Source organism: Cricetulus griseus, chromosome 2 (assembly GCF_003668045.3).
Source record: "Cricetulus griseus strain 17A/GY chromosome 2, alternate assembly CriGri-PICRH-1.0, whole genome shotgun sequence".
Taxonomy (NCBI): Eukaryota; Metazoa; Chordata; class Mammalia; order Rodentia; family Cricetidae; genus Cricetulus; species Cricetulus griseus.
In genome coordinates this window covers 87,911,366-87,983,454 of record NC_048595.1, presented here as the reverse complement: position 1 = coordinate 87,983,454, position 72,089 = coordinate 87,911,366, and positions in this window count along the sequence as shown.

The following is a 72,089-nucleotide window of genomic DNA, read 5'->3' as shown; positions in this document are numbered from 1 at the left end:
GGATGGATGGATGGATCCTAACAATTTTTCAATGGTTTGGGTCTCAGCTTTGTTCTCTTATATAAGAAGACCCTCCAACATCGAGAAAAGTACACTGTGGAGATCCTGGTGGATGGCCAGCTTTGAGGTTATGCATACCTATCAGTCTGTATCTTTTCCACTTCTCATTTATCCTCTCAGTCTCAGGGTGTCCTGGCTGGAGAGTTACATGACTAAAGTGGTTCTTTCTCCTGCATGCTGAGCCTTACATGGCTCCCAGCTGGCTCAAATTTGCTCAACTGTGACTGTCAATCTGCCCAGCGTGGTCACTTGTCATAGGTCCTACAGGGAGAGACAGCGGGCTTTGCTTCCTGGATCCTGGTATGTAATACTTTCCAGAAACCCAGAGCAAAGCATGTGAAGTTGACAGTCCTGTTTTATTTCAGGAGAGAGAGAGAGAGAGAGAGAGAGAGAGAGAGAGAGAGAGAGAGAGAGAGGCTATGTACTCTGCATGAATAACCAAAGAAGCCCTTATTCATCTTTTTCTGGCCTCGAGAAAATTTACATTCCTTCTAACCCAAGGCCTGTTGCAAACATCTCCCTGCAGAAATGATGAGCCTGGTGATTTATGGCCCTGAACTGACTCCTATCCAAAAGGATTATGAGATATTCTGGGCCTGAAAAGTAAGTTTGTGGCACACACACGTACACAGACCCCCCTCATCCCTCTAATCAAATGTTCTTCCTCTAGGCTGCAGACTTGCTGAGGCCTGTGATGCCAGGGAAGCCCTGGAATTCATCTCATGGAGAGCGACTATTCTCCAGGGGGCTTTGGCCTCATGAGTAGGGTCATTCTGGACTGCTCTATAGCAGGGTATTGCTTGACGCTGCAAGCAAAGAATGCACGAATAATACCATTCTCACTCCTCACCTCCATCCAGTCCCTTACCTCTGCTCTATCCTCCTGCTGCCAGGAGGAAAATTCCAGAACATAGATCTCATCTCCCTCCTCTCCTTAACACCTTTTTGTTGCCCAACTCCCACTGCTCACAGGGTGAAATCTGAGATCTGCAGCATGCTGTTCGAGATTCCTTCCACCCTCATCAGGCTCAGCTTTCTCCTCCTCTCCCCAGGCAGCCAGTTAGCTGAGGCTGAGACTCCTCAAATCTCCCCTGAACTCCCCTTGGTCTTTCATAACACTGCACCCTATTTACATATTCCATTCCCTCTTCCTAAAATGCCCTTCTTTACAGATCTCATGCACCAGAAGTTGAATCAATCCTGTCTAGAGGTTTGTCTTTTCCTGGTTTTTACAATGGTGAGGTTTTGTCTGCTTGTTTGTCTCTTACCTCTGCCCATAGTTGAAACTCATTTTGATTTCACCCAGAAATCCATATTCCCTCTTGAAAAGTGACTGTGTGTAGCAGCTAAGACTGGTTTGGGCAAAGTGACCATCATCAGTAGAAGCTGGCCCATTTGGAACAGAGTATTGGATACTGGTTCCCTTGATTCTTTAACTAGCTAGCACAAAGGCTTTTCTACTTGGGATTCTTAAGCTAGGCAAACAGTATAACCAGGATCCCCACTGTCACCTCTTCTAAAATATCTCAGTCCCCACCAACTAAGTGTCCACTCCTTCCTTTGTAATCCTGTTCAGCTGTGCATATTCTGAAACCAAGCTACTATGTAGCCATGATTGGCCTGGGAATTGTTATGTAGACCAGGCTGGCCTTGAACTCACAGGAGTCTACCTTCCTCTGCCTCCTGATTAAAGACATACACTACCACATTCCCAATGGTACCATATTGCACATATATATTAGTTCAGCTCTCTCATTGAGTATGTAAAGATTGATGATTGTCTCTGAGCTCACTGTGAATGATATAGAAAGGAAGATGATGTCATTCTTGCCCTCAAGAAAATATCCAGTCTAGGGATTATTAATATTAATAAGCAAACAAATGAACAAAATAGCACACAGGGGCTTTATCAATAGTACATGCACAGCATTGTAGGAAAACAGGAGATTAGGTGATCCTTGCAATCTCTAGTTCACTGTATTAGTTTCCTGTTGCCATAACAAGTTATGGCAGACCTAGTAACTTCATATCAATAAACTATATTATCCAATAGTTCAGCAGTTCTGACCTGAGAGTGAATCTTAGGAAGCAATTATCAAGGTATTGGCAGGATGTGTTCCATTCTGAAGCTCCAAGAGAGAAACACTTTTTTCCTGCTTAGGGAGATGTTTTACCATTCATGGTCTTCGTTCCTCCATCTTCAGAGCCAGCAGCCTTCTCACTCTGCCATCTCTCTCACTCTCTTATTTGAGTCTCTCTTTCTCTTTTTTAGTACCACTGCAATTACACAGGGGCCCTTAGATAATTCAGAAGAATTTCTCTGTCCCCAGGTCAGAAGATGAGAACTGCAATTCTGTCTGAAATCAAATTCTTCCTGGCCTTGTAATATATTTCACTGTAAGCCCTAAGGCATATGAGAACTTTGGGGGACATTTTTTTGCCTTCCACAGCCTCTGCCTTGGTTGGAATAATCCATGCTCTGCTCCAATCCAGCAGTAAGACACAATGATAAAGCTTGTCTCGTGGTCTAGATGCCTATCAGGAACACCATCCTCACTTGGGTGACTCAGCGGCCGAGAACGCTCCTATCTTATGACGTTACCCTTTCAAACAATGGCTTCCTATCCACTGCAGTGAAGGAAGTAAAAGTGACCGTGAGTGAATCCATGTTCAATGCTTTTGAAAATTCTGTGTCACTGCGAAGAGAACCAAATGTCTTCTGCTCACCAAACGTTTGCAATTGCAGAATTGTAGTTTAATCGAAAGATTTTCTGAGAAATTCAGCCTTCTTAGGTGTTGTATTAGTAACTCATTGGTGAGATCAAATTTAAAAATAAGAATATAAAAAAGAGGAAGCATCCTATGGGAAGAAGGGTTTCTTTAGCTCATGGTTTGTGGGTAGATTCTACAATGATGTGGAAAGCAGGGCAGCTGCTGTGGCTCCTGGCTGTGCTATCAGAGACTGAGGCTGCTTGATGAACATCAGGGAAGAACAAGGAGCAGAGAGAGATGACTAATGACAATCTGATTCCTTTTTCCTTTTCCTCCCACTATTGAGTACAGGACCCCAGCCTGTGTGGCAATGCCATCTACAATGAGGTGAGTCTTCCTACCCCTAGTCTATCAAAGATACACCAAAAGTGAGTCTCCCTAATGTCTCAGATGTTTGAGGTTTTAATTCTTATTTTAAAAGGATTTAGTCAATCTAAAGAGAAACTAGAATATAAGATAAACTGATTTTAAACTTGATAACCAAATTAGTAAGTAGAGAAACAGTTTTTTAAAAACTAATCGTAATGAACTTTTGATTTTTATTGTTCTGTTAAATTTACTTAAAATACAAGCATATCATTCCCCTCCCGTCTCCTTCTTCCTACTCCCTCCATGGTCTCCACGCCTAGATCTTGAAGGCAGGTTAAATGAAGTTCACAAACACCTGAATAAAGAATTAACAGATATTTATTTGGGGAGCACTCACACAATAATGGTAAATAACCAAGGTCTTCTGCCCCTGGAGGCTCAGCATCTGCCCTGCAGGATGTTGCGACCACAACCCAAGAGAGCTTGAGTGAGCCCCTCCTCTTCCTTATAAGTGGTCACATCTGCACATCAAAGCCACACCCTAAGGCCATTGCCTCAAGTCTATTGGCAGAAAAAGATGCTGCTACATTTCTCCTTTTTGTCTAAATAGGAGGATTTTAAACCTGATGCAAAAGCTACACACAATGATAACAAATATCAAGTATAGTCCAGGAGAAAGAAAGGTAAAAACATACACAAATATAGACCTATAACTAACAACAGCAACATTAAGCAAGAAACACATGCTAAATGTCCAGGCCAAGGGTAATGGCATATAACAGAGATTACTCCAATAGCTGTCCTATTCTGGAAAGTCTAAGTTCTGTACCTAATATTCTCTAGCTAAGATAAGAGAGGATATTAGCTGTAACTATCTAGTCTTCAACTTCATCAAAGGCCTGAGATGGAAAATAACATTTACTAGGATAAGCAGGAAGTACAAGTGGGCGACTTCAACTTCCTAAAGGTGCAAGAAATGATAGAAACAATTGGCTACTTGGACAGTCACCAAAGGTCTCACAGTAATGTTGGGGAAACTAACTTTGATAAGGCCTAGAATATCTGACAGACTGTAGCTGGAGTTTCTTTTCCCTCCAGGTTCTGCTGCCCTTCAGCCCCAAATAAACACACGGATGCTATATTAGTTATAAAACTGCTGGCCGATGGCTGGAGCTTCTTTTTGGCTAGCTCTGTCTTAATTATTAACCCATTTCTATTAATATATATATTTCCACATGGTCTTGGCTTATCAGAGAATGCCTGGACCTATTACTCCTTTAGCAGCTAAATGGCATCTATTCACATTGCCCCTCTCCTCACTTTTCTCCCTAGAATTCTCCTTGTTTCCTAGCCCTGACTATCCTTCTGCCTCTATTGGCCAAACAGAATTTTATTCATCAACCAATAAGAGAAATATATATATATACACACACAAGGATATCCCCCATCAATAGGCCATAATAGAGGCAGGAAAATTTGAAAGACTGTCCTACCCTGACTTGGCAAGGCTCAACAGTCTCTTTTTGCTTATCTCATGCTTGTCCAGTAAGACGGCATGTCCATTTTCAGCAGTTGAGGCAAGGACAGTTCTTTGCCCAAAATGGCAGTTTTGCCAAGGACAAAATAATTCCAAATGGAGTGTGACACTCCTTCAAAAACATTATACCCTCAGGAATAGTTCAGTCTCATGTCAATGGAGTTCTAAGTTGTTAAAACATTTAAATGCCATATTCTGAAAGTCTTTTAAGTGTTTGAACATAAAATGTATATGTTGAGTACATCTCTGAACATATAGAGAACCTTAGTAGCATAGCAAGGTAAAAGAAGCATGGGTGAATATAAACTGTAATTCTCAAAAACATATATTGCTTACCAACTGAAGTTTCTAATACATAAATTAAATGACCTTTAAACAGATGTGCAGCATGAGGACAATAACCTCAAAATTATAACTGTATACATATATACGTAAATATCTTGATCAGAGGTAGAACTGAAATAGCTTTATCAGAGGTAAAACTGTATAGTGCAAAATGGTAAAAAAAATCCTAAATTGAATCAATATACAAAATATCTTAAGCATATGTAAAAACATACATACAATATGGTAAAAATAGCTTTACATTTTTGTGCAAAAACATTGTAAACATAAAGAGGAACCTACACAGTATGACAAATATAATTTTAAGTTTGAGACAATATATATCCCATCCCATCCATTCCCCTTTATTCTCTTCCAAAAGAGATTCCCGAGTCTGAACTTCATATTCCACACCCAACCCTACACAACTTATAACCAACACTAAGCAAGTGACAATTATCCATATCCTCGAAAGAAACCACAACACCATCTAAGCCAACTGTAGGGAAAGGGGGCCTTGTTTTCTTATTGTTATGCACCTAAATACAAATACATACATACATAAATGCATGAATACAACCTGTTGAGTTTGTTTAATGTTTCTTTATGAACATGATTTATGATTTATACTGACCACTTGATACTGGATAACCAATTAAGAGACTCACCCCGGGGAAAGATTAATTCTATATTCCTCATGAGATGGCTTTTAATTCAACCAAGTTATTAATCAAAATTGAGCTGTCACATAATCTCAGGAATAGGAAAATGCAGTAAGTGTAGTAATCATACACCGTTGTTTCTACCACAGTGTTTCTGAGGAGATGATGACTGAACTAAAATACTAAAAAGGATTGCTAAAGGGTGATGAGTTAGGGACTGGTGTCAGGAAACTTGAAACAAGGCAGAGCATCATATATGCTAGAATTTGCCCAGAAGAGAGCATGGGGTTAAAAAACAGGGCTTGAGGGGCCAGGTGAGGAGTGTTGGCAGAGGAGACAGAAGTAAGTATGAAAGATAGGTTTTTGTTACAAAGAACACTATCCATCACACAGTGTGCTCAGAAGCATCTCGACGCTTGGGTTACTCTGGGTGGGTGAATGATGGAATTAAGGGAAGTAGAGAATTAAGTTTCTTTCAAATGGTTATATTGATTTAGGCAAAAGATGATAAGGGCATGAACCAGGATGAGGAATGGTATAATGTGGAAAAGGGGCAGATTCTGAGTGGAATTAAGAGGAAAACTAGATGATTTCATGTGGCAGTAAAATGAGAAAAAATGGTATAAAAATGACTCCCAGGAATCCAGGGAAGATGGTGGGGTGGACTGTATGGAGTACAGAAACACATGAGGAGGAAAGGTCTTGGCAATCAAAAGAGTTTAGTCAGAGACATATAAAAGGCTAGCTACTCTGCAATGTATCTGGAGCCCAAAAGAGAGGTTTGTAAAGAAAGTAGACATGTGAAGATAGATAGTCAGTAAAGCTTATGGAAGGACTAAGATGGAGTCATTGGATAAGATAGAGCAAGAAGCAAAGTTGGAGGTCCAGCAAGCACTGGCATAATAGAAGCTACTAGAGGTAAGGAACTCAGGAAAGCATCTTTGTGCTACATGGTACTGGAAGATAATGGAAAAGGCAAATTATATGAGTCAATTAAGTTTGATAGTGACATTTGAGGGACTAGGTTGATAGAGTGTTCAGGTTTGCAGCAAGAGTGGCATGGGCTTACAGTTAGGAAAGAATAGTATGGTGGAGAGGATTGTAAGGTTGTGTAAGATAAAGATAGAGAACGTGATGAGAAGAGATTAAGTGGCAGTGTCTCTAGCATCCTTTCAAATCATAGTAGAGCTGAATCTCATCAGCAGGCACACCTGCAGAGGACTTAACCACCCCATGTGGCTCTACTAATTAACTCAGGCCCTGGCCAGGACACTCAGGAGCTGCTGCTGGAAGGTGGACAGTGACAATATCCTCAACATCATGTTGGTGATGCAATCACTGATTCTCCAGAGCCTTCAATGCTTGGAATTCAGTCTATGATCACTATTCAGGAAGCTACAGATGGTATGTAATTAACCACTGTGTTGGAGGTGCTGAGTACCAGGCCTACTGTGTACAGAGACTCTCAAAGCAAGAATTCTCTTCCTTCACTAGGTTCCTTATTATCTTCCTCATCTTCTAGACAATGTTGCTAAACTTTGACGTTTATTGTATAGTTGATGATTTGAAAGCCCAAGATGAAAGAAACATGGGATTACAGTGACAATTAGATGTTTATGTTCTAATCTTAACTGACCCTGGCAGAGGACTCTCTGTTATTCCTGTCCTATTGCCCACACCTTGAGTTCCATCCCATGCTTACAGAATTCCAGGCACTTCACAGTGTTTCACCCCTCACTCTCACAGCTGAGATTGCTGAGAGCTAAGTGGAAGTGTTCTACAAACCGTAAATTACTGTGCAAATATGAAATCTAGGCAAGGGTAACAAGATGTTTAGAGTGCTATTGTCCCAACTGACTAACTAGGGGCAAAACACTTGGCCTTGAATTTCCCAGTTGGTTGCTCCTCTCCCCCATGGGTTATATTGACATATATTTTGGGATTTGGAAATGAATCTTATCATGGCCATGAAGTTGGACCCTCCCCTCTAAGATGTGACATATTTCATTCTCTTTTAAGAACTCTTTAGATTATTTAGACTAGGTAGAGTCTTCAGCTGCTAAAGGCAGAGCCACATCTATGTTCTTGACAGTGCCTCTTGTTAATCCCACCCAGTTTCTCATATTCCAAAGAGAGTGAACACAGGTACGTACAGAGCCTTTAACCACAGAGGGTGGTGCCTACATTTATTGACTAGGTAGAAAAGTGAGTTATCTGCTGGGCAGTATGACGAAATTGCTTTGTGATTTCTCATTCTCCAAAGCGGAAGAGGGAGCACAATTCCTGCTTTAGAACTCTTTGGTTTGGCATGTAGGCTTGTTTGAGCTGTGATAAATGCTAATATTTGCCTAGCCAGCTTCCCAAATCTGACCTGCCACTTGGAATCTGCACATTGGTAACAAAGTGTGAGTTATCGTTCTGTCCTGTTTGTTATCACAGCCAAGAAACCTGGCTGGCATTGAGTACCAATATATCATCCTTGGAGGTCTGGCTTTTTGAGTCATGTGCCAGGGCTTGGAAGGGGATTTCCAGTTTAATGCAATCTAGTTTGTACAAAGATAATGCACAGAATAATGAAGTCTATGAGGTGGCTGGAGTGTGAAAATCATGTAGGGTGAGCAGAGGATGTGGCTCATTTTGTAGAGTGATTGCCCAGATGATCTGAGAGACCCAGCACCGTCTAATACTGGGTGTGGGCACATATCTCTGTAATCTCAGCACTTGGAAAGTAAAAGTAGGAGGACCAGAAGTTCAACGTCATCTTTGGCAACATAGCAAGTTAAGGGCCAGCCTGGGCTACATGAGACCCAGCCTCACAAAACAAGACTAAAATCCAAAATATCAGTTACTATTCCCAAAACTGAGCAGATGAAGAGAGAGGCCCAGGTAGAGTTCATGATCTGTCTGGGTCAATTAGCTGGTGGATTCCACAGTCTTTGCTAGAATTGTCACGATCGGGGTTAGCATTTATTGAGTAGTGATGTTCCAGGCATTGGCAACTTGATAATTATTTCTTACATTCCTGCCCACTGGTGAATATGAATATTCATCATTTTTTCAAAGTCTCACATGAAAAGAAGTCCCTGAATGCTCTAGATCCAAATGCTTCCACCTGAAACAATAGAAGATACATTTTCAAATACCTTAGTTTATAAAAATGTCCTATTACTTATTAATTTCACAGTGTCCAAGGCAACAAGCTTCAATGTCTCAGAGGCTCCAGTAATCACATCAAAACTTTACCTTAGCATGTGTATGTGTAGGTGTGTGCACCTATGCAGAGGCCAGAGGAGGACATGAGGTTATTGTCATTCTTACTCCTTTGAGACAGGAACCCTAATTGAGCCCAGATCACAATGTTTCCGTTAGATCAACTGGCCAGAAATCCCCTGGAATCTACCTGTCTCCAGCCTTCAGTGATAGGGTTGTAGGCACATGCAGCCACATCTGGGTTGTAAATGGGTGCTGAAGATCCAAACTCAGGTACTCAGGATTGGCCTCACCTGCTGAGCCTCTCTCCAGCTCCTGCAATCATTTCATCTTACAGAAAGAAACACCCAAGGAAAGAAACCTTGAAGAGGAGGTCTTGATGCTGCAGATGTGACATTTGTTTCAGGAAAGGGAAAGTATTGGAAGCCAGGTGAGCTTCAGCACCATGAATGGTGATTTGGATTCAACTGAGAAGATACAGTTTGTACCATCTCTCCCCTGTTGGTATTGAAATAGTGTTTTGAGTATTGGAGAAAGCATTGGGAAGAGGCTGGGCTTATTGTGGCAATTCAGCATACTGGGAATAGCATTGGACTTGACATCAACGATCCTGGGTCTGGTTTTTTCCCTCATCACTTACCAGCCCCTTGGTCCCAGGCTAACATACGACACATTTTCTTTGAGCCTCAAGAAGAAAATACTAAGAATTCACCCATCTCATTTGGTATAATAAAAGTAAATTATATTCAGGTGCAGAACATAAGAGATACATGAGACATAGCTGATTTTTGTTGGCTGTGCACAATGTTAAAGTTCATTTGTTTGTGACAGTAACTTTCCTAAACTCTGGCAGAATTTAGAATTTAGAAGAAAGGAAGAGAGAAAAACTAGTTGTTCCAAACCAGGTTTTCAACCTTGACAGCTGTGGCATCATACCTAATTCTACACAGTCTTCCTATTTGCAGGTAGCCATATTTCTCTGCTTTAATTCCTAGGACAGTGAAAAGAGCACAGTATTGACAGCCAGGGAGACATCATTCAAGGTTTAAAGTATGACATTACTGGATTTTTGAACTACCAGAATTAAATTTCATTCACTGTAAAATGAAGAAAATGCAAATAATTTATATGTACTTCTTACAATAATTATATATATGTGAACTCTTGTATTTGGAAGTATATGAATGAGACATTCAGGTCATGTTCCATATGAAAGTTTTATGATGGAGTTTTACTTTTGCAGTAGATCTCTTTTATGGGCAGGGAACCCAAACAAGGAAACATATGCAAGAGTGTACCCATGCTATTGTATAGCTAGCTTATACAATAGCAGCACTAAGAACTTCTGTAATTCTGGGGGTGAAACATCAGGTGCCTACGTCCAAGATAATTATTGTCCCTTCTAATTGCACCTCTTCTTGGACACAACACTTCTTATTGTTCTGGAATTCTCCCAGAGTGGCAATGGCAGTACAGCTTTTGGACAAATGTATTTTAAGATATACCTCTGTGTAGCCAAATATCTCACAATAATATGTATGCTCCCCCCAAAAAACTCTGCTAGATACCCTCATCTTTGATGACTGCAGACATGATGTACTTTCCACAAATTTTGTCCTTGCATAACCTTGATGCTGACAGAGAAGGTTTCCTTCTATACCATTTTCAGGTAGAGTGGTTTATCTGTATGGTTACTATTTTGGCTGTGTGGTTTCATTAATGTAGTAGCTTAATTATTTTTTATGGTACAACAAAATAAAACTTGTATATGGCATAGGAATTTAAAAAGTAATAGAAAACACTCTTTTACTAGGGGCTCTGTTCTGTCTATGAGAACAAAAGTGAATCAAGAACACAGAGCGCTGGAATCTTGTGTCATCCTGTACCAGTTCCATAGAGCCTGTGTGTGGTGAAAGGCATTCTGGGTCACACTCCCAGTCAAGAGACAAAATGTAGTAGCTTAGGGTGAAGGTGAAAATGGAGGGATAAAACCAGCCAGGCATTGAATACATCAATTGAAAAATGAAGGAAGAAAAGCCAAGAGAGAATAATATCTAGAGACAATTTCATTTGTTGATGCTCCCAAATCTTCTTATTTAGTGTTTTGCTAAATGTGGAACATAGGTCCACCACATTCACTTTCTGAGGATGTTAAATATGAAAGCAATTACAGAACATAACCACACAGAAATTGTTCATGTGAAATATGTCAATTTTTCCTAGGTTTCAAGGGAGTTGAAAATTTACCACATCCTTATGGTTTGTTGTTTTGTTAATTTTTGAGATCAGGATGGAAGGATGACAATGAAACAAATTATTAAAAAGAAACAACCCTCACTAAAATAACATTTTATATAACTACTAAAGTCTTAGTTGACCAGAACATATGATTCATTACTTCAGAAAATTACTTTTCAGAAAATCATACAAAACTACTTTTAAAAATCTTTTGTATTTTGTACATGAAATTGTGTGGCATAAAAATGTATCATCCTGTTTGAATCATTTAAAAACTTGAATAAAATACTTATCATTTATGAGATAATTAGATGCTTCATACTACATATTTTTAAATTTACTAATATATTATGGCAGAACAGCATTTTATACATCAACTCATGTTACAGTAAAAACATTTTGTATACAACTACAGAGAGACCACTATACTAATAACTCCCAAAAATGTAATTTTAAAAGCACTTAAGTTTATTGATAAATTAGAAATTATTTTTATCTAAAAACTAGAAAAATTAATAGCATTTTCAGGATAGTCCAATAAAACCATTTAAGCTACACTAGATAGTATCTAAATGATATGTTTATAAATATGCCTTTAATTCCTGAAGGAGACAAGTATGTTTTATTTAGAATTCATATGTTGAAGTGAAATTCTGATTAATTTCCCTTCTCATTCTTTGGTTTATATTTAATCATTTCTATGAAGTAATCTACAATTCATACATAGATTTTAGTTGTTCTTTCTGAAATGAAAGTTACTGTGTCATTTTAATCTGATTGATAAGGAATGATACACACTTTATATCCATAAAATCTAATCTTCAAAGCTCCCTGTTCTATAACCAATATCTCTTAACCCTTTGTATTTTACTGTTCTTTTTCTGTAGGATCAATTCTGAGAGATTTCCTTGGAATAATTTTCCATTTCTCTAATTTCCTCTTTAGGTCTCTATTTGATATAATGTTTAACCCAGACATTGAGTGTTTAATTTCAATGACTTTATATTTTGTTTTATTTCTGTACATGTTTTTGATTCTTTTATAACTGCTTGACTAATTTTAAAAGTAGTTTGTTATCTCATTATTCTTCCAGTGGTATTCTATTTTTCTAAAAAAGGTTTTCTAAGATGTATTTTAAAAATGTAGCTTGTGCTGGCTGGTGGTGGCACACACCTTTAATCCCAGAACTCAGAAGACAGAAGCATTCGATCTGTGTGAGTTAGAGACCAATATGGTCCACAAAGCTAGTTCCAGGATATCCAGGGCTGCGTTCTCTCTCTCTCTCTCTCTCTCTCTCTCTCTCTCTCTCTCTCTCTCTCTCTCTCTCTCTCTCTGTCTCTCAAACCCTATTTCAACCCCCCAAATTAAATATGAGCATACATTCAGTCAATATTTTCACTTCTATATGTCCATTCCAGATTTTCACAAAGCATATAGATAGAAATACTTATATAGTACATATTATGTACCAAATATTTCTGTAGCTGTAAGGTATTTATTTTTTATGTAAGTCTCATGATCATTCTGTTATTTGGAAATTATACATTCTATTTCTATGATTTTCATCATTGCTTAAGAAAATTTAGCTCTATTCCAAACTTTTCATTTTATAAAATTATTGTCTTCGGTGTGCTTCCAAATAATGCAAAAATCTTAGACTTCTTACTTCCAATACCTCTCACTTGCCATTTATTTTCACAAACTTTTAGAAATTGTTAGTTGTGTATTAACTCTGTTTTATATTTAAAGTCTGATATTTTATACATTTTTCATTCTCAGGCTTTTATCTGGGAAAATTCCTTTCTTTAACCATAATAAATGTAGATGTTAACATGTATGTAACCTGTACTATATATATATATATATATTATATATATATATATATATATATATATATATCAGATGCCAGCCTAAACCTTATTCCGTGTAATTTTTATGACCTACCTATGAACTAAAGTATTATTTTCATTTGTCATTGAGAAAATTCAGTCACAGATCAAGTCAAATGTTTAAGTTCTATTAGCTGAACAACATCCTTTAAAATCAAACTTAAAGAAAATATGAGACTAATAACTTTGCCAAGTTCTCCAGAAGGTCTGTTTTGTTTCCCTCCATTCATTCCTCCTCTTTTTCCCCCTCCTTCTTTTTTGAGACATGGCTTCATGTAGCCCAGGAAACCCTTGTACTCACTCTAAATAGAGATGGATGGTCTTGATGTACACATCATTTTGCCTTTTCCTCACATTTTCTGGGATTACAGGTGTGTGTCACCATGGCTTTGGAAAGCTTGTTTTTTATTTTGTTTGTTTGTTGGTTTGTTTCCATATATGGAAAATATTTTTACTTGATGGAAGATGAAAACCATTTGTTTCTAAAAATGGATTTCATTTTGTTGAGTCATTGGCCCAAACACCAGCCCCAAACATTTCTGACTATTGTCAATGCTATTGGTTACCCTCTACAACCTGGTGGTGAGGCCTTTTTTCTGAAGGCACCACTTTGCCATCAAACATGGATAAATCAAGTTGGTGCCCATCTAGAAGCTTCATCCCTATTGATTAATAGGGCTAGAGCTATGCATACCACCAGAGGAGAAAAGTAACCATCAGTACAAATCCTGTGGCCTGCTTGCAAGATACACTGATATAATAATAGTGGCAGAGATGTTATGGGAGTAATCAGTCACACTGATTGGATTTTAAAATGTTATATTTTTTTTAAAAAAAAACATCTCTTAGGTTTTAATTTAATTATTCTTCTTAGTAGTCATAACATTTTATTTAGTATATTTAAACTATAATTGTATAATGTATAATTACAGCATATACAATGATGTAAAATTCCTATAATGGTTAATAATAGAACTATTTTCATATGTAATATTTTGAAAATTATATAATTTATCATGTGTATCTGATGTAACATTGTGACATGTTACAATTACATTTTTCACTTATAGAAACTTACATGATTCATTATAAAATGTCTTAATTTTTAAATGTACACTTTAAGTCTCATTTCAATATCTAAAATTAGCTATTAATTCCTTGCTCTTTGTTTAATATTTCTAACACTTGACTTCACTTGTCACTCAGGGTACTTGGTTTCCTGTTGAGGAGCTTTTTCTGTCATCAACTCAATTATGTGGAGTTTTTACAGATTCTTTACAATTTGAGTTTAATGTGAATTAATGCTGAAACAATTTGTGCATTGTTGTCAGATGGCACAATGGGCGTTAAAATATACCTTAAAATAGGATCTTTAATGTAGTGCCCTACTTACACACATTGGGGCTGAACATCCCCTAGGAGTATGGTGGGTAGTGACAAATTACTACAGAAGGCTTTTCTCCCTCTATTGGCACCAATGTGTGATTCCTAAAGTCCTCAGAGCCCTGAGCTTCTGTCACCCACACAACACAAGGAAGCAGCTGTCTTTGACAAACTTTCTTGGACTAAATGTTTAGAGTTCTGTCATCTCTTGGAGTTCCCACTCAGTTCTGTGTATGAATGGTCTTTTATACTTTTTTATTGTCTGAAAATTTCATACCTGCCTGTTTTGAATCTTTTTTTTATGGCTTCTATTAGAAGGCCTAACCAGAGCAACTAATCAAGAAAGAGAAAGAACAGCATCTAAGTTGGAAAGGAAAACATGAAAGGATTTGCGTCTTAAACAACAAAGGGGAAAATAGATGACAGGAAATGAACGAAAGCCTCAGGATCTCCAGGCCTGGTGGCAATAAAAGTGAAGAAACTGAATCTATGTGGAAGAATGTGTATGAATCTCTAGAGTCACACTGAGGGAAAAAGTAACTCCAAAGGTTACACACTATTTGGTTCCATTTATGCAACATTCTTGAAATGACAAAACTGTAGAAATGGAGACCAGATGAGTAACTGACAGGAAGTAAGGATGTGTGGGTAAGGAGGAGGAGGTGTGGCCACAAAAAGGCAGCATGAAAGATGCTTGTTCTGGTGGAGATGTTCTGTATCTCAGCAGCAGCCATGTCAGCCCCTTGGATAGAATTCTGTACTGTGGTTTTGCAAGATATTATTAGATACAACTGGTAAAAAGAAACAGTGGATTTTTCTGCATTCTTTCTTATAATAGCTCCTGAGTGTAATGAAGAAAAACTCAATATAAAAATCATATCAATTGGAATACCCTAGTTCATTCTGTGAAATGATTTGACCACTGTTCTTGATAGCAAGTACTACACAATCCAGCAGTGCCCTGCAGATGTCATCTGAGCAGTCTGTTCAGTGATTATATCTCATGGTTCCACCATAATTATAGGAGACTTCTGCTGTCTTTCCCATGCTGGAAATCACCATGTTCTCTTAGTAATTACTCAGGACCAAACACCTTTGGTGATGGATGTTTGTAATTGGTGGATATCAAGGTATCAAAATACAAAGGAATCAGCTTCCACAAAGTTTCCTGATCCTTAGAGGGGGTGACAAAGATGCCCTGTTGGGTCATAGAAGCCAAAGAAATGCTGTCATTTGGACATGGCATGACTGCTGCACACACAAACTCACAGCAGCAATTATTATCTTCCTAAGACTTGTACAAGACTGGGGCCATCGGCATTCTACCATGGATAGGGGAAAAACTCCTGAGTTCCCCATTCCTCCTGGAGGAGCTATGAACAGTTGATACTTGTTGGGGGATGGGAGATATGTTCCTCTATGTATTACTGATAAGTGGCCCTTGCTCAAGTGAATAACAAGCAACCTTAATTAAACAAGATGAGTCGCTGAAAGAAGTGAAAGAGAAAGAAAGAGAAAGGGTGAGGAAAGTAAAAAGGGGGATTTGTTGGGATTAAGAAGAGAGAGAAAAACATGAAGTTGGGTGAGGAGGAAGGAGGGAAGAATCTGGGAAGATTTGGAGAAGAGGAAAAATGATAAAAAATATTGAATTGAAAAAGTTTTAAAATAAAACAGTATGGGTAGGACAAGAGTGGAAAATATAAGAGATGATATTGGGGGAAGAATATATATGAATGAAATTATCAAAGAATAAAAAAGACTTTTAAGAAACCAGATCATCTTAATGTTTGGCAGGGCTTCAGCACAATGGCCTTCAGTAGAGTGCTTATAATGACCACTATCAAGACATCTGGGACGAGAGTGGAGTATCCTAATAGTGAGTGTGTCACTCTTGTTCAAGAACAATGGCTGCGAGACAGTGCATAACTTTCCTGTTTAATGCCCCAAACTTAGCACGGGAAGGTCATGTTGACAACTTTTTGGCACATGCTCAGTGTTTTTATTCACATGTCTTCTGAAAGGGGATTTTGGTAAGAGAATTCAGCATGGAATTCTTTAGAGGAGAGGCACTTCTCACTTAGGTTGACTGCCCTGCAGTATAGGACAGATGGCAGACTTTATGGCCATCCAGACTCACCATGAACAGTTTCCCGGAAGGAAGAACTAAAGCTTCAGGAAGTATAGTGTTCTTCTTGGGTTAGCAAGTGAAGATGCCAGGAAGTGAAATTCGGAGTTGATTTGCTACAACCACAACTCCCTCCATTTTTCCCTATTGTATCAGACATTGCTTTAAGTTCTTCCAGACTTCTGAGCTAGGCGTATTAGGCCATTTGTGCTGTCAATACTGAGGAGGAAGGCCATCTTTTGAAAGAGCCCTGGGTGTTGAGTTCTACATACTGAATTCCCGTGCTACCTTTAGTGGTCAGGCTTTTGCATCAAACCATTCAGCTCTGTGAGCCTTAATTTCTGGTATAAGAATATAAAGATAAGAAAGAACACTTCCTGGCATAGAGTTTAATTCATATTCCTGTAAATATGGGTGTTGTTGCTAAGGATGCCTTAAATATAGGACAAGGCAGAGCCAACACTCTGGTTCTAATTCATTATGGACCCTTGACTGCAGCAGACACCTCTAGGTCTCTTGCTTTCCAGGATTCACTTAGATCAATAGTCTCTTTTTAGGCTGCAGGCTCAGGGGTAATTTCACACTTTTTTGGCCAACCTTTGTCTCCTAAGGGAATCTCTCTAATTTAAATGCTACCTTAGAAGCTTTCATTCTAGCATCTGTTAGCTTCTCCCCAAGCCCTCCATTTAAGCCAAGCTCACATGACTTTCATTGCAGTTGTGTTTTTGTCTCTCATTGTAGTAACTTTAAAAAATCAGCCACCTGCTTTGGTGCTGTGTTTCCAGAATCTAGCAGGGGATTTCCAATGTCAAGGCACAAATCCATGCTTAAAAATAAATGAGCAATCCAGCCCAAGAGTGGCCTTCTGGAGTCACTGCTGAAGTTTACCTTAGACTGCTCAGTGCCTAGCACTCACCACACAGGTGGTGTTTAATGTCAGAAGTGATGAGGACATGTGACTGTCTCAACCATAGGCACCTTGTGTTGGGCAAACAGGAACCTTCCCAGCAGAGCTGATCTTATCTTATGACACCTGCTAATTTTCATATTTGACATTAAGCATGTACAAGGAACCTTCCATGTGAGAGACCCAAAACACTGATAGTTTGGCTCATCTCCCTCCATTCTCGGGTATTACTCAGTATTACTCATATCTCTTGATTATCTCCTTTCTAGATGCAGGCTTGCAATACTGACACCAGTGTAGGACCCTAGAGGTTAACTGTCAAGATGTACAGCAAAACTAGAAGATGTCTTTGCATGCTTCCTCTCATTGCTGGCAAGCATGGAGGAGGACAGAAGTCATGCTGGTTGGGCGGCTCGCTGACATGGATTCTCCTCTATGGGAAAAATATCTTCTGCATTGTCTTCCTTCTAGTCCTCTCCAAGGAGACAGCATGGCCTTGAGATGTGCCTTTGCCTTTCCATAGTAGTGGATTTTGCACATAGAAATTTTGCTCTTGAGCTTCTGTGGTTTTAAAAGAACAAGAACCTATTTATTCAGCAATAGTGATAGAGGAGTATTCATTGGTCAACTCCTACGTGTTTACTGGTTGTCAATACTTGTAAACTTCTCTAAGTGATGGACATATATCAGGGCAGCTCAGTCTTCTGATTCTCATAATTACAGAAAGCTGTTTCAACTTGTCCCATTCATAACCCTTTCAACCTGAGACATTTTGATGATCTTTAGCATAGAATTGCATAAACTAGATATTCAAATCAAGTATTTATTGACAATAATCATAAAATATTTCAAAAACAATTCTTCAGCATGCATATAATTTTATAATGAATTGAAAATAAAATCAGATTTTCATGCTAGGTAGATGGAAGTGATTATTTTTACACAACGAATTAAATCATGGCTTCATATTTGCTACATCAGGATGTTGATCATCTTCAATGCTTTTCCAAGCCAATGGCTATTTTGATTTTGTAATTGTGCTGAGAATATTGCTTCACATAAATATGTAATCAAAAATGGCAAAAGTATGTTCAGGGTCATTTCAGAAATTATTGAAAATGCTGTCCTAGTTCAAGCCAAAATTCATTTAACCATTTCTTATGAAACTCAATACACTCCAAAGACATCATGCTGAGGAATGCCAGTACAAAAATATTAAAGTCTCTGTTTTCCCCAAATCACACCAATCTATTGCTATAGGAGCAGAGCATTTTGTACTTACAATAAAACACTGCAGTCCACACTATACAACATTCCACAATCTGAGCCAAAGTGTTTTGGCAGCATGGGTTGCCCCTGCATGCTGAGAGGCAGCACAAGCGTGCAAAGTAACTCATTGTAGATTCAGAACCAGGGCTACAGTGAGGTCACATGTTGATTCACAGGGTAAATGCTGGTGGGAACACATTCTGTGTTTGATTTTTGAGTTAATTTTTGGTCATTGTGCATTCAGAAATCATTCATTGTTACCAAATATTTCATGACCCGCCTCTACACACGCACACACACTGTGTTTCATAATCCCATATGGCGTTGTGACCCAAAAGTTTAAAATTGATGTTCTGGAAGAGGGAGACAGCAAATGAGATACACAAATTATTAAATTATATATTATATTAAAAGAGGGTGGCTGATATTGGAGAAAATGATAATAGTAGGGTACCCAGAGCAATATGGGTGATATGCAGTGGTTATGGGATAATGCAGTGGTTGGTAAGACTTCACTGAGAAGATGACATTGTAGTAAAGACTTGACCTTGATGGGGAGGTGAGCCAGTCAGACGCCTGTGGGAAAGCATTCCAGTTAGAGGAAAGAGCCTGGGTAGAGCCTTGGGACTGGAATGAGCCTAGAGTGTATTTGGAGCTGCAAAGAGGCTTACTACCATGTATTAATACATAATTATATGTTAAATGTAATTAAAATAAGAAAGGCCAATTAAGGCACTCAGGTTCATACAACAAAAGGGCTAGTCAAAGATCAAGGAAAGCAGCAGTGGGACATTAGGTTAAAGAGGTAAGGCTGCACATACAGGGCCTGCATATCAATCTAAAGTGCATCTTGAGTAAGACAAGACATCAGACCAGTATTTTGAGCAAGAGAAGGGGCTATGTAACTTGAATTTGAGCATGATGTCTATGACTGTTGAATGGGGGAGACAGGAGGCTGACAAGTGAGGAAATGAGGATGTCTGGCTAGGCAATCAGAAAACTGCCGTGTCAAGTGTTTAGAAGAATGTTTCAATGAGTGTCTGGCAGATGATGAGGGTTCCATAAATGTTAGTATTAGCATTTTATTCCGGACAAAATTCTCCACTTAATGTACATGGCCTGGGTGATTGACACATTCAACTGCCACTTCACTGTGGCTGTATGAGTCTGATGTGCTTTTTAGGGGACAGTCACCTTTGCAAACAAGACAGAACAGCAAGAAATCTATGAATTCTATAGTGAAATGAGTCAATTCTTGTCTTTAAAACACTTGCTAAGAAGTTGACATTTTTCTCATCCTCTTGAACAAAGTCTTTTCACTACAAATGTTAGAATCACAAGGTTAGCAGGAACACTTCCTATTACAATGTTCATGAAACACCCAGCACGTAGGATGCTCCAAAATGCTGGGTTGTCTCCATTCCCCATGCTCTCCCATCCCAGATTTATTTATAGTCTATGTGCCTCTAAATGATGTTCAGTTCTTTTAAGTATTTTCTGATTCAGAGTCTTTCTGAAATAAAGTCTTTAATGTTTACTAAACTTTCAAGTTTAATAAAAGACTCTCTTTAATTGTAAAAAGACCAATGCTAGCAGCATGTTCTAATGGCTCTTGGCCCAGTGCCTGTGGGAAATGTGTTTGTTCAGATTGTAAGGCTGACCCTGCACCCAACCCAGTGTAGGCCACATGCTAGATGCTCAATAAATATTTGTTGAATGAATATACGTGAGGCTATAATCAACAATCCACTTCTCTGTAACTCTGTAACTGATGACTTCTTGCCCTAATGATAGGCAAAAAGGAAATGGAAGGTTAATTATAATAATGACCCGTGTAATACTTTATATTATTATTACTATTGTGGTTATTATTTTTGTTTTGCTTTGTTTTTTGAGACACAGACTCACTCTGTAGCTCAGGTTGGACTGGTACTCACTAAGTAAAACAAGTTTACCTTGAATACATGGTTATCCTCCTGTGTTCACGTGTTAGCTTCCCACGTGCCAGGATTGCAGGTGTAAACCACTATGTCTGTCTAAAAACTGCTATTTTGAAAGATGTTTTTACACTATAAAATTTTATAACTTCAACACAAGAGCATTAAGCTTATAGTCTGAAGCTCAGTGCTGCAAATTTGTAAGTTTCTCTCTCAATGCATGCTGGCTAATCTTCTCTCAGTATTGTATAGACTTAGACACATAAACTAGAAAGTCAAAGTTAAAATTTATAATCACCCCAAATTCCAGCAAGTGGGGGATATCCCAGAAGTAGATGGAGCATAGGCGTACTTTAAGGAGGCTCAAACCATCTTGGGAAGGCCCAGGTAAGTGGGTTGCTAGTTCAGACATCCTTCTTCAGTAATTAGCATCAAGGTGAAAACCATGGAGTTCCAGGAGAATTTATTTGCAAAAATTTTCTTCACTTATTGATTTCTGATTTGGAAAGCAATACATGCTTAGCATAACAAGACAGATGATACAAAGTTATAAAATCTCTTTCAGGTTCCCTCTCCCAGATAGTCACAGTCAACAGACCAGGGTGTAGTCTATCATTATTTCCACCTATCTCATATTCTAAGATTCCATTTTTCCCAAAAGTGGAATTATAATATGCTTATTTCTCTCTACAGTATACACAACATAACACTATGTGCATAATTATTCATAAGAGGCTTGTTCAGTTTGAGCTCATATGTAAGGTCACATTATACAGGTCTTTACATCGGTTTTCATGTAAAATTTTTCCTGAGACAATTGATATCATTGAGTGTTGAATTTCTTCTTTGTGATGGATATTATTTTAAGGCAAAGAGAAACCATCATTCACTCAACTATTTCCTGGTTGATGGAAGTTCCCTTAGTTTCTCTGAGTCATTTATTCCTTTAAAAGAAATTTAGTTGCTAGAACCTGTTTCATAGGGCTGCTGTACAGTTAACATACTTCATTGAAAATAGTAAAACTCTCAGTGTGTTCTAAATACTCAGAAAGTATAAGTAATTATTTTCTGTAAAATTCTTCACTGGTGTACACAATCCTACTTCACATTAAAATATGCAGAAAATAACTTGGACATTTTCCCTTTCTGTCTTCTGTTCCTTTTTTTCTTTAGATGAAGCTTCACTGACACATTTCCCTGTAGCTATTTTAATCACCCCTCTTCTCTGTCATCTTAGTTTCTCCATGCAGCATGACAAATCCTCACCCTGAACCTTCCTGCCTTTTATTGCCAAGTAAAGATTCTATGGGCACGAAGGGGCTGCATGGACAGAGCAAAAGTAAGAGCACTATCCTTCCTGTGCAGAAGAACTGAGGGAGTGTACATCTGACTCTAGGAGAACGTTCAGCTCAGCAGGGGGGAGGAGGGATGAGTATGCTCAAACTGGATGTTTCACCAAATGCAGTCACAAAAGGCCTTGTAGTAGGCCGTGGAACATCAGCAGAGAGTCTTAATTCTCAGCATGCAGCAAGCAGCAAGCAGATCCCCAACCATCACTCTGTCTATCTGGCACAATTCAGCCTCAGGTGAAGAATCTGGTATGAACCAGATGGGTCTAACAATCCATCCAGCACATAGTTTCTAGTGGCTGTAAGGAAATAACATGCTTGCAATAGGTTCTCGGCAGCAGCTAGAAGTCTAGGAAGACAAGATATTGTCTGCACAAATGAAAAGGCTATAGGGAACAGGGGAGTTTGTAGTCTTCTCAACCATTCTCTGGGGCTGGGTCAAGGGTAGCATGCTTGTTGTCCTGAGTTGTGTTAAGAATGGAGGGCACAGGTGACTCTAGCTGGGTGGGTCAGGAGAAGAGAAGAAACAGTGCCATTGTCTTAACCAAACATTCCACACAGCTGCCTGCTGCCAGGCTGTGCTTTGCAGACAGGCAAACAAATAGTGATACCTAGTGTGGCTGCAATAGATGTAAATGCCAAGGACGTATGGGACTGTGGAACAGAGTTCCCATGAGAGCCCTCAGCAAATATTTGTGAATTGACTATTGGATGAAGCCTCTGTACTTTGGGACAGGAGAGAGTCCATGCTTTTCTCTGGAGGAGAAGTCTCCCAGAATAGTTGGGGTTCAATGGGTCACAATGTAAAGAAGAAAAGGAGCCTGCTGTGCGTAGAGTGATAAGAATGTGTATTTGGAAGAGTGGTATTGTTGGAGGAGAGAGGATGAATGAAGCCCAGAGGAGGTGGGAGCTGGAGGTGGAGGAGCAGGCTAAAGGGGCTCTGCTGACATAGTAAGGCGTGTGACTGTTAAAGAAGTAACAGCAAGACAGCTGTAGCATGATCAAGTACTTCAGGATGTGCAGTTCTCTTTAGTTGTATGTAAGTTAGACAGAAACATACTCAAGTATTTCCCTGCGTTGTTTTGGTGCACATTGAGAATCCATAATCACAAAATTTAAAATCTAAAATGTTCCAGAATTTGAAATTTGGGCGAAGTGGATGCAAGGTGAACAGGAAAATTCCTCCCCTGTGATAGATTGCCATCCATCCTAAAAGACAATGTGTAAAATTTCCTGTCATTTTTATGTATGTTTGTGAAACAAAATGAATTTAATATTGATATACCATTATCCCCAAGATACTTTACTCTTGTCAAAATAAATTTTCTAAAATCCCAAATCTGAACCACTTTTAGTTTCATATAGTTCAGAGAGCAGATAATCAACTTGCACAGCGTTTGGATTTTTATGACTATTTTGATGACATTGGCTCCTAACACTTTCATGGCCCCATCTTTGCTGTCCTCAAATTCCACCAAGGCATTCTGGCCAGTGTGACTGAGTTTATGAAGGCTAGAGAATGAGGGCATCAGAAACTAAGTCCAGACTGTGATTAGAAAGATAGAAGACCTGGGTGTGGGAGAATAACATAACCTTTACTGGGCATTCTAAAGACATGGCAATAGTGACAGGCTATTTACACACTTGGAGTAATTGAATGAATGCTTCTCTGATGATCTTATCAGACATAGGAGAAAAGAGAACCCAAGGATGCTTATGAATATAGGGAGCTAGAGTTACCCTTCCTTGTGTGTTACAGGTTCTTCATATATTTTTGTCTTCGTTATCACGTGGACCACTGTTCTTCCCAGATGTCCATTAGCTCTCTTATACCTTCAACAAGTTTCTGTGGGATTCTGTACTTACTTCTCCCACTAATGTGGTGAGTGCCCCCACCCCCAATTTTGAGTCATGTTTCTCGTCACTAAAAAAGTGAATATATCTTACCAATATTAAGTACTTTAATATATTACTTTATAAATGTATTGTTTTCCTCTAAGATATACCCACAAAAGTAGTAATAGAATGCCCAGATTTGGGAAATGGTTAAATAAGTGTGATATAAGTTTTTCTTCTCAAATCACAATAGATTTTCTTGCCCATTAGTTGCCAAAGTCGTTGATCTCAGTGTTTCTGTGCACTGGAACAGAGCAACACTGCAGATCTGACCATGTTGGTCCATGCTCAAGTCTTCTAAGTCACTCAGGTGAACTCTAGTCTTATTACTTTCCCTGGAAGCGGAGCCCTTTCTCTAGCCCTATCTCAAGATTACTATGGTTGGTTTCTTTGAACAAAGTCAACACACATCACTCTCCAATCTTACATTCACCTTCCCTCCCATTCCAGCTTTATGTCCAGTACAAGGATACCATTCCCCAGAACACAAAACCCCATACAATACTGTGTCAAGTGTCTGATGAACTTTATAATAATTATCTTAAAACCTTTTAAGCATATTCATTAAGTTTCCAGTGTCCCGGGGATTTTGATGTGATATGACAGTCTTAGATCATAAGTCAACGAGGTTGTAGTTATCTTCATGTATACTTCCCAAAGGGAAGGCACATTTTGCTGAAGTTGAGAGATGCATCCAAAGTCACACAGTAGCCAGGTGAACCCTGTGTATCCAGGTATAGCTGGTTTCAGAGTTCGTGCCTTTGCCCTAGACATTGCTTCTACAGTATAACATTAAGGAAATCAAAGTGTTAATTATGTTTAGTTCATCTCATCATCTTCTCCACACTGGCTCCCTAGTTGGTGATTCCTTTTCCCTCATATTCAAAGTTCCTAAGTGGGGATAAGACGTTCACACCTACCCACTTCACAGGGCTGCTGGCTGGATTAAAGAGCTAATGTTTGCAAAATACTTTGAGCTTCAAGAAAAGCCAGGCGCCAGGGACTACAAAGGGTTTTAAGATGCTAGACTTTAAATCTCCTTAACAAGTTTCCATCTTCAGAGCTAATCTGGTACTATCCTCTTTTTCCTCTAAAGCCCTGGATAGTTGCTCACCCCTGGCCCTTAAGAGTGAAAGTCATACCTTTTCTCCCACTTCTTCCTCTTCCAGGACTTTGACCCCTTCCAAACCCTACCTACAGGTACTAACTAATGTTTCCAGTCCTAGATAATGAGGGCCCTTTAAAGGGCATCCCACCAATTCATTGCATACGTGAGGACACACAGCTCAGGAGAAGCAGGCACATGCCCAGAGATGAGCAGAAAGGTTACTTAGAGTTCATGGGTCTCTCAGGACACACACAAGGGACCAGTTTAGAGAGACACAAATCAACTCTTACTTCTCTCCTGGGGGCAGCTCCATCATCATGCACTGTGACTGGGTCCATCATAGTGGGGTGCATGGAAAAGCAGTGACAACTCAGGGCCAGATGTCTAGAACAGGGGAAGCAGCACAGAAGACTGTGGTACAGAATCAGATGTGTTTCTTCTCTCCTCTGTTGAGTCTCCACTGACTGTGGAACACTACAGTCATTACACCCAGACAGTGTATTTTGGGGTGACATGTTCTGATCCTGAAGGAGGTCAGATCATACAAACAATAAACCTGAAGTAGTCAACAGTTTGTCTCAGCATCACATGAGTTGGGTAAGCCTGCAAATATGCCCAGCAGGGATGTATTGCCAATGTAGGCACTGTCTTCAAGACTGTTGTTTTCATCACTTGAACAGTGTTTTGGTGTTTTGCTTGCCCACTGACATCTCTCATGCTGTCTTTTCATTATTCAGCTTTTTCCCTCCTCCTCTGCTTCATTCTCCCCCTTTCCCTTCTCCCTCCACTGTTCCTCTTCTTCTCTTGGTTTGTTTTGAATGTTTTATCAGGTCTGACTCTGCCACATTCACTATGTAGCCATGAACATGGATATCCTCCTGCCTCAGTCTTCTAAGTGCCAGGATGACAGGCATGAACTGCCACACCTGCTCATCCCTGCTTATCCTGCTTCTTGGCTGGCCATGCTTCACTGTGTCCCCAGGACACCATTCTTCTCCATCTTATTGGCTTCAAGTATGCTTTTATGCAACTCAAAAAATGAAGTTCATTTTTCCTTTCACCCTGGGCAAGAGTTCCCCATCATTAAACTAATCCCATTAACATGTATGTGGCCTGTCCTTGTCAAGATCTAGTTAGGATGCAGGGAAGGGCACGGGTATGGCATTTGATTTCTCTCTTCAGGCATAGTGTTGATAACTATAAGACTGGTAATAGCCAGGCAGTGCTGGTACACTTTAATCTCAGCACTTGGGAGGCAGAGGCAGGTGGATATCTGTGAGTTTGAGACCAGCCTGGTCTACAGAGAAAGTTCCAGAACAGGATCCAAAGCTACAAAGAGAAACCCTGACTCAAACAAACAAACAAACAAACAAACAAACAAAAAAACTCTTAACACAGAGGATAGAGTGCTAAGAGGGAAACTGTCCCTGGAAAGAGAGCAAACATCAAGTAAAGATACTTGGAAGAAAGAGGCCACTGCTAAGCCAGGCAGACAGCAAGGATTAAAGCAGGGGCAGAGGAGGCAATAGGTGGAGGGCTGAAGGTCAAACAAGCATAGTGATAGTGTGCACAGACAAAGGTTTTTGGCTTAAACCCCTGCCAGTATACTGTCACTCCAGGTAGGCTGAAAAGCTCTTCAGGATAATAATACTGTCTTATTTTCTAACATAACCTGGGCCAGGGATCAACAAACTTTAGAGACTGAGAATATATCTAGATTAATGCTTATTTTGTATAATTCATGATGTTGTCAGAGTTTTATATTTTTTAAATGGCTAGGAAAAATTACTCAACAGACCATGACACATAAAAATGCTATGCGATTTAGATTTCAGCATCCATGCATATAGTCATATCAGAACACAGCCACACCTGTTTATTCATGCATTGCCCAGCACTGCGTCTGAGCTATCGTAGCAGAGGTGAGTAATGGCGAGAGAACATCTAGCTCATGAAATCGAAATCTTTCTTATCTTGTCCTTTGCTAGAAAATTGTTAGTCTTTGGCTTGGGCTTAAGAATCAGACTGCCAAAGTTCAAATTCTGAACTCTCTTTCTCCCACCTGTATGACTTTGGACCAAAGATTTTACCACTCCAAGTCACAGTTTTCTCATCTGAGGATTAGAAAGAAGGTTGTTGTGGAGACTGGGTTAGTATATTCTAAACAGTGGAAGGTGTAGACTAGTGTCTTGCATACTACAAGCTCTCAATAAATGTTACTTATTGCCTTTCAGGCTGAGGAGCTCAGTAGCAGGCTTGGCACCTTTTCTTATTCAAGAGTTATTTGTTGAAAGAATGAAAAAGGGAGGAAGTGCATAGAGGTGTGTTCTCAAGGTCCCCACTAATTCTGTGCAGCCTTTCAAATGTGGCAGAGAAGGGAACCCTCGCCTCCAATGCCTTTTCCACTCTCCAGAATCCCCAGAACATCTGCTAGCAATCTTGGTCTTGTGGTATTTTTTCCCCTCTGTTTCTGTTAATTTTTAAAAGAATCTCTGGGCTGTGGATGATGGAGGGGAAAGTCCAGGTTTAGGGGCAGCGACTCTGTGGTGTGCGGACAGTGGGGAGCCACTGTTGTGAAGTTTTGGCATGAAAAATAATGTTTCCAGAGAGTAGGGGGCCCCAACATAAAAAGATTCTCAAAAGAAAAAGAACTAGTAACTATTTCTTAGAGCCTTCTTGGAGCCCTGTAGGCAGATGGTGCATTTTAACATGAGGGACTTGTTCCAGCTTCCCAGGACAGCCTGCACGTGGCCATGGGGCCAGAAAAGCAGCCTTGCTCATCTGTAGGCTGAATACTTCTGTGTAACAAGACTCCCTTGCGGCTCAGAAAAAGGGTTCAGTCTCTGAGAGACATCTGTTTTGTACAAGCAGCCTAGCTTGCTCTGTGCATCACCGTGGAGTGGTACTTACCCCTTGGGGGCTCTTTTATCTGCACACTGACTGGGACCCTAAAGACCCTGAGCCAAATCCTGTCCTGAATTATTACCCACTGGCTTCTTCATGATTTTAGTTTCTATAGTCAGTGCCACAATATTTTAGGACCCTCTCAAAGAACGAAGTGTGTGAACTCACATTTCATTGTCCACAGAGTTCCAAAATTTAGCACAGATTAGATGAGTGGATTGTACCAATTGTGTGTGCAGTTTCCATGGAAGAGAAACAAAACCACTATACATGGTGGCCAAATAAGTCCTTTCAATATACTGAACCCTGAAGGCAAAGCTCTGTCTCAGGACAAGGCCCTCAGCTTGTGGGCCAGCTTGACTGAGCTGAGCTTGCTTCCAGCTTGTTCCTTGTTTACTGCCTATCCAGAGAGGGGGAAAGGGCATAGTGCGTGACGCTTATGCACTTACCTCCCAGTACATCCCGTACATCGAGAACTGGAATCTCGCTTGGACGGTAATTACCATGATTATAATTCCCCCGTGGAACTTGTAGAGTGAGCTCCCAAAGCAATTCCTCAAGCTTGTCAAACCACTGCCTTGATTTGCTTATGAAAGGCAGTTCTAATCAAAAGAGGTAATTACAATATTAAGTGCCAAGCCTTGGTGTGCAAACTCTTGAGTCATAGGATATTAAGCTTAATTGAACTACATTGAAGCAGGCATGCAGCATCATGCACAGGGCTCTCTCAACTAAGGCGAGCCCCAGCCTAAAACATCACTCCAGGAAAGTGGACAAATTACCTGATCTATTAGCCACTCGAGAATCACTGTGTCATACAAGCCAGTGCACCTGCTTTAGGAAGAAGCTCTTTCCTCTTCGAAGTTTTGATGCTTTAGAGATTGATACTTGAGATACCTTACAAAACAAAAGCACTGCTCCATTTTTGCTGTAACCATACTAAGACTGGGCCTGTCACTGGAACCATAACTCACTTACTCAATCATTGAGTCATTCATTCATTCACTCATTCATTCATTTGGTAAACACTGAGGTCTTTAGTATTGAAGGTGCTGTGATGGACCATGGTTGCTGAGATAAATTTAGTAAGTTCTAGGTCTTCTACAAACTCAGCTTTGGTGTGGGAAGTTAAGTCATCAACAAGTGATTAATCTATGATGTGAAAGCATGTAATAAGGAAATGTTCAGGGTAAGTAGACACAGGAGTGCCCTGGCATGCTTTGGAGAAGATAGACAAGGACCTGGAAAGAAGTACGGGACTCAAGAAAGACTGGATAGAAATGAGGAGCTGTACATATCCCAGAAAAAAAAAGGAGAGGAATGGGCAAGCATTTGACAGAGTAAAAGACCTCTATGTGTTTCAGAATGGGACAAGAATGTCACTGTGATTTTTAAATCACATTCATGTGCATGTACCACTACATGTTCTTTTTATTTTTTTTTGCAGATTTTTTATTTGAATTAGAAACAAGATTGTTTTACATGACAATCGAAGTTCTCTTCTCCCTCCCGTCCTCCCTTACCACCACCCCCAACTAAAACCCTACCTATCACATATCCTTTCTGCTCCCCCTGGATGGTGAGGCCTTCTATAGGGTGTCATCAGAATCTATCATATCCTTTGGGATAGGGCCTAGTCCCACCTCCCCACCCCGCCCCATGTGTCTTGGCTCAGGGAGTATTCCTCTATGGGCTCCCAAAGTCCACACCTATGCTAGGGATAAGTACTGAACTACTACAGGAGGTCCTGTAGATTTCCGAGGTTTCCTCACTGAAACCCATATTCCTGGGGTCTGGATCAGTCTCATGATGGTATCCCAGCTATCAGTCTGGGTCCCTGCATATTCTTAAGCAATCTTTGAAGTCCCTCAGAGGCTGTGATGAGGTATAGAAAAGTAAAGTAGACTGAGGCTTAGCCACGAAGCTTAGTCACCCAAGGACCATTCCAAAGAACCTCTCCTTGGGAAGGTCAGGATTCAAGCACTGAATTTTAAGGAATCTGTAAAGAAATATGGAGGCGATTAGGTAGACTCTGAGACTCAAATACTGTCCATCACCACCATCACCACACACATAGATACCAAAAGTGCACAGGTACTTCTGTTGGGTGTGGTCATAATCAAATTTTACATAGCCTTTAACACATATAGAGAATGACCTGAGTACCCTGCAGGATACACCCTCATCTTACAACACAGATCTGACCCAGGTTCATTAACAGAAAAGGATGTATTCTCATTCAATGAGCAGAGTGATCAATCACACCAGCTGATGGATGGCATGACCATTAGTGTGCCAGGGAGCCTATAATAACATGCTTTTATCACCGGTGAATCACCCTTCAATTTGGCTATACTAAAAAGAAAGATAGGCCCACATTTCAATCTATTTAATTCAAGACTGGTTTTCATTTTGTTTTTAAGATAATCCTAAAGGTTCTAGAAGAAGAGAAGAAATATCACATCCTTTTAAATGTTCTGAGTGTTCATGTATTTAAAGCTAGTTTTCAGAGCCAACAGCTGCAGAATGGAATTACTATTCTCTTTTTGAAGACAAAGAAACAGAATCTGAGAAAGGCTAAACAGATACTGATCACAGACATCCTGGGAATTGGATAAAGACTGGAACTCAGTCTAGCCTGACTCTTAATCTAAGTCCCTTGCAGTAAAAAGCTGCTTTCTAGAGGTGGATGTGAGAGTAAACACCTACAATCTCAGGAGTTGGGAGGCTGAGGCAGGAAGGTCATGAGTTAGAGAACCGCCTACTCTACAGATGAGACCTAGTTCCAACTAACCAACCAGCCAGATATAGGCCCTTTCTCTTTTGATAAGAATGGCTGAGAACAATTCTATCTTTCATTGAATAAATAAAATATTTATTTCTTCATGTTAATCATTTGAAGATAGTCCCTAATTTGTGACCTACAGAAGATTCAACTTCATAATGTTTGACATTATGCTGATAGAAAAGCCATATACACCCAGTGGTAGATTTTCCCTTTGTTTTGAATACTTATGTTTCCTTGTCCAATCAATTCTTAGTATGACACTCTCTTTCAATGCTGGATCATAGCTGTTAGCCAGTCGCATGGTCAGTCTCATGATCAAAAGGGCACACAGCCAAGATCCTAGAGTGTACCACATTGCTAAGCTATAAAGTTTTCTAAATTCGATGTCTTAAGTGCATTTAAAAAAATATGCTTTCAACTGGAGATGTATCCCCATCAGGTATAAAAGAGTAGAGACATGGCCCAAAGCAGTGGAAGAAAAGTAGGCATGAGTTATCCCCTCCCTTTACAGGAACCTGAATGGTTTTACCAGCCAATAGATATCAATCACTAGTCTAGGACCACACTGCCCCCAACTGTCACTAATCCAGGACAGTTTTTGCCAATGACAATTGCAATATGTTCCAGGAATAAAGAAGCCAAGCCCATAAGCTTGATTCTCTCCTAATCCATTTATCTTCTTCATTGACCAGTGTGCCACAGAGGCTGTGGAAAAAGTGTACTGCTGCATACAAATGCATTGATTGGTCTCCAAGAATAAATGCTCTGTGTTTGGGATCAATGATTAGACATCAGTGACTATTACAATTAATGGCCTGAGACAGAAGAATCCTCAAAATCCTTGTCTCTAGAGTAAAATTCTTTCTCTGTCCCTTGATATTACTTAAAAGCCAATGGCAATTGTGGCTTTGCTCGGTACTTCCTGATGTCACAAGCAATGGTGACCTGTGCCTTAGGACCACTTCTCTTCTTACATCATGCTAAGGAAGCTTTCCCTTCATTTTTCTCAATGCCCATGCTAAGTGAAGGAATCCAACGTAAATATGCTCCTGCAGTTTCTGGATCAACTATTTGGAAGTATGATTAATCTAATTGCATCTCATAAATACATCAGACAGACAGACTTTTCCCTTGGATGGTGCAAGTCAGGCTGGAAAGGTGGTCACCCAGATATTAGACCATAACTCTCAAACCTTTTTCATAGTGGACTTCTGGGGAGGCTTGCTTCCGATGGGCTGTCATTCTCGGGCTTTTAAAGGTGATGTGGAAAGTGAAGTCTGAGGTTAGGGTAAGGGACAGTGTTTCAAGATTAAGGTTTGCTCTGGTCGTTAGGTCAGTGACCTTGAATAATCCATGTCCATGAGCTGGACTTATGTTTTCTTATTTTTAAATAAAAATGTCTGACTCATCCTCATGACATGTTAGCATGACAGCTAACATCTGTTGAGTAGCTATTAGGTTAGGGATTCTGGGCTAAATGTTACAAATAGAAAGGTGCATTCCAAGTGTCTAATCTCTAGATGGAAAGACAGATACTGACAGCATCAATATAATGTATTCTGTGTTAGAAATTTATGTGATTCAGGGGCTGGGGAGGTGCCTGGGTCATTAAAGTGTTTCCCATGATTCACCAGCCATCTAGCCTCGTCAAATTGGTTAGCCCAAGATCAATAAGAGACCCTGTCTCAAAAAACAAAACAAACAAAACAAAACAAAATACTAAGATGGAGAGTTCCAGAAGAATGTCTTTTGAGGATGACCTTTGGCCTCCATATGCATGTTCAGATATATGTGTGTATGTGTGCATGCACTCAAGCACATATGAACAAATGCAAATTCTCAAAGAAATGTACATAATCCATTATACTATGAAGTGCTCTTTTATCGATATTCATAGCCAAACTGACTTTCAGATCCATTATATGAAAGGAAGTTACAAGGCATGGAATTCAGATCCAACCTAGGCTTTGGATTATAGAGAAACTGATTTACTTAAGGAAATCCATCTGTCCCCAGTGCTGCTGTTGTCCTCCCTTTTACCTTTGTGCACTGGAGTCTTCTGCATAAAAGCAATGGTGAGCCGTGCAGGCAGAAGCACCGTCTACAAGCCTGTTATTAATCATTATCATAACGATCTGGGCCAGCCTGCTGAGCTTTTTGATGTGTGCTCATCTCTACGGATTAAGATGAAAATCTGGGCGTGATAACTACCATTGCAGCATTAGGATTGGGGACCCATTAATCTCAGGCTGTAGATGACCAGAGGTAACCTCGAATAGACACATCAGTTCACCTGCAACCCTGGGGAGCTCTATACAACACCACTGGTCCCTGCTCTGGCTTCTATAAAACAAGGGGAGGGTTTTCTACATGAAATCCAACCAGAACCACTGGGCTTTTCCTCCATTCCAGAGTCATCAGAAATGTTTTCCAAGGCCTTCAAGTTGAATTCCCAGTGGCCATGAGAGCCTGCCAAAAAAGATACATCCCAAGAGTAGTTAGTATCTTGCCAACAGAATCTGTAAAAGATGAAAGAGAAGGGTGGGGGAGGGGACTTGGATGTCAAAATTCCAGGCATAAGCTCAGGATCTAAGTACTTAGTGAAATGCTGTGAGGAGGCTTCTCTGGGCACTTCTGGCTGGCTAGATAAGGGGACCTGAGTTCTAATATCTGCTCTTGTTTCATGGATGATCTTGGAGATGGTGTAGTTAGGAATGTAGGATTTGGAAGCAAATAAATCTAGCATGTGTTATGAGCTTTGAGACTGGGCTTGCTTAATTTCTCTGTGTCCCTTTTGTCAAATAAGAATATAAATATATGCATCCCTTGTGGGTTAGGTGTGAGAAACCAGAATTTGTGTAACCATTGGGAACAAACTAAGAGGGAGGTTTCTCACGCTGGTACACTGTCTGAGTATAGGCAGAGCTATGGTGAGCAAATATATCATGTTCAGAAGCCCCATCGCCTCTGTTGACTCTTCTAGTTCCCAGGAAGGTACTCCAGGAAATTATACCTCTCTAGTCTCAACCATGTAGTTTCTCCTCTGTGACACTGTGAACACTGAGGGACTAGCTGAGGGCAAAATGGTCAAAGTTTGGGCTTTGAGTGGATGATCAAATGAGGAAGCAAGGTAGGTGACACTCTGAGCATTGTCTTTCTGCCTATAGAATTCCTGACATTGACCATCTCAGTTAAATGTCTATACTTCCACCACATTCCTTTCTCCAAGCTCCTCTGCCAGTCCCTGCTCTTCTTAGGGTGAAGCATCACAAGTGTCCTTGGACACTAGAGGCTCTTCATAAAGACCCAGAACTACTGCTCTGTGTCTATCCACAATGACATAAAGACCTTATTCTCAGACTTTGTTTCTGGACACATTGTGTACAAATAAAGCAACTCTAAAGGGCTCACAGGGCAGTAGCAAAAATGACTCAGTGGGAAAATGCAGGGCAAAAATACAAAGAAGGTTCCACTTCTTTATGCTTAAGAAAGCTGTGTATAAACTCTGAAGTGCCTGTTCACAAAGTGTCAAGGGCACCTCTTACACTACAATGACATGTTGCTCTTGCTCTCATATCTTGATAACCTGAATCCGCTTGCTTCTCAGGAAACCTGGAAATTTGAATGGACATTTTGATTTTGAGCTTAGATCTAATTTCAAGAAGATGACCCAGTTTAGAGCAGCCAAATAGATGTCTCCTAGAAGTTGACCTTTCTGTGTGTCTCCCACCCATTTTGCAGGCCAGGCTAGCAGAGTACCCCACACAATGCAACAGAATTTTATCTCATTCTGTTGATATGTTGAGTTTTTCATAGAGATCACTCTTTCATTATTTATGTATTTACACATTCATTCTTTTAAAAATATCTATTCTTTGATGATTTGATACATATATACAGTACAGCGATCATATCAACTATGATCCCCTCTTCATCTTCCCACAGCCCAATCCACCAAACCCCGCCCCACACACATACACTGCCAAAACTTACTGATTTCCTTTTGAGATAGGATCTGAATCTACAGTCCAGGTTGGGCTGGAACTTACTATGTACCCCAGGCTATCCTTGACCTCTTACCAATCCTCCTGCCTCAGCCTCCAAAGTGCTGAAATGATTGGCATGTGCCTACATGCCTACATCTTCACATTCTCATTTGTTCCTCTGCTCTCACTAGCCGTGCTCTCAATCCTTCTGTGATTATTATCAGCAGTACGGCTTGCTTAGGAGAGAGCTTGCTTTATGGGAACCATGCTAGGCTTGGTGGATCTTTTAAGTCAATAAGAGTTTATTCCAGCTGTCTTGATATCTTAAAAAATGGCTCCTTTTAAGTCTCCTAATAGACCCAGGTGGCATGTGTGAACACATGCTCAGATACCCATGTCTATGGAAATGACACTGAATCATTTTGCAACAAAGGAAGGGCTTTGGGTGTTTCTTGGAGGTGTGGCAGATAGGCAGCGCCTGGGCAAACCAGTTGAATGGGTGCGTCCCAAAGCAGCCATGGCCTCCTCTGGAAGAAACTGGGTTCCGAGACAAGGCTGAATCACTTATATAGTAGATTCTTAGATCCTACCTACAATACTGGTGACTGTACTCATGAGAGAATCTAGTCATGTTAAGTGTTTTCTTGTTGCAAACAGTTCATGATGCACCCAGTGAGGGTATTCAAACTTTCCCAGACACACTTCCTCCTCTAGAGAGCCCAGGACAGAGCTCCTATCTGATAGCTCCCTCTCTTCTCCTGAAAAGTGTCCTACTGCTGCCTATGGATAGAATTTAGGAGCTAGAATATGGAGCTGCAGAAGTTTGTGGAATCTCTGTGCAAACACAGCAGTTATGATTTTTCTCTTTTACATCTTTGGATTCCTTTGATGATTTAAATAAAGAGTAGTTAGTACTTTAAAAATATTTGAAACAACTTATCTTGTGGGATTTTTTATTTAAAGATAGACAAACTGCATCTGTCCCTCCCTTCCTTTTGCACCCTCTCCTTCCAATACACATCTATGAGAATGGAAACCTTGCTGATCTTATGCAATTCATTCTCTCCAGTACCCACAATGCTGTGTGGCACATGATTGAGATCCAGAAGGTTATCTGAACAAATGAAAAGAAGTGACTGTTGAAATGACAGGAGTCCTGTCAGAACCTGGACTCTGATCCAGCTGCCAAATTCTTGCATCACTTAGAGATTCATGAATTGACTTCAAGAGTCTGTCTTTAGGAATGATTATTTAATGGACATATATAATGTCCTCCTTTGCATGGAGAGAGCAAAAAGAGAAAGAAACATTCCTTGAAATATAATCTCTGGAGTCATAGAGATACTTTACTGCCCAGAAAACAGTGTACTAAATCAATAAACATTTGTTCAGGCCCTGTGACATAGAACAATTAAGTACTGTGGTTATGTGATTATAAGATGATTAGGGTAGATACTCATCCTCTTCTCTAGATAAAATACACCCAAGAAAATGACAAAAGTATCAAAAAAGTTAGTGAACACAATAATAATATCTATCTTTTAATGGATGCTCATGATGAATAAGGGCCTCCTCTGAGGATTTAAAATGTTTGATACAATCATTTATTATAGAAATTCTATGAAATATTGGCCATTATTCTCATTTTCAGCTTAGGAAACTGAATTAGATATTAGGAGGTTTGCCCAATGTCAGAAAAAAACAAAACAAAACAAAACAAAACAAAACAGCATGCACAGAGCTCAGTTTCATTTATGGTATTTACTAGGGAGTATATCTTCTGAAGATTAGGTGCTACCTGTCACTCATAAAAGTATAGAGAAAGGAGCAAGGGGACACAGAAGGCCCTTGTTCTCTCTGCCCTGGTGGTAAGGTGTTTCTATGAAGGATTCACTGGGGAAGTGGTATTGGAGTTTAAATCTTTCAGGATGAGTTGGGATTCCTTAAGAGGAGATGTCATGGGAATGTTCCAAAGTAAAAGTTTGTATACAGTCTCTGAGTTGAGAAAGCACTGAGTTGTCATAAACCCTTGGATTAGATGGGGCTGGTTCACTGTGAGGAATGGAGAAAATATGTGAGTTAAAACTAGAAAGAAATGTAGGTGGCATGACAAAGATTCTTCTACTGAAGATTATGAGGAATGACTTTGCCATCTTTGTCATGGGAAGTGAATGCAGAGTTTTAATTCAAAACACAATGAATTCTTAGCTTACTCTAGAGAGGTCATGGGTCATGCAAAGAATAGATGAGAGAAAGGGATAGAGGTAAAGAAAAGGTGGTTAAGAAGTTCACACAGTGGTCCAGGCAGGATGCTGAAGGATGCTGAGGGACCAAGTGGCATCATAAGCCCTGCCTTCTTCAGGATAGGAATGTCTGATGCCCTGTATGTGGAAGTATGGGGAGGCAGTGACCTATAGTGAACTGGAGTAAGTTCAAGGTGTTTGTGTAAGGCATACATAGGCTATTTTTCCCGTGACCAAGAAAATGGGCATAGTCTGTCCAGCTGCCTCTCCCTCCAACTGCAGCCAGTTTTTGCAAGGGCTCACGGGACAGAACCTACTCCTCACTGTTGTGGCTCTAGGCCATCTCTTAATGCCCGAGCTTCAGCCAGTGCAGACAGAAGTGATGTGTTGTTGTCCTGCCTGTCTGTCAGGGCTCTTTCACAACGTTCTTTAAAAGCATGCTGAGGTCATAGAACAATGTGTTGACTTGTGTTAGTTATTATCATTTTATTTCTCCTGTGAATGGTTGGATGGAATGAGTTCTTAAAACATAATCATAGAAATTTCCATGATCTGTCTGTATATATTGAATGCACAGATACCAATAGAGAAGAAAAATACCAACTATCAATAGGATATAGATTTCCTTTTGCCTTCAGGAGCAATAGTAATTCTAGATTTCTCTCAAGGAATTAATCTCAAGGAATTCAGAATCAGCACAAAGATTTTTCTCAACTTTTCATGCTTTTAAATGAAGCTATTTCTGTTCCTTAAGATTATTCTTGTAAACTGGTCTATAATTCATTTTGCAGAGGAAAAAGTCCTAAATATGAAAAGAAAGACAAATCTCTCTCTCTCTCTCTCTCTCTCTCTCTCTCACACACACACACACACACACACACACACACACACACACATACACACCACTGAAAAACAAAGAATAAGGAAAACAATGCCCTGAAACTGCAGAAGGGGTTCAACTGGTTAATTTCCTATCAGAGCCAACAGTGATCAAAAATGACCATGATTTTTCACTCTGTGTAGGAATTATCCTTTCTTCAGCTTCTATCTTCACTCACCCAGGTATTTCCACAGACACCTGCATGCCAAATTTGTTCCCAGAATAGCCTGTTAAGAATTCATAGGCGTGCTGGAAGATGCCTTGTTTCTAGTACCTCCTGCTGATTTTAAATACATCATAGAGATTATTTTTTCTGTTTTTGTCAACCTGGAGAATTGACAGCATTTTTATGTCAGTTCCTTCCATGATGGTTAAAATGTGTGATAGCTACTGCTTGGAAGGTTCCTGAAGCAACCTCGTCATCAGCTTGGTTGTATACTATGATTTGATCCAACATGACAGAGATGTGGAGAGACCTGTCACTGCATTTGAGCCTACAGATCTTTTCCCATCTCAGGAATTCCACATGAGGGAGGGACATGAACTACAGTGCCAGGGGTATCCTTTGGTGTAAGTGCGGATGCAATACATAAACCGTGTTAAAAAAGGATAGTGGCTGGGTTTGTTTGAGGCAGAATTATTTCAAATTTTGCTCCAAGCATAAGTCAAGAGGAATTTTACTAAACCATTTCTATTGTTTACTAACTTTGGGATTTGGTACATATTTTTGCTTCACGGATTCACAGTGAAGTTAAGGCAATGTGTTTGCCCAGTCTTATTTAAAACAGTATTTGCCATACTCTTTTTTGCCACAGAGCCCCTTGGAGGGTAGAAAGGTGTGTGTGTGTGTGTGTGTGTGTGTGTGTGTGTGTGTGTGTGTGTGTGTGTGTGTGTAACACTATCAGAAGCTTACAGTGAATGTTTTTCTAATGCCTGCCTTAAGAAGGTATATGACTACAGTAAAATACATATCTTACATTATAAATTTTCACTTGGGTTTTGTGCCATTATGTGCTCTCTTATTATAGATCCTTCCAAACTATTAGTACTAGGCTCAAGTTCATTTTTATAACTTTTCTCAGTCTTGATGCCTCCCATTTGTGACGTTTTCTTTTCACCAGATTTATAGGAAAATGACCCAGGATTCTTCCTATTCATTTACTATTCATCAGTCAATTGGACATTACCCACAATGGGCTCTTAACTTCGTTTCCAGGGCATAGTTAACCAATTCAAACGATGATTCCAGATGTTTCTCAGGTACCCTCATCTGCTCACTCTGAGCAATCTGACAATGTTTCAGTAATGTCACTTTCGGAGTTGTACCTCTCTCTAACCTCAGGGGCTGAGCCTCCAAAGCTGTCTTCCTAGTATACCATCCATTCCTTTTCTCATGGATTCATTCTTCCTCCCTGCATTCCAAGCAAGTAAGCACCTTCAATATCTAATTGCTTCATATTATAGGATATTCACAATGGAGCTTGATTGTATAGTATGGATTACCCTTATTACTGAAAACTCAAAATCAGAGTGGTCAAGATACCCATGCAAATTCATTGAGCTTTTAAGTGGCAGGAGATTAATTTGCATTTGATGTTTTGAAGCTCCCAATTTGATGTCATTTGCTTTAAGCCTGTATGCAAATTGAGACATAGTTATATCACTGGATTGGGGAGTAAATAAGACTGCTGGCTGTGAATTCAGTACACCTCCAAGGTGGACCAGGTCAGGCTATGAATAGGGATTAGAATCCATAATGCAGAAGAAATTTTAAGATGAAGCTTGGAATTGTGATGAAGTGTTCTGATTTGTAGAAATCACTGCTCTCTTATTGACTGTGAAATCTGTATCACCAATACTAAGCTGTTGAGACTTTTCCATTGCTCAGGCATGAGATTGCTCATAAGGTTCTAAACTCCACTCTTAAGAGATTTAAGTAAGATACCCGTGAAAGTACCTCTTTGGAAGGTAGAAGATGAATACATGCATCCATCCCCAAACTGATGTTGCTTATGAAAATTGGTAGAATCTCTGCTCTTTTCCTACCTCACAACATACTTTGGAAACCGCATCTTTTATAGAATCCACAGGACCTGTATTCTTTCTTCAATAAATGCACTGCTCATAAAAATGCACAAGTGGAACCAAGCAGGTATCTCTCCTGTGTTTCTATGCTTCACATTTTCACTACTTGAGAATTTTATACATATATACAATGAAATATTATTATATCCATTCCCTCATATCCTCCCTCAAGCTTTCCACAAAGTCCCTTCTCATACTTACATCCTCAACTTTATTTCCTTCTTACATTTTTAAATCATAACCCACTAAGAACATTTAGTGATGCCCATATATTCATGGGCGTAAGCCATCCATTGCAGCATGGGCAACCTATCAGTGGCTACACCACCAAAGAAGGACTAGCCATCTCCCAGCACCTATCAACTGCCAATAGCTCCTCAGCTAGGTATGGCTTCCTGTTAGCTCCTCCCTCAGCTGACTTGATCTTATCCGGGTCTCATACATGTCTCCACAGATGCTGTAAGTTCATTTGATGTCCAGAAAACAGCATCTCATAGCACTCATTCCTATCTGGTTCTTACATTGTTTCTGCCTCTTCATCATTAAAAAATACTATTTTATCAATTTCACACACAACACCCAATCTCTACCTTTCAATCTCTCCTTTGACATATGTCATTCACTCGCATCTTTATTCATTCATGAACTCTTAAAAGAGCAACTACTCACAGAACACTTCTGCTTATTTCCATTAAACCAAACATTTAATCCTTGCACTTTCTTCTCACTCTGCTCATTAGTACCCATACTATTGTTGGTGAATGTTCCTGTTGTTTTCTTAATCATTCAAAGTTGAAATATGACAATTTCCTTGGACATCTATCACCTTTGCATTTGTTGTGACATTTACAGAGCTTAAAAAAATCTGTGGTCATAGTATCCATCTCTTTCTCCTTTGTGATCCTTTTGAGTTAGTCCATCACTGGTCATTGCCAAGATCAATAGTTTTCAAGGTGCTCTGTCATGTAGCAAACAGCTAGTAGTGTAGGGAGTACTGTTGGTTGTCACAACTAAAACAGAGTAGGTTGAACCCACAGTGCTGCTTAGCATTGTGCAGTAGGGCATCCTACACTATCAGCCTCATCTATTGGAAACTCTTGTTCATTGGGTCCTGCCCTCCTATATCTGCTTCATCTTCTAACTAGATGCCATATTAAATTAAATATCTTCATGATGTCTAATTTGGAGACATTTCAATGGTGCCTAGACAGTCTTTAATCCTGTTATTCAAGGTTCTCCAAAATAGTTCCAACCTAAATTCCCACTTCCTCCCCTTAGGCCACACCATCATCCCCTACATACCTAGAGCCTAGCTCACTTGGATGCATCCTTCTTCCTGGGTGTGCCCATACTTCTTATACCAGGAAAGTACCCTCTATTGCTGTAGCCTTATAATTCCCTCTTGTTTTCACTCCCATCATAGTGTGTCAACATTCTGCCTCTGTTCCAATTCCAATCGCAAAGCATCATTTTCCTTTCTAAAACCTGATTCTCTCAATGGCTGCTCCCTTTTTCCATTATCAAGCAGTGTGCTCCCTGGGGGAAACACAAGGTGTTCATGCCTAGTCTCTTCTGCTCAAATACAGAATGGGACAGTGATGAGCCTTACTTGGCATCTTTCCACATGACAATAAATAGAGAGAAAGGAATGTTAAGTTACTTTTCATCATTTGAAAAGTGGTCAAGGTCGGTGGGAGAAGCATAGGGTTACTCACAATGCTGGAAGCAGGTGGCTGGTCTTTATCTGCCTCTTTGTCCCAGTCCTTTGCAGGCAGAAGTTTCTGTTCCTCCAAGTCCTGTAGCCATTTAGTCCCAAATAAACACACAGAGGCTTATATTAATTATAAGCTCTTCAGCTGATGGCCCAGGCTTCTTACTGGCTAGCTCTCTATTAATTATTAGCACATTTTTATTAAACAGCCACGAGGCTGTGGCTTACACAATCACACAATGTGGCTCCAGCATTTTATTCCTTTGGGGGCTACATGGTGTCTCCCTGGTGACTCCTGTCTGCATCTCCTTCTCAGCATTATCCTAGTCTGATAGACCCACCTATACTTTCTACCTGGCTATTGGCCAATCAGTATTTATTCATCAACCAAAAAGAGAAACACATATTCACAGCATACAGAAGGATATCCCCCATCAGTCTCCTGTCCTTCATCAGAGGATGTCAATAGTCTCCCAATTGGGTCCTTCATCCTCTTTCCCTTCATCCTCTCCTTCTTATTTTTTCCTCTCACTTATGCTTTACTTCCCTCATTCTTTCTTTCAGAATATTCATTCTCAAAGGGAAGAACAATCATATTCCAATCAAGAGGACAGAAATTGATTCTGGGAAGGGGCAAAGGTACCTTAAATAGAAAAATGTTTTGTAAGCATTCAAGGTTCTGCTTGATATGACAAAATCTTACTGTTTCTCTTAAAAATAATTTTCATTTTCAATGAACATACAGTGATTTAAAAATACTTTGTATTTTAAATTTAGTTTTTCTTCTTGTCTATATATGAAAATAGAGCAACAACATAAAAACAGCCATGTTGGAAAAGGCTATTTCAGAACAATAAAAAGTATAGGAACACACAATGTATTTTCACATTCTCAGAAATCAACTAAGATGTTCCATTTGCTCAGTTATAAACAATTAGGGGAAAACATACTATACTTCAACTTAGGATGTGATTCACTCACATATTTCTCCAGTTTGTCAAGAGGAAAATGTAACTCAGAGAAATGAGGCATATTCATTCATTAAGCCATACAGCAGAACTGATTCATAAGTTGCTTATAGTTTAAGAGAAAGCAAGCAATTAAAACACTTAGAATCAAGATGGACACCAGCCAGCCTCTTTAACATCATCATCAGTAGCAGTATTAGCAGCATCAAGCATAGTAACACTTACTGTTATTTTTCTCCATCCCAATCTGTGTGTCAGCTTCTGGTGTTGTTTTCATTTTAATACAACTCATATTCTAGTGGGTGATACAGGCAATCACCAGGCAAGGAACAATTGTCAGCTGTCCTGAGTACAGGAGCCAGGAGAGAATGGAACAGGAGGAATTGATTTAGTTCTGGGGGAGAAAGGGACAGGAATAATGAAGAGAGCTCCCTAGGGCAATGATAATGAACTGAGATCTGAAGACTGAGTGAGCTAAGTGAGTGAATTAAGATGTGAAAAGTGCTCTCCTGGGAGAGACCAAAATATATGAAGGCTGCCGAGCAGAAAGGAACACAGAACAGAATTTTAAGACACAAACACTAAGATACCCAAAGTAAGGTAAACAAGATGGGAAGTGGTTCAGATGAGGAGGATAGGTACCTGTGCACAGCTAGTGGAGGTATTATGCATGGTGGTAGGAAACTTAGTTTTACCCTAAGGTCAGTGGCCAGATGTTAAAGGTTTAGAAAAGGAAGTGACACGTAGGATGTCATGGGGAGAACTGATTGGCATGACTGGATGGGCGAATGATAACTGGCCAGTTAAGATTATTTCAGTAGTTTTGGCCTAAGGTGATAGAAATAAAAAATAGGTATACAACTGTCTACTTTCTGGAGAGAAGTGACAGGGCACATCAAGGACAACCAAGGAGTGTGGCTTAGAAAGCCAGAATTTGGGAGGCAGGAGCAGGCAGAACTCGGTGAGTTCGAAGACAGCCTGATCTACAAAGTGAGGACAGCCAGGGATGTTACACAAAGAAACCATGACTTGAAAAACAACAACAACAACAACTACCCCCCCCAAATTATATGGGCAATGATGGCATGCCTGAAGCCACTTAGGGTGTTGACTTCTAACATATCCAAGATGGTTCCCAGAGACCAGAACTGACTGTTTTCTTGTCCTATTGAGTGAGACATTGCATCCTTGGTATGGACCTATGGGAATGTAGCTCTGAAGTTGAAAGAATCTTGTTGTGAGAGATCTTCTAGGTACTGGTGGTGCTGACCACACCTGGGGCATGGTCACAGGTGTGTACGTGAGCATGTGGGATTTAGGTCTGAGGGGAAGGCAGGCTCACTCTCTCTGGGTTCCATTCGGCTCTTGGAGGGCAGCTGAGCTCAAATGTTTTGAGTGCAGATCCTGGGTTATTGGTTTCTCATGTAAGTGATTTCTCCCCAATAAAATTAACCTACTTTATTCCAATCCCATGTATCATAATTGTGAAACCACAGAATCTAACAGTTTTGGACCTGGGGTTAAGAGATTTGCATTAAAATCTCTAGTTTGTGAAGGTCACTTGGTACTGCTGAGCAAGAATTCTCCTTCTCTGAAACATATGAAACAGAATATCTACTTCAACTGGTGGTATCTGAGGTCACAAGAGATGGTACATCTACCTCTGTATCCTGAGGATGAATTTGTGATGTTTCCTTGAGTCATATTCCTGTCCTTTCTGCTGTAGGTTGCTACTGTACTCTGAGACCCAAGAGAGACTTTTGATTGAATATCTTTTAGTCAACAATTCCAGGTTGTGTAGACCACAGTCTCCTACACATTAGAGGCTCAAGAGAGTTGAGTTATTGGGATCCCTCACCATAGCTAGGTGGGAAGATCATCTCCCACCTTGAGACCTGAAAACAAAAGCCAATGTTTATGTATCAAGAATTACCTGGGACTGCTTTCTAAGACTGAGATTCCTGGGCCTCCTAAGTCTAGAGTCTTATTTAACAAGACAAATAAGTTCAAGGAATCCCCCCTTTTCCTAAGCTGCCAAGGTGTCTCTGAAAGGTCATACAGGCATTGTACTGAATGACATACCAGTTTTCACTTGGCTGTGATTTCTTGAGGCAGATACCCTGTTTGCTTCACCACACTATGGTTGCTAATAACATTGCCATTATACTGAGAAAACATTAAAATATTTTCAAAATTCAATTACTATGCTGTGACCCTGTTTTCTTTTCTAGTCATCTCATGGCAAATTGTTGACAGAGCTGCTATGATTTTAGGAATAATATGTGGCAGAGATATTCTTAAATGCTAGATGGCCATTAGAGACAAGGAAGTCTAGGAAAATCTGGGTGTGTTGCCTACATACACATCTGGGTACATGACATTAAGGAGTTAGAGAAATCTTAAAGAGCCAACTATGTTAAAAGAGTCTGAAATTCTTGTTTGTAAGAATCTGCTGCTGAGGATATCCTATTACAACCCCATCATTTACTTAAGATTGGCCCAGAAGCATTTAGTTAAAAATCAATTTCAAAGGCCCTTGACCATGCAAGGCACTTATCTCATTCCTAGGGGACTTGACTCTGGGCCAGGCATCCAAACTCCAAGACTCTCCTTAAGAACCTAGAAGTGCCATCCTAGGGCTGTCAAGTTATCTCTCAACCACAGGTCTTCATTTTGCTGTGATTTCTCTTCTTTTGCTGTTAACCCACACATGGTGCCCTTCATGCCCCTCGTAACAATATTGAAAGTATTTCTTAATGACTAGAGTCAACTATGCCAGACATTTGAGTTCAACATGCACACCCAGATAGCTGGTATATCCACTGCCTTCCTGGTCCCGACTGCCCATGTACTTCCCATGCCTTGATATGTTCATTCAAAGCTGATTCAAAGCCAAATTAAACACTTGGTAGCTATGCGAATTCAAAAATATCAGACACGGAGGATGTCATTGTAGGTCACTTGGGATAAAGTGCAGAAAGGCCTTTAAAATGACAAGGAAATCAACTCAGTGATTTCTTTCATTTTAACCACATTACCCATTAGAACTTACTCTTGGTACTTTGTTCTTCTATTGCACAGCTACTGCTCTGTCTCTCTTTTGCAGACTAGCACATGCTTTCTAAATGAGAATGATTTTGCTTATGGTCATTGATGGATCAAAGTCAATGTCAGCATCAACCTATAGGAGGGCACTGATAGATGAAACAGCTTAAGGATATGCATAGCTACTTTGGTATCCTGTATCCTTCCATCTTTGTATGAGTGATTGTGGATGACATAGTCCATCCTGATAAATACCCACGTTCTCCTCTATGCTTTCCAGATGTAGACATCAGGATAGTAAGGATTCTGATGGTGAACTGGAGACTGGTTTATATTAGAGCAAGCCCCGTGACCAGGATGCTGGCTTGTGGCTTAAAGGAGTTGTTAGCTAGGCTTATTTTAGCTCCAGAATTACTCTTTCCCCTTGGAATATTTGGATTTTAAATAAAAATGTGTTCATTCTTTCTTAGCTGTATTCTGTAACTTAACTATATCCTATTGGATGTATGAAAGCCCTGAGAGTATTTGTTGGGTGAGCATCTCACATAGGCATTGGAAGCATTTGCATAACACCTATCTAACATGCTAGAAAGCAAATCATAGGTTATATAGGTTTGCTAATGTCAACAACTTTTTTTCTAATATATTGTCCCTTTGCATTCAAGAGATAATTGCTTCCTTAAACTGAAAGCCACTCAGTACAGTGGCCTCTGGTCTTTTTATCTTGTGGTTGGCCTTTAAGATGCATTCCAAGTTCTTTGGAATTGCCACTGAAAAAACAATTTATTGGATGGCTTCCTTTATGAATGCAGGCCACTCCTCCCAGCCATTAAACTCTCCTGTGTGATGCTATCCTGTGTCCAGAACACAATCATGGCTTGGAAATGCTTCAGAAAAGGTATGGCCAACTTCCAAAGGTACAGACTATTCCTTAGAGACAGTTTCTTCCAGAGAGGTAGAGAAGGACATTCTGGGATTCACTCAACCCTATATGAGTAAGTAGAAGACCCTCACAGAGAGCAGAAGGCAAGGAATCTTATCAGACAGGATTTTACTGGCTAATAGTATGCCAGCGATCTAACTACACCACATAACTATTCTGTTCAACCTATAAAAACCCATTTCTAACAAGCACCAACTATAGTGTTGCAATATCTATATTCTAGGGATAGGCATGCAAGCTTAGCTTGGAATATGAGTCATTTCTTGGAAATTATTATGTGCTTCATGCTAGCTTAGAAGAAAAATAAGAAAACATGGTTTATAAACATTTCCAGAACAGTAGCAGAGTCTGAGATATAGCACTGTTTAAAAGTATATTATTAGCTAGGCATGATGGAACATATCTGTAATTCCAGTACTTAGGAGGCTGAAACAGGAGCATAGAAAGTTCAAGGGCAACCAGGGTTACACAGTGAGCCCATGTTTCATAAACAAAACAAACAAAAATTAAAAGGATAATTATTACTCCTGTTGTTGCTACTGTTGTTAGATATCATAGTCCCTGGGTGGTAGGCTGTCTATCTTGTGGCAGTAGGGTTTGACATCTTTAATGACCCTTTTCTTTAACTGCCTTTCTACTAAGTTCTTCCACTAATCTTTAGCACAACTTTTCTGTTCCCCTCCTCTTAGAAGATCCTCTTCTCTGAAGCCCTCATAGTATAGAGATTTCTAAGGATTTGTTGCCCAGCTCCTGTCTTCCTCTATACACACTTCCCTGCGGGTGCACAACTGCCGTTGTTGTAGTGCAGCTGATAGCTCATAAGCCTTCCCTTTGAACACAACACTACTTCCTACTATTCGTTCAGGCAATGAGAGTTTGACAGTATTACTGTCCCCCATAGTGTTTGATTTGTTCTGTTTTTTTTTTTCCTTGTTGGTTCCAACCTGCAGGGTTTTTTGTTTTGTTTGGCCAGGGCAATCTCTCTTCATTCCACTCCAATTTATTATTCAGGACTATCCTCATAACTGCTTGCTTTATCTTTATCTCCTATTTGAATCTACCAGTTAGGTTTTCAAATTTCCATTATAAAACAACCATGTATATAGCATATGAGGATAGCATATATGATGCAGATATTTGTATATATTTGATATATATGTATACCCTACATACATTTGTTCTTACATATACATATCTCTATAAACTTTTGTTGTTATATCTGTATTTACTGTACCATCTTATCTATCATCTATCTATCTATCTATCTATCTATCTATCTATCTATCTATCTATCCTCATATCTATTGTCTATCAAGCTTTGTCTGTCATCTCCTCTATATTCCTTCCTGACTATTTCTACATTTGTTTTTACTATGATATTTTCTGAATTACAGCAGGAACCTCTTTACTCTCTCCTTCTAGTCCATTAGACATATTAGAGCAGTGATCAAGGCTCATATGTTCCAGGGATTCATATGATCTCCATAAATATTTACCGAGTGCATACATTACAAAAAATGGAATAAATGACAAAGCATGTTAATTTTTCTACTAATCTTTCTCTCACTAGCCAGTCACAATCACCTCTAAAATTCCATCTTCATTCTATTGCTCCCTTGTTTGAAACCACAAATGACTCTAATGCCCTTCTGAGCAGTTTCCAAGCTCCCCCACCTCACTGCTTTGCTCGGCTTTATGCCATGCCCCTTATTCTACTCTGCACAAACCTTAGTAACTTCCCCAGGCCCTGAATTCTATATGCTCATTTCTTCCACATATTGGTGTTTGGCTATCCTGTCTTTCTGTCCCATCATCCTCCCCAGATTCATCATCCAGTGATCACATCCCTCATCTCATCAACAGCACAGGCCACACAGCTACAGCTTCTTCCTTGAACTCCACACACCCACATTTCTTCTACTTGGCTCTGTACACAGTGCTGTTGTTGCACAGTCAATTTATAAGGTCTTGAGACTAGAAGCCATGTCTTATGTTTCTTTTGGATCTGGACTATTGTTAATGATAAAATTGGTGGTCATTGAAATAGCATCAAAGGAAACTTTAGTTTGCAACATGAATTCCACAGAAGAGTCTTCTCTACAGTGCAAAGCTGATTTGGATTCTCTTGGTCCCATTCAATCATTAAATTTCCCACTTTGCACATGCAGTAGGTCAAAGTGATTTTTTTGATCACCAGTGTATGACACAAGCACTAATAATGGTGACAAAATGGTAGCACTTCATATAGTTGAGTGTTTTACTAACCCCATGTGCAAAGCCTCATGACAAGTATTGTAATCTCTTAATTTAATCATCTCAACATTCCTGAGAAATAAGTTATAGGACTGAACTTTGCAGGTGAGAAAATAAGAAAACTTCAAACATAGATTGAGCCCCCCAAAATCCCATGACCAGTTCCAAGTTCTAGAAATACAGTGATCCACAAGGCACAGTTTAACATTAGAAGAACTAGAGATGGGGGTGTGGATGACTAATTATCATTTTCTTGTAGTGAAAAATCCACATGCATCTGTTTAAGAGGTAACAAAGATTTATTAAGATATGAAAAAGGGAAAATAATTTCATGAATACAGGTTATGGTAAATCCAGTTGCAGAGTCCTTGGAAAACTGTGGACCAATCACATGCTGCTTCACATCATCTGACCTTGTCTTCCCCACCTAAGGGAGCATGACCTCCTCCCTCTTTCTTTTTTAAGAGGTCACATAAGTAGGCAAGAAGCACTACCTCTATCAGGCCAAATAGCTCAAGGCCATGGGCAGAGTGAATACATACTACACTTCCCCTTTGTTGTCTAAATAAGAAGATTCTAAACCTAATACAAATCTATGATTATCAAGTATTGTCCAGAAGAAAGAAAGGGTAATAACATAAACAAAAATGGAACTACAATCAACAAGAACAATGTCAAGTAGGAAACACTAACATCCAGATCATAGGTAAATGGTAAATTATAGAGATTTCTCTAATAGCTGCTCTATCCTGAAGCATCTGAATCTAGCACATGATATGTTCTTAGTTAAGATATGAGAAAATTGTAATTGTGACTATCTAGTTTTCAACACCATCAAAAACCTGAGAAAGAAAATAATATTATCTGAGTAAGCAGGAAGTGCAAGCGAAGTGAATACCCACTACATTTTCATTTAAGAAGTACAGCATCAGAATTACTAATTATTTTTTCTGTATCAAATGAAGGCAGTGATCAACTGTGTTCAGTGCCTAACTAATGCCTTAAAATTTTTTCAGGGACTGGAGAATGATTCGGTTGGTAATGTGCTTGTGATGTAAACATTAGGAGTATGGATAGCCCCAAACACTCTTAAAAGGGCAATGTGCTTGCCTGTAATCCCAGCAATCCAGTGGCCTGATGGGAGGCAGAGACTGGAAAATCTTTGGCAATCTGTGGATCACCTATCCTGGAGTACACAGTGACAAACATGAGAGTCTGTGTCTAAACAAGGCGCAAGGTGAGGACTGATGCCGGGAAGAAGGATTCATTTAAGAATTGTCTAGGTCTGGCTGATCTGTGGGTGTGTAAGGGATGGCTGTGATTACACCAGTTGAGGGGGAAGCCTCATTGTGCATGACATCAATTCCTACATTTGGGTACTGAGCAATGTAAGTGAAGAAAGGGAGCTGAGCATGAGTAGATATGTGTGGACTTACTCTCTTTCTGATCTTGGCTGTGGATGTGGCTAGTTACTTGGAATTCCTGTCTTGATGTCACCACAATAATCTGGAGTTATAAAACAGATAAACCGTTTCTATCCTCAGTTACTTTTTGTCATCACAGCAACAGACTTAAAACCAACAGAGAGATTAAAAATATTGCTAGTACTTTTGCAATCTTCTTCCTATTAACTAGATTTTGTTTTGTTATAATAAAATATTTATGATTTTCACTTGAAGGATATTCTAGAATATTCCTAAGTAGCATCTTCTAAACTGTCAAAGTCAACAACAACATCAACAACAACGAAAAATCCACAAACAAAAACATTAGCTAAAAGGTTATAAAATATCTCTTACGCAAAATATAAGAGAATCTGAATCCAATATTGTGGTGGTTTACATGTAATGTCCCCTAAAGTCTCAGACAGTTGAATACTTGGTCTCCAATTGGTGGCACTATTTGGAGAGGATTAGGAGGTGTGGTCTTGCTGAAGGAAATATGTCGATGGGAGTGGATTTTGAGGTTTCAGAACCCATGTGCTATTCCTGGTTCATTCTCTGTGCTTTCTATTTGTAGTTTGCTATGTGAGTTCTCATTTGCTCCACTCATCATATCTACCTGCTGCCAAGCTTCCGAGCCATGATGGTGATGGACTCTTACCCCAAGGAAGGAAAAGCCCAAAGCAAACTCCTCCTTCTATAAGTTGTTCTTCATAGAATTTTATCACAGCAATAGAAGTTTCTAATACAGAAGTTGATTCCAGGAGCATGAGATACGACTGTAGCAGACTTGAACATGTAGTTTTCTAGTTTGGAAGACTTTGGAACTTTGGACTATAAAGTGGTTGAATGCTATAAGCAGAACTCAATGGGCCATCCTAGTAAAAGTTGGAAAACAGTAATACTGAGTATGTCCACTGTGGAGGCCCAACTCAAGAGGTTTCTGTGGCAACTGTATTTGCAACTAAGTTACAATATACTTGTTATATTTCAGCAAAAATTATGGCTGCTTTCTCTCCATGTCCTAAGAATTTTCCTGAAGCTAAATTTAAAAGTAATGAAATAATTTCTTTGGTGGAAGAGAATTCAAGACAGTCTAATATTGAATCTGCAGGTTTATATTGAAAAAGAGCAAATGGAACAGAAAGAAATACAAAATGTATAGATTGAAGAGAAAAAGGGAACCAGGAAACTGCACTTGGAGCTAAGGATTGTGCTGCAAGAGATAAAGAGATAAAGGAAAGGCATGATGGACAGTGTTATAAAGGGAAGGGTTGCTCTCCAGGTAAGGCCCTGCCCAGCTAAGCTTTCCACTTGTGAAAGAAAAAGGCCTAAGAAAATGTTTGCTCCTAAAGATGAACAACAAACTTAAGCTATTGCAAATATGATTCGCAGGGGCCAGAGGCCATGGCAAGCTGGCAAGTGACCTTGGCTGTGTTGTCCAGGTGGTGTTGGCTTTAGTCATGAAGGATACATGAAGAAAAGTGTTATGGAATTTTCCTATACGATTTCAGAGATCTTCTGAGGTCAGGTATGTGGCAGAAGAATTTCTTTGTGAATGCCCTGGGAGTTCAAGAGGCCCTAAGAGGCCATTGCATGGAGCTGTGGTAGGAAAATCTGGAGTGCATTGGACACCCCAAGATATTGAAGATGCTAGAGCCTTGGGGCATCTGCCAATAAGAGCTCCATTCAGGAAGTGGAACTAGTCTATTAAAGAGATGTGTGTAGCAGGCAACAAAGCTAGAGGGGCAAAGCCATCTAAGCCTTTTGACAACAGTCATGGAGCTACAGGATTTGTCCTACCAGGTTCTAGTTTTGTTTTGGTTCAGTATTTTCTCAATATTCCAAGATTCATCTTTTTTGGTATGGTAATATATACTATGTGCCATTATATGTTGGAGGTATGTATTTATTTACCTTTAGAGTTTACAGGAACTTACTGACAATAAATTGCCTTGGGTGTTGGAAGAGAATTTGAACTTTTAAAATAGTTCTGAGATTGTGAAAAATTATGAGGACTTTTTAATTTGGACTAAGTGTATTTTGCATGATGATATTGCCATGAGACTTATGGGAGCCAGGGAGTAAAATGTGGTAGTTTTAATGAGACCCCCCCCCCATAGTTTCGAGCATTTGAGTACTTGATCCCCAGTTGGTGGCACTCTGTGGAGATGCTTAGGAGCTCTGACCTCCCTGAAGGAACTGTGCCAGTGGGAGTGGTCTTTGAGGTTTTCAAAAGCCATATGGCAGTCCCAGCCCACTCTGTCTATTTCCTGCTTGCAGTTTGAAATATATGCTCTCAGATCCTCCTGTCCCCAACCTGCCTGCTGCCATGCTTCCCAACCAAGACTGTGATGGACTTTTATATCTCTGGAACTATAAGTTCAAAACAAACACTTCCTTCTATAAGTTGCTTTGGTCATGGTGTTTTATGCACTATATGATTAACTATTTTTTAGGAGAAAAGTAACTAATAAAAGTATGAACTCTAGTTAACATGATAATGTGTCAATCCTTGTTTATTTGTAGCAAATATATCACACTGATCTGTTAATGAGAAAGGTTCTGCTATATGGGAGCTTACTATGCTGTCTCCATCATTTGTATGTGTTTCTGTGTATGTATTAGAATATGCAATATATGTGCAGAAGAAATTACATGTATATGCATATATATACATATACATATATGTGGAAGTCAGAAGTTAATGTTAAATATTTTTGTTAAGATGCTATCCATCTTGGTCTCTTAGTATCCAGGGCTTACCAAGTCACCTAGGCCAGCTGTCCATCAACTCCCAAGATCCTCTCTAAAACCGGTATTATATACATGTGCCTCTATGTGCAGCTTTTTAAGATAGGTTCTGGAGGAGGGTGGGAGAATTGAGTTTGGTTTCTCATGTTTGTACAACAAATATTTTATCAGAGGAACTATTTCCTCAGCTCCCATCTTCATAAACTGTTGTGAAGCATAAATCTAAACCTGCAATATAAAGTACACTGAAAAGGCAATATCAAACTATAAAACAAGGGCTGTAGATGATCTAGACAATGGTGTGGATGACAACATTGGCGACTCTAACAAAGGATTCCTTTGTGGTTGGAGGCAAAGGGGGAGTGGGTAGATATGGTAAAAGAAAGATCACCTTAAAGATTCCATATAAAGGTCCAGAAGTCCAATAGGCCACTGTAGAACTTGATTTGGAATCTTGGGGATGGGGGAGGGAGACCAGGTTTAGAGATACCCACTTGGGAGTCATTATGTACATAGGTGGTGGTTGAAGCATTTGATGTCCTAAATACCATTCTGGAGATCAGTGGCCAGCAACTCTGTTATTACTGTATAAAGGATGAGCTGGAGGAGGTTGGGGGGGGGGCACATGGGAGCCAATCTGATTATAACTGCAGAGCAGCTGGAGACTCTCACCCTCGGGGGCGGGGGGGGGGGGGAGAGCCACCTCGTCCTGTGGGCACAGACACTGTGTTTTCCCTGATTCTGGAAGGCATTTCCTGAGACAAACTCTGGATACGATAATTATGTTGGTTGGTAAGTTGATCTAGCCTCAACTGCATAGACTGGGAGCCCACAACAAACTGCTTCCATGTCATTCAATACATTGGCTGTTCTTAAAAAAGAAACATTTAAATTCTTTCTCCCATGGCAGAACTTGGGTAATTATGTTAGATGAAACTATTTTGATAAACATCTTTCTTGAGGACACAGCACCTCCGTCATTTTAAAGCCTAAGTTAATTAGATATCTGATGTTAACAAAAGCTTCCATTTAGAAAAAGAGTCCTCAGATACTATATCCCCCAGACTTCTGCTTTAGCAGAGGAGCCACTGCTAAGTACAGCTTTTATCATCAAACTGGCATTTCTGCATAGTTAATCATAGATGTCTGCTGACTCTAGATGGAGAAGGCATCCCCACTCTTACCCAAAGATGAAAGAGCATCAACATGGTGAAATTCATGTTTTCCCCCATGAACAGCCTATAGAGTGGAGTCCTAGATACAGTAAGATATTCACATTGCCAGGCTCCGGGGCTTATCCAGTTTTTAAGGAAAAGATATTTCTTTGTCACCAACGTGAGATACTCTTAATGGCCTCAAGAGTAAAATCCATAGTGGGCCCAAAGGATGCCTAGAATCACCTAGATGCAGGCATAATGAGCAAGATAGTGCATGTCTTCTCCATGAGGATTGTCTGAAATATAGTTTCTTGTAAATATGCAGATGAAACTGGGAAACTATGGCTTTGTTATTAGAGACTCCTTGTCACTCCACCAAACATGCAAGTGTGCTTCACACACTGTGTACACACACAGACACAGACACACACACACACACACACACACACACACACACACACACACACACAGACACACACCACACACACAGAGAGAGAGAGAGAGAGAGAGAGAGAGAGAGAGAGAGAGAGAGAGACTGAGAGATTGAAACAGAGCAAAACAGACACACATAGAAACAGAGACAGACAGACAGACACACACACACACATGCATATGGGGGGCAGATATGAATAGCTCTAAACTGGCAATCCAAGGGTGATTTTATCAGCTTACTTTAAATTAGAGAAACAAAAACTATTCAAGACTGCCAGGTGGCAGAGGCTCTTGGAAGAGGCAATGTGGGAGCTGGGAGCCCAGGAGGCCTCCTCAGGGCTCCTGCTTCCCCTCTTCCAAGCTCTGTGACCTCATGTGTGCTGCCTGTTTCTCTGAGTCTAAAGTCTCTTTTTTGAAGAACTGGGGATAATGATGTTCATTGCAACTGGAGTGGTGCTTACTCAGTAGCTCTCGCTTGTCAGGTACTCCCTTCAAGCAAGGAAAGCATGGTGGTCCCACTGAGAGACAAGTGTGCTTTTGAGGAAGTGGCACAGAGAATACCAGACTATTAAATATATGTGTGGCTTGATGCCTCGCTGCTGAAGAACAACAACAAAAAACTCAGTCTTTCCCCATGATGCAGTTGAATTTGAGCAAAAGGATAGTCTAACGACAGGACTGAGGAACACGCCTAGGACCAAAGAGTATTATTTTGCAGAACTTCAGAAGACTTTAATAGTAAACACATTGAAGAAGCCAGTGGGCTTTAGAGTCAAAGAGAGTTGCCTGGACATCTTTGCCTTGTCCCCAAAAGTATATGATAGGTGGCAATTTGCCTAATTTTTTTGAGGCTAAACTTCCTTATTTGTGAAACAGAGGTATTGTTAGACATATGTATCTGAAGCTGATCTTATAAACAAAAAAGGAAATATTGTATGCGAAACACACTCGTCAAAAGGCACAGTAATAACCACATGTTAGTTATTATTGATTATTTTCATTATTATTGAGTAATCGCTAGCAACAACAGTGGCTGCCATGTGGTGCCTGTGGGGCTGCTGTTCTGGGCTGAGGGATTGCAGCAGCTACGTTAGCACATCTCAGGCTCCAAAGTGACATCCGATCACTGGAAGGCTTTGTAAATAAGTCTCTGACCTAATTAAGAGCAGATCCAAGGATACGGACTTTCTTCTACATAGGAACAGCAGCGACCACGGCATAGAGGAAGCCTGGTGAAGAACTGCCTCAAGTTCCCAAGAGCAGTGTTAGCACATGCACTCTGGGCAGTATGGCTTCTGCTTAATTGCTCTCTCAGGTGACTTAATCCTTCTGTATTTCAGGGAATGGCAGGATGTTTAAGGAGCACAATGTCTATTATTCTCAGAACACGTCCTCCTTAGCAGTCACCAATTACAACCCTATATGAAGCAAATGACTTTTGGATCTTAGGGCTCAGGATGAATTCCAGTCTTATCTGAGGGACCATCACAGAACTTGAGGGATCTCTCTGATCTCCATGTGCTTGCAGTTTGATTTAATACTGATGGCTGTAGAAAATGCAATCACTCTAAAGGCCTGGATTCCAGATTTCTTCCAAGAGGACACACATGTTATGTACCTAGATCCTTGGGGAGCATCTCAGATGCCCCTGAGTTGGGAGGTGAGTTGTCAAGAATTCCTCTGTGCTACAATGCTACTCTAGAGTTTGTCAGGACTTAGTCATAGCAACATGAATCCATAGTCTCATGAGCCCATCATATGGTTTCACACTTCTCTACCTTCCTTTACCTCAGCTGGAGGAACTGTTTCTCCTCTGCCTGCCTGAAGATTCCCCATTCACTCTTTAGAACTTCTGCTCAGAACTTGCTGTGTGAAGCCATCCTTGGTTGTCACCCTCTCTCCATTCCACTGAGCCACCCAGAATCTCAAGATCTGCCCCATGCAGTGAGTTCTCAAGAAGCGATTCTTGTTTTCTCCAGTTCTGGAGCTGACCTGGTTTCTTCCCCAGCCTCTGACAAATAGATCCAGTGCAATGCAGGAGGCTGGAAATCAGCTATGCAGTTGTGAAATCTTTGATTTGAAGCAAGACTTTAGATTGCTCAAATGAGAGTTATGTAACCTTGGCATGGTGCAATGGGCAGGAGGACCTCACTGGTAGCAGATTTGGAGAATGTCACACTCATTCTGGTGTGACAGTACCAAGGCCAGCACACCTCCCAGCTCCAGTCAAGATCTATGCTTTATAGCAGGTGCCTCCCCGATGTTCTTGGGACAGGAGAAACAAATCTAAGTGTTAGAAGCCCCTAGGAGTGTTTCCCTTATTCTCAACAACACTGGATGGCCCACTTACAAAAGTCCAGTGGAGGTGCTACAGAGGAATTTCTCCATCTGAAGATCATAATCCAGCCAGAGAAGGTAGTATCATTATGGATCATGAGGTTGAAGAGACAGCAGTAGGCGTTTGGGAGAAGGATACTATCACAGGGCAGAATCATCAATATTCTATCAGGATTCTTACTACTGATTTTTTTTTGTTTTGCTTTTTAATGGCAGAAAATTTGTTTAGAAAATTTGGGAAGATTTTTCTATTATGACTTAGTCCCTGTAGCTTTTCTATTTGATAATCCCTTAAAGATGTCTACAGAGAGAAGGGACTCAAACAATAAAAACTAAAACACACACCCCTCACCCCCAGAAGCTCAGGCTGGAGTGCTGGGAGGCAACCTCCCATCCTGAGAAGTGGTACAGTTGGCAGGCCCTGTGTGTCAATATGTCTCCTGCCTTCTTCTGCAGGAGATCTTTCTTGATCCTCTCACCAAAACGAGCCACTCTGCTCCACATCTTGTTCCTAAGAACAGTTCTGATAAGAACTGCACCTTATGGCTCTTCATAAATTCAGGGCTCTTTCATTTTAGAAGCCATGGATACACAATTTGATTTAAAGAACACAGCATCTGGGAATATATGCTTGCATCAAACTTTTCTGCCATTGATTAGCTGTCTGGTGTTAGACAAGTTATTCAGTCTTTCTGAATTGATTTCATCAGCGACAATGCATAGACAATCCAACCCCCTTTGCAAGGTATCACAGTGATGAGAAAGATAACATGAAGATACTTGTGCTTTAGATTGTGTGGTCTCTCCAACTCACTAGTTGTGCATTCAAATCATGTTATTTTAACTTTGTTTTTAAAGAAAACTTTTATTGAATTTGTTCTTTGACTTTGATTAATTTTCTTCTCACAGTCTCATCTTGGAATTCCCCTCCAGGACCCTTCCCCCTAACAAGTCCCTTTCCCCAATTCATGTCATTTTCTTTTGTTTTGAGACTAAGTTTAACCAGGGCCATCTGTGTGACAATGGGTTTAGAACTATACATTGGAGCCTGGTAGGCTTATCAATGGTACTTAAGTGAAAATGGTGTCTTCTCCTCCCTCAGAGTCCATCAGTAACCAATAGCTTATCATAGAGGATTAGGGCCCTGTGATCTCCTCCATTGTCTGTGATTGACAATTGATAGGCACAGTCTTGAGTAGGTCCTTTGTGGGATGCTGCTGTGCAATCAGGATCACATTGGGTTTTGACAGAATATAGCATTTCACAGTCCTTCTCTCTAAATCCCACTTTTGCATTCTTTCCTCATCACCTTCTGTGATGTTTCCTGAGCCTTCAGGAGGTGGGTGTAAATGACTAATTTAGTAATGAGCTTTGAACCATCACTGACTCATCTTAAGCTGCTATGCATTTCTGTATCCACTGCCATTCTCTACAAAGAGAAGCATCTTTGATTAGACTGAGAGTAGAATCTGTCTAGGGGTATAAATGTAGCTACTCAGAAGGTAGCTTATAATACAGAACAAACAAGTCCTTGTAATGTCCAAGGAATATGAAATGAGCAAAATGAAATGAAAATCCTAGCCCAAAGTTTGACCTGAACTAAATGCACCATGACCATTGGCTTTTCTCTTCTCTGCATTTGGTTTCCTTTCCCTGTCTCCATACAGAACTGGCAGAGAGGCACTAGATATTGTCCAACTGAAATGGTGGTCTATTGCAGCTTATCATGTAAAGGTAGGATGTTCCAGTGTTTTATAGTTTCTAAGGTGTTCCCAATTTTTCTTTGAATTTAGTTTTCATATTGAAAAAGAAGAAACTAGCTAAAGTGTCAGGATCAGCCAGCTTGGATGAGGGAAGTAAGGTTATGACTCAGCATACAGAAGAGGGAAGGTGAGGGGGGCTCTGAGATGATTTGGAGCTGTAAGGAGATGACTGACTAATAAGGAAAAACAGAGAGCGTAAAGTTGCAAAATTATAGTCATGTCAACTTTTGCATCCTCCATTTGAATGTCTGTGTATGAGACAATACCACTGTCCCTAGACTGGTGGTGGTAATGAGGTGTAACACAGTCCTTACTTTTCTAGGAAGTCCTGATGTTCAGGAGTCATCTAGGATGGGTCTAACCTCGCAGCCTTGCTCAGAGAGGCCCTGGTGGCTTTTCAGTTGGTAGAGCTATTGAGCTTTTGCATACTTCTCCAGAAACCAAAAGTGTGTCATTCCCAGTCACAACTATCCCTCTAAAAGGTTTCAGGGGCTGTAGTCAGGCCTCTGTCCACTCAATGGAAGCAGCAGAGCCCAATTAAAAGCTGTCAGTAGGCTGTGGGCCATGTAAGACTTGGTGGGTTCCTTTGCCTTCCAGAATCAAACACATTTGCAGGATGAGGGGCCAGGCTCAGTGCTGCAATTAAAGCACACAATTAGCAAATCCAACAAGATCCTATTTGGTAAAATTCTCTTTTTTGCTCTCAAACCAAACCAAGAAGTTCTTAGAAACCCAAAGCCCATGCCTACGGCAGTGTTTCTTTTCTTTGTGTTAAAATAATATCTGGGGGACAAAGCAGGGGCAGAACTGCCTTCCTTTGTTTTTTCTATCCCTGGATGTAAATAGAAATCTGTGTCTTTCCTGGAAAGGGCCCTAAGGGTAAACACATGACATATTCTCATGGGAAATCGCATCATATCGGGATCTTCTAGAAAGGTTAGAAAACTGCTTTGGTTCCCCCAGTAGACAAGATACCACTTCCTTAAGAAGACACAATCCACTAATCCATCCATGATAACTCCAGCAGTTTTAGCCCTAGAAATCTACTTTTTCCAAGGCTTCAATTTGTTATTTTAGCAAATTTCCCATGGAAACATGGGAAATGTGCATTTCCCTTTCTCCAGGATACTCAGAAAAGACTGGATTTGTGGTTTTCTAATGACAAGCAAACTTCCCAACTTCTTTTTCATTCCCAATTCCATCCTGAATCTGTGCTTCACCTTGAAAACCTATGCTAACTAGTGCTCTTGTCTTTTGGCCATGATTCTTGTTTCTCTCCTAAAGCAAAAGCCCACCATGACCCTTCTTATTTTGTTTGTGTTTACACTTTGGGCACCACAATAAGAAAGAAACACTTCTCATTTTTTGTTTGTTTCTTCTCCAGTTTTTCCTTCTAGTATATCTTCTTTCTTTTCTTGACTGAAAAGAAACATACAGTAGACTCTACAGTACACATACAGTAGAGTCCACAATACCTAATATACGTCTCATTATGTTTTGTATACATATATATCTAGGTTACAGTTTTTCTGATCATCATATGCAAAATTTCCAACATCCTGAATCCTTCTTGAGCCCCTGTACATTAGTACTTTCCTCAAAGGTGAACACTATTCTGATTTGTAATTTTATTTGTTCTTGAACATTGTATATAGAATCATGAATTCTAATGAATGTTCATTGGGAATCACCTCTCTTCCTTGACATGTGTTAGACCCTGACCATGTAATGAAGTGAACATGTAAAAACTCCATCTCTGAAGCTGCTGTTGAAACAACATGTGTAAAACTTTTTCTAATGCCAGAATGGGATCTTCCCCGATGAGAAATATAGGTCACCAGCAAAAACATTCTCATGGGTCATCTTTTAAAAATAGGAGAACATGACAAATGTCATTCAGACTAAACCCTTCCTCTTTGCCATCGTAAATAAGGAACAAAACTGTTTATGTGGACAGCTTCACACTTATCTTTCTTTTCGGATAACTACCTTCAAAGAAAGCATAAAAGAGATGTGTTCAGACATTTACTGGGGTCTGTAGAGTCTGAGTTGCCATCAGTGTGGCACCTTGGATTCAGGTATGCTTCTCAACAGCTATGCTAGCTAGCTATGTGTGCTTCAAGAGTTTCTCAGCATTTCAGAGTCAAGGTGATAATCCACAGTCAATGTATTGAGTAGATCAAATGATATTACTATGTGAACACTTAAGAACACATGTAGCTTTAAAGACTAGTCCTATAAACTATCTGTGGTGGTTAATTTTATTGTGTCATCTTGGTTGGGCCATGGTGTCCATATGTTTAGTCAGACATTATTTTGGATGCTTTCACAAAAGGTGTGTGTGTATGTATGTATGTATGTATGTATGTATGTATGTATGTATGTATGTATACTTGTGTGTGTGAGCATATGTGCATACACAGAGATAGGATATTGATGTCATTTGCCATTCTTCAATCTCTCAGCACCTTGCTTTTCTGACACAGGGCCTTCCACTAAACTTGGAGCTAGACTGGATGGCCAGGATTATAGCTGGCTTTTCCTGCACAGCACTGGGATTACAAGTGTATGCTGTCATACCCAGCTGTTATTTCATGAGTTCATGGAATCTGAACTCAGGCCCTCATGCTTACCAACTGAGCCATCTCCAGACCCCATGGTGGTTTTAATTTTAATGAGTGTATTATTGAAATATATGTAATCAGAATAAGGTAGATTATAACTATAATATAGGTGGACTTTATCCAATAGGTTAAAGACTCTGACAGATCGCACTCTCCTAAGCAAGCAAGAACTCTACCAGAATACACCTTTGGATTGAACTCATCTCTGGGTTTCAGCCTCCTGTCCTGCCTTGTAGATCTCACTAAAAATCAAGCCTCCATCATATGAGTGTTCTATTTGTATTCACTTTTGTTAGAAATCATACTTTATTATTTTTTATTCTTCTTTCATATATTATATCTAGACTGCATTTTCCCCTTTAGTCCTCTCCCCAGTATCTGGCCTCCCACCTCCCCTCTTCCTCAGATCCATCTTCCCTGTTTCCCCTCAGAAAAGAGCAGGCCTCCCAGGAACATCAACCAAACATGGCGTAATATGCTGCAATAATATTTGTATTTTTTTATCAATCCTGAAAGTTGTGTTTCTCTGGAGACTGTTAATACAATATTTGTCCATTTCAATTTTTGGCTGTAAAGCTTTCTTACTTGTTTTGTCTCTGCTTTTATTTCAGATGCTATCTAGTTTATTCTTTGCTAAATCACAAAAGAAAGGATTTTAAACCACATTTTTCTCCTTATTGAATTTATTTCAAGTATTTTTTCTTTCTATTATTCTCTTGTATAATACCTCTGAGACAGGGGGAAGAAATAATTTTTGGCAGGCATAGTATATGTCTCATTCAGAGCTGGGATATTAGTGACATTTAGCTAAGACACTTCTTGCCACCCTGCAGATTTCAACACACTGATTCTTAGTCATGACATTAGGTTACTAACTCACCATTGGACCCAATGTAGTACTCCCTACTACACCAAGTAGTTTGTTTGTGAGTTTCCCCAGAAAATTCACAATAAACCTATACACCAGCTGTGTCCAGTTCTTTCTGACCACACAACCCATACTTTTGGATAAAAATTTCTCTAGAATATCTTTAGTTTATCTCTTCTCTCAAGACAAAGTTTCATTCGACATTTCTCAAGTTTGTCTTCAGAAGGCATCAAGAACATCATGATCACAGAAACATGGGTTGAAGGAAGATCTTTATCTACTTTTGGAAGCAGAAATCCCAAGAGAGATCTGGAATAGGATCAACCCCAAGACCCTACCTCCCTTTGGTTCTAGAACTTTCCAAAATAGCAGATCCAGCTGGGGACCAAGCTATGAATAAAAGGGCCTTTTTTGTAGGGGACATGTCATATCTAAACCATAGCACAATTGTTCCCTTTTTTGCTGATAAAAATGAAGTTGTTTATAATAATACCCATAGATTTCAATTTAAAACCAATTGAATGTCTTTATTTGATGCTTTAGAACATTAGGCTCCAATGTATATAAAGTACAGGCATTCTCAGAAAGAAAAGAAAACAACAGCAGCAAAAACAAAGAAAGAGCAAACATCCCCAACCCATTAACTAGCTGGTAAGTAGCTAAAGGGATTCTTGACCCATAAATGGAATGAGATATCTAGTGTATGTGAGACTAGAGACAGGATTGAGTGGCTAATTGGAGCCATACCAACCACAACTTCCCACTAGGCCTGCCAAATGTGCCCTACCCCGATGATTACTACCTAGACCATTACCAACCTCCGAGAATATCTAAAACAACTCGGGTGACTAGGCTCCAAATGTCTTGTCTACTGAACACTGGCAATAGCAGTCCTGTACTAGCAATGGTTTGTTCTTCCTCAGATGGCTCATAGAAGGTTATGACACTTAAAGTCTCTTATAATACTTTCATTATATTTATCTTGACCTAGAAATTGATTTGTGGCTTCAAAAAATCTGGGACATGTTCAAGTATGTGTGCCACATATAAATACGCCTTTCACCTGTTCATGTGATGCAGAAGGATAGTTTTCAAATTATACGTTGAGCCTGGGACTGTAGGCTTGAAGTTAGAAGGTATCAAGTTCAAGTTCTTTGTCTTACAAGTGAGAGGATCTAGAGACACTGGGAGGCTTCCCTCTGCTCATATAGTGGATATGGGTGGATCCACATAACATTTATCACTAATGCCAATAAGCCGGAGCTCTTGATCCCCAGTGGTGAATAGAGGCTCTACCACTTAGAACTAGATCAGCAGCAGAATACTTGGGCCTTGGGAACCAGTGTAACCATCTTTTGTCCTATGACATGTTCTCACCAGAGACAGATTTTAGCATTTGTTATTTATAAAACAGATCTTTGTCTTGGGATAAAGGGTGGAGGGGACCACAGGAGACAACTGAGGATATGTTAAGATACTTTAGACATTCTCCCCTTGCTTTCACTTCAGCCTCAAGCTATCTCCATAGAAACTGTTTGAAGCAAGTTAAAAAGAAAAAGGCAGCTTGGCCAGAATGTTGTAAATCACTTATTTAGAGGTTTGAGTTGCTTCTGTTCCTAGGCCTTTTATTTTTGATTTTGAAAGTTCTGGATAAGTGGGCTTCCCTGAGGAGTCCTCTCTGGTACTTACATTCTTGCTGAGACCTGACTGCCACTGTAAGCATCCATTAGAGCAGTGGTTCTCAAACAGTGGGTCATAACTCCCTTGGATTGGAATGGCCGTTTCACAGGGGTTGCCTGAGACCATCAGAAACACAGATAATTACATTAAGTTTCATAACAGTGGCAAATTACAGTTACGAAGTAGTCATGAAAATATTTTTTTTTTGGTTGCGGGGTTCACCACAACAGTTGTATTAACAGATCCCAGCATTAGGAAGGTTGAGAACCACTGCACTAGACAGACACTAAGGCTGCTTAGTGGCTTCACTTAGGGCTGACTTGCGGTCCTTGTCCTCCCAGGTCTGAGCATATCAGCTACTGTCATTCCCACTTCTGTTCCTCAACCTATGCAGCTGTCCAGTTGCTCTCTGAGGGGGATGTCTCCTTCTGTGTATTTTCCTGTTTTTGGAAACTGTGCCAAGCCACAGGTCTTCCTGAGCACCAGATGAAACTCCTTGGCAGTCAGAAGAATAGCTTGCCTGGTGCAAGCATGCTTGTGTGTGTATATGCACGCACATGCACACACACACACACACACACACACACACACACACACACACACACACACACACCTCTCTTCTCTCCTAAGCAGGCTGTCTGAGTACAGGATTGCAGGGCTGTAAGCAACTATGGGTGGGATCAGCCTATGAAAGTCATCAGCTGATTGTTCCAATAGAGATACAGACACATGGGAAAACAAGAAAGCTCCCATTATCTTGGATACAGTACTTCCCAGGAAGAGATCTGGCAAAGCCCCAGGTCTAGAGCATCAATCAGCTTTGGCATCAAGAGAACTTGGCTTTGGACCCCAGACCTGCTATAATAGTGCAATCTTAAGAGTCAGTCTTGCCCTTGTTCAGGTCAGCTGTTTTTGTGGGCTTCACCAGCTTGGTTTCGACCCCTTTATTCTTCATTCCTCCCTCTCTGCAACTGGGTTCCAGAGTTCAGTTCAGTGTTTTGCTGTGGTTGTCTGCCTCTGCTTCCATCAGCAGAGGATGGCATATAAAGCAGTCATCAGTCTCATTATAGGGGAAGGGCATTTAGGGTAGCCTCTCCACCATTGCCTAGATTGTCAGTTGGTGTCATCCTTGTAGGTCTAGTGGATCAGTACTTTTCCCTGGTGTAAGAAGGAACTTTGAGAGCCCATCCCTTATGGAGAGATGCTCTCTTAGCCTAGACTCATGGGAGGGCCTAGGCCCTGCCCAGGATGATATGACAGACTTTGAGAACCCCCATGGAAGTCCTTACCCTCCCTGGGGAGCAGAGGGGGAATGAGGTGAAGGGTTGGTGGGCTATTAGGGGGAGGGGAGGGAGAGGGAGAAGGAATTGACATGTGAAGCAAGCTTGTTTCTAATTTGAAATAATAAAAAATAATAATAAAAGAGTCAGTCTCTAGCTGTCAGACATTTTGATAATCCCTAGAAATAATAGCCTTTTAAGCTCCAGATGCTGAAACAAATTTAAAATGAGTCTTTGCCAACCATCCCAATTCTGCACAACCAGGTTATGCTACTGAAGAGTCATGCCCCACACCAGCACAGCACTCAGCACACTTGGTTCACAGCACAGTCTTTCACGGCCTTCTTACAATAGCTGTTTTGCCAAGCACCAGCTAGATGCTAAGGTCCCAGGCCCAGCTCCCATAGGGCCATTGCTCTGCCACTCTGTCAATAGTCAACTCCAAGCCCCAGCTTCAGGTCCCCTTCTCAACAGCATCCAATCCGGGCAACTAAGTCACTTAACATCTCTGAGTCTCCATGCATTGCCTGGAATACAGGGAGAACATTTATAGGGTTTTCACAGTGACTCAGTATTTACCTTTTGCATATTCACTTCTACTTACTATGTGTGCATCAGTCCCGTGTGCTTCTCACTTAAGAAGCACAGTGATGGGGATCTTTTACTACTATTGCGATTACAACAGGAGCATCAATACCAGTCATATCGGGTGTTCTTTATGTCACTATCATTTATACCCTCTCAGCAGTACTCAATCCATCAATACCAGTCATATCGGGTGTTCTTTATGTCACTATCATTTATACCCTCTCAGCAGTACTCAATCCTGGCTGTTGGGTCACCTGGAAGACATTTAAAAATATCTGTGCCTGAGCCTTACTCAATGCTTCTAAAGGATAGCTAGGAATGAAAATTGTGGCTTATTTTCTACAGGTTTACTTCTTATTTGAAGAAGCTGAAGCTCAGCAAAGTGAAACAAATTGTTCTAGGAAATCAACTAGACAGAGTCTGGTTCAGAGTCTGACTTAGTTTAATTGTTGAGAGAAACACTAGACCAAAAGCAACTTGGGGAAGAAATGGCTCATGTCAGCTTACAGGTGTAGTCCATCATGAAGGGAAATCAGGACAGGAACTCAAGTCAGGAACCTCTAGGCAGGAACTGAAGCCAGGACCATGGAGGGGTGCTGCTACCTTGCTTGCTCTCCCTGGATTGCTCTGCCTGCTTAGGACCCACCCAGGACCACCTACCTGCCTATATGGCATAGCCTATAGTGGACTAGGTCCTCCCATGTCAATCATTAATTTAAAAAACTCCCTAAAGACTTTCCCACAGGTGGTCTGATGGAGGCATTTTCTCAGCTGAGAGTTTCTTCTTCTCAGAAAACTCTAGCTTGTATCAAGTTGACAACAAACAGACAAATAAACAAAAACAAAACCTAACTGGGACAAAGATCAAGGTGGTTATTTTAGGCCTGTTACAGCAATCTTGTTTGGACTCCCTCTTGTCTAGCTAAAAAATGAGACTGGAGGAGTGTAATTATTTATCTTCAACTCTAAGTTTAACCAGATGTGGAATTACCTAGGAGACACACCTCTAGGTATATCTATAAGAACATTTCTGGAGATGTTTACCCAAATGGAGGAAGAACTACTCTTGGCAGCAACATTTCATGGAATACCAGATTGAATAAAGAGAGAGGAAGCAAGTGGAGTGCCTATACTGAAATGGCTCTGTTTCCTGATTGCTGTCACAACATGACCAATTGTTTTGAGCTTCTACTACTCAGCCTTCCACCAGGATGGATTGTATCTGTGAGTTCAAATAAACCCTTCTTCCCTTAAGCTGCTTCTGACAAATATTTTGTCACAACCCTGAGAAAAGTAACTAACAAAGGAACATATCCTAAGGGTTGACCTTTATAAAACAAGAAATGTCATGTTTCTCTCTGCTTGGCTTGAAATATCTTTATTTCCCAGACAACTCTTGTGCTATTTGCCACTACCAAGGGCCAGGTTAGGCCTTTCTGAAATGCAGCATTCCTTCTGAAAGCTCATGGTTATTCCAGGGATGGAAGCAGACAAAAAGGAACCGGTTAACTAAGATGCCCCTTTTATGACAGTCAGGGTAGCCTTAAGCTGGGGATGCTCAGGGAATCCAGGGGAGGCTCCTGGCTGTAGAGGCAGGAGTTGGGAGACTGGCAGAAGTCTTCATTGGGAAGTAATATTTAGACTGAGTTAGAGGGGGAAATGATGAGTGTTCTTGGTAAAACAGGGAATACAATGTAAAACCAACCAAACAAAAACCCAAAGCAAGTCAACACTTAAACCATCTAAACCCCAAATAATCAATCAGGAAATATGTATGGGATCTGAAGGGACAGATGTGTTGGAGAGTGTGAGCTGCTGCATCTGTGGGAGAGAAGAGGCTGGGACACAGGCAGATTATCCAGAACCCCTGCATGTCCAGTAAGCACTGAATGTTATAGTGCAGGGGCTGGTGAAGGACACAGGTTGGTGAAGGGTGCAGGGACTGGTGAAGGACACTGTGTTAGAAGCATCAAGTCACAATCTGAAAAGCATGGCTCTGATGGCCACGTGGAGGCTGGACTGAGGTGAACTGTCCAACGGCAGAAATGCACATGGGGAAGAAATAGTGGGATCTGAACTACAGTAGGAATCTCAGGGGTGGAGAGGACTCTGCTGAGTCATCCAGAGAAGTCCTGATACAGAGAAAAGCTGAACAGAGAGGGACTCTGTTAGAGACATTGTGACAATGAAATTAGGCAGACAGAAAATGTAAGAAAAGCTGCCCCCCAGACTTCTGGCTTGGATACCTGGGTAGATGGTGGTGTCCAATGATAGGGAAGCATGCCACTCCTATCTGCTGTCTTAGAATGCACTGTCATAATGAAGTATAATAGATATAACAACTGAAATACAGTTTCTCAGAGCTAGAAAAGGAATGGAATGTTGGCTCTGTGTTGGGATTTTTTTTTTTTTTGTCTTGCAGAATGAGATAGAAGAGAAGATAGATAGAAGATCCCTTCATAGGAGGGTTAGAACTAGTCTGTGAATTAATAATAAAGACTTCCTGCTGGACATATAGAAAGTTAGGTTCCTGAGGATTTATCTGTGTAAGAACTTCAGCTAGAACTTGGAAGTAGCAGATGATTGAGAAGTACCCTTTCCTTCTAGATCTTAGACCTTAGATAATTATAGCCCCTGGATGGGGGACTCTTCTGGGACGTCAACCCTTTAGACCTTAGATAACCCTAGGTCATGGGTATTCTGCCTCTGAACATAAAGGTTCTTGAGGATGACCTTGTCACCCTCCTCCCTTAGACAGATCTACCTGCAATTCCTCAGGCTGGACTGTTTACCTACTTGACTCCTAAGTGTATTGTTCGCATGAAATGTGTTCTAATTTTTAAGAGGTTTTTACTTGTTGGAAAGAGTACCTCTTTGATCTCAGATTAGAATGCATGGGTTTTATCCAGTTAATCATGTATCTGGCATTAGGCTTTGCCAGCTTTTATTTCTGTGAGGCTGTACAATATTCAAAGCGTTTGGGCCTGACCCCGTAGCCAATATGGCTTGACTTCAACAGCAACTAGTGTCTCCATTTTTCTCTATCTCTTTTATAATAATTCATCATTCTAAGAGTTCAAGAAAAGTGGGTCTTTCTAAAGTGTCCCTCAGATCTAAGAAATTATTGATGGAATAAGACATATCCCAGCCCAGAAAAGCTGAGAATGGAAACCAGGAACTGGAAGGTACTACAGTGGACTCTGACAATGAGTTGTAGCCCTTGTTCGGGTTTGGTCTTAAGAATGCATGGTACTCTCTTGGACATTGCTCTCATGCATGGAAAATAGTCATCTCCTTTACTTTGTTCTAGTGCTTTTCATGTGCAAAGTACATTCATTCCTTGTTTTCCTTAACCTCTCAAATCAGCCCCCATGTAGTAGGAAGGCTTAAGAAAAGAGCTACATTTTGCAAAAGAGAATTTCTAAGACTGATTGAGGGATTTACTCCCTATATCATGGGTAGCAGACACAGAAGTGAACACTTGTTGAGATTTAGCATGACTCTTCTATATATGGAATTAGTTAATTCATAGACACGGCTGTGAAGTAAGTACTGCTGCGCCCATTTGTAAGCTGAAAACATTGATCCACTAGAGTTGGAAGCAGCTGCCTCAGATCTGTCCAGACAGTGGGTGTCTAAGTTACCAATCACCCTCATCGTTGGACAGTCAGTCTGCTGTGTTGTGTTTCAGCTCCTCAAGCCCGACTGTAAGGGGATAGCTGCATTTCTACTGAGTTAAATTTTGGAAGAAGAACCATGGGCAGGAAATGTGGGTCATCTCTTCTGTTTACAGATAGATTTGGAAATGTGCTTTTCTATGTATAAAATGAAAGAAGTCGCTGAGACATGAGCCAGCCAACCATGTGCTTCTTTCTGAGAGAATTCTGAGCTTTCCAGCAATCGGTCATCCTAAACCAAGTTGAGGTTCCCCAAGCTGGATTGTGCTGCTGTAGACCACAGGCCAAGCCTGTGTGGGGAAGGCCTTGTTTTCTTAGCCTTTTTGTTTATTTTCCTCATCTTATGCATTCTGTGGTCTTCTAGGGCTCTGGGAGCCTCAACGGAGATGCTAGTATGGCAGCAGTCTTCCATGGATTTTGGACTGAGTGAGCCCAGCACCATCTCTAAGGCAGATAGAAATTTAATCCAAATGAACTAAACACATTTCGCTTTCGAGGCAGAGCATTTGCTAAGTCCAACGACAGGCAGACTTCAAGATCACTGGGCAGGAAGACATTTTGAAAAGATGGAAAAGCAAAGCAAAGGCTTCCACTCTGCACTTACTCTGCCATACTTTCTCTTGGAAACTATGTCTCCTCAGAGTTTCTTGTGAGGTCACTGCTCCTCAGCTTTGATGGACAGCAAAAGTGAAACAAGCTAGGGCTACTTTGGGCCAGGCAATCACACATTGTGTTTCATTTCATCTCCATCCACCTGCTCTCTGAAGGGGCGATTATGGCTGTATATCCAGCTGAGGAAGCTGAGGCTCTGAATGGCATGGTATTATGCCTCCGGGAACCAGCCAGCTGATCTTACATTGGAGCCTGAATACCAGAACTCCTAACCCTGTTCTATTGCTCTCATTCTACAGAATGCACAGATATGCATGCTTAATATTTTCTGAGGCTCAAAATACCCTGGTCTCCTGGTAATCATAGCTGTGTAGAGCCAAACCCTTGCTCAAGAGTGCCAATGATTTCTTCTAGTTCCATCCATTTGCCTGAGAATTTCAAGATTTTGTCCCCCCCCCATAGGACTCCATTGTATAAATGTACCACATTTTCTCTATCCATTCTTCAGTTGAGGGGCAACTGGGTTGCTTCCAGGTTCTGGCTATTACAAATAATGCTGTGATGAACATTTTTGAACAGATATCCTTGTGTGAATGTGCTTCTTTTGAGGTATATGCCTAAGAGTAGACTGAGAAGAAACCATTCTGAGTGAGGTAACACAGTCACAAAAAGATAACTATGGTATGTAATCACTCATATGTGTATCTTTTTGACAAAGAGTAAAGGATTACCAGCCTACAATCCACACTGCCAGAGAAGCTAGTAAACAAGGAGGACCCTAAGAGAGTCACACATGGTCCCCTGGAGAAGGGGAAAGGGACAAGATCTCCTTGGGGGAGAGGAAAGGGAGCTAGGAGAATGAGAAAGGGAGAAGAGGAGGGGTGAGGAGGACATGAGGGAGCAAAAAGGTTGAGTCAGGCAAAGAATAGAAGATAACAAGATTGATAGCTGGGAAACCAGCATGGGACTGATCCAGACCTCCTGAATATGGGTGTCAGTCAGGAGAACTCAGAAATCTATGGGGCCTCTTGTAGTGGATCAGTACTTATCCCTAGCATAGGAATGGACTTTGGGAGCCCATTCCACATGGAGGGATACTCCCTGAGCCTAGACACAAGGAGGTGGGCCTAGGCCCTATCTCAAAGGACATGACAGACTCTGAAGACCTCCTGTGGAAGGCCTCACCCTCCCTGGGGTACTGAAAGAGTATGGGATAGGTAGGGTGTTAGTTGGGGGGGCAGGGGAGGAGGGGAGAGAGGAGAACCTGGGATTGACATGTAAAATAATCTTTCTAATTAAAATAAAAGTTAAAAAAAGAAATAAAAACCTGAAAAGAAAAGAGTACCAATCAGCAGTTCAGGGGTATCCACCTTCTTGCTCTTGTTTTCCTCCTTCATCAGACTCAGTGAATGCCACAAATGCAACAAATACGAAATAATTGTCAATTTTAATAAAATTCAGCATTTTCATGCACACACACCCCACAATTCCTTCCCTTAAAGGTCAAGGACCTCTGACATTTTGGGTAGTGTTTATCTTTACTCCAATGTAACTGACTCTTACCACCCTCCCTGGACTTCTTCCTCATCTTCACAGGGTGAGATCATTTCAGTTGTAACCCCTTCCATCTCAAAAGCTCTAATCATAGGTGCAATGAAAAGCTGGGTTATCCCAAGCATATTGTATGGGGAAGTTATACTTTGGACTCCACAAATTCCCAAAGCTATGGTTCAGGGTCTGGTTTTCATCTTCAAGTATCGTAGGCATCTCCTGGGGCTACAAGAAGAATGCTCTAATTTCAGGACAGAATATAGCCCAGAGCCAACTTGGCAAGGGCCAGGGGGATATAAATTCAGAGCGACAACTTAAGGAACATGGTTTTAATAGAAACATACTTCTATTTCTTCTCCAATCACATGTCAACTGTCTATTTGCATGGGGAGATCCAAGCTAAAATAAGAGTTGTCAGAATTGGTAATTGAGGGGCTCTGATTTTCCCCCCAAAGCTCCCATATCCTCCAGATGACAACTTTGAGAGATCCTGTGGGTGGTTGGGGACTTTGTGAAGTCAGCATTATGAAGCAGCCAGAGAAA